At 49.2% G+C, this 72089-nt stretch overlaps 2 protein-coding genes across 2 annotated transcripts; one reads left to right on the top strand and one right to left on the bottom strand.

Moving 5' to 3' along the window:
- The first annotated feature begins 19515 nt into the window (after positions 1-19515).
- LOC133359858 (receptor-type tyrosine-protein phosphatase beta-like) lies at positions 19516-36427 on the top strand. Its single transcript, XM_061578414.1, has 7 exons — positions 19516-19636; positions 19968-20246; positions 28652-28996; positions 31479-31628; positions 32685-32892; positions 33217-33326; positions 36045-36427. Exons 2-7 carry the CDS (start codon positions 20069-20071, stop codon positions 36146-36148), a joined length of 1095 nt encoding a protein of 364 aa, XP_061434398.1. The 5' UTR covers positions 19516-19636; positions 19968-20068; the 3' UTR covers positions 36149-36427.
- Positions 36428-45447: 9020 nt separating this feature from the next.
- On the bottom strand, positions 45448-58329 carry LOC133359866 (phospholipase A and acyltransferase 3-like). Its single transcript, XM_061578429.1, has 4 exons — positions 58237-58329; positions 49978-50078; positions 46734-46993; positions 45448-46211 (listed from the first exon to the last, which is right to left on the bottom strand). Exons 1-4 carry the CDS (start codon positions 58311-58313, stop codon positions 46137-46139), a joined length of 513 nt encoding a protein of 170 aa, XP_061434413.1. The 5' UTR covers positions 58314-58329; the 3' UTR covers positions 45448-46136.
- Between the last annotated feature and the right edge of the window lie 13760 nt (positions 58330-72089).

Here is a 72089-nt window from a genome sequence, read left to right on the forward strand (position 1 = left end):
CCCGCTGGCCGATGGCCTGGCCTTTGCCGGACCAGTCAGCTGCGTCTATCACAGACGCATTTCTATTTGGCTATGTTATGGACAAGGGGGCGCCGGAGAGGCTCCTTACAGACCAAGGCCGGAATTTTTCGTCTAAATTGTTGGGGGAGGTGTGTGCGGCTCTTGGAACTAAAAAGATACGGACATCCCCCTATCACCCACAAACGGATGGTATGGTGGAACGGTTAAATCGGACCCTGTCCGCCATGCTGTGTCATACGGTCAGTGAAAAACAATCAGATTGGGATTTGCATATCCCTGGGGTGCTTTCGGCGTATCGCATGACACCGCACGCGGCTACTGGATATTCGCCGTTCTTTCTTATGTACGGCCGTGAAAACGTGCCGCCAATTAATGAGCAGTTGGGAACCAGAGCGAGGGGACCTGTTAAACCTCTTCCTGATTATATTCAGGACAACGTTCGCCGTGTCACTGAGGCGAGGGAAGGAGCCCGCGTGGCTACGGCCAAAGCCCAGGCCCGGAACGAGCGGTGTGCTCGACGTTCAAAGGGGGAGTGCCCCTGGAAAACGGGGGACCTGGCCTGGCTTCATTGCCCACAGGTGCGGCCAGGTACCTCTCCTAAATTACATAAACCATGGCAAGGACCGGTCCGCCTCATCACGGTTCCCAACCCACAGTCGGCGCGTGTTCGGGTTGGTTCGCGGCGCTGGTTCGTACATACATCTCGGTTGAAGCCGTACATTGCCCCGCGACCTGATGCGTCATCTCCTGAGATTGCCTTGCCGGGGTCCGTTGCTGCCGACTCGCCCTTGCCTGTGCCTGCTGACCTTGCAAGAGCGCCTGTCGTACCCCTTACAGACAAGCCGGCCGTGACGCCGCAGGAGGGAGGACGCTCCGCTCGCGGGGTGCCAACCAGGGCCGCGGAATCTCCGGGACCTGCAGCCCTTCCTGCCCCGCCACGGACGAGATTAGGGGAAGCCTCTGAACGGGACCGGGATGGTGGCAGGCCTCCAATGGCGACGGACGAACTTGCTCCTGTCGCCCTTAAAACCCTGCCACGTTCCCGCTCGGCGGGAGGGCCGCCGACCGTCCGAGACGGTCCGGCTACCCGTACTCGCTCGAAATCCCTCACATTTCGTTAACTTGTGTTGTGTTCTTGTTATATTGTTGTTGTATGCTTCGTGTCCTTTAATGTATTGGTCTTTTACGCTCGCATTACTTGTTAGGTTGTTGTTCAGCCGAGGTCGGCTGGATTTTCTCTACGGGGGAGGGTGATGTAATGCGGGCGTGAACGACCTCCCGGAGGTGACGTCATGAGGGGAGGAGTTAGGTCACGTGGGGGAGAGGGGTCAGGTCTATAGGGAGAGAAACCGGAAGAGGAGGGGAGTGACGGGAGACTATGAACGAGGTAGGCCACGTAGGGCGAGAGCGGGAGTGTGGCGAGATCGCCACGTACGCGGAGAACGAGGTTCGGCACCGTCGGCCAACGGTGACCGACCCGGAGCAGCGAGGAGGCTGCAGGTGGCAGCGGGAGTCTGCACGCGGAGTTGGCAGCGGGGGTCTGCACGCAGAGTTGGCAGCGGGGGTCTGCATACGGAGTTGGCAGCGGGAGTCTGCACACGGAGTTGGCAGCGGGGGTCTGCACACGGAGATAGCAGCGAGTCTGCAGGGAGAGGAAGGAGGCTACAATAGTGATAGCAGCCGGGGGCTGCAAGCAGAGTATCTCTAAGAGAGTGCCGTGAGGGTAAAGACAAGAACCCGAATAAAGGACACGGAGTCAGAGAGAAGCGTCCGAGTCCTTTATTACACAAGTAACATTCACAATAAGGCAAGTTGCATGCTTCGTTGTTAACTAGGCCTCGTTTTTATCATAACAATTTAACAGCATTATAATAGCATTTACGGCATTATAACGGTCATTATAACATTAGAACAGTATTCCCAGTATTATAAGAACATAAACGAACTTACAGACAATGCTTCTTAAAGTCCCACAATGTACAGATACAGCTGGCTTCACTGGGACGCGATGTGTGCCTCAATTTTGAACTCTGTGTAATGGCGGACTCCAGCCTCGTGGTTGAAAGACTGTCAAATCGTAAACTTCCTGGTCACGTGACCAAACTCAACCTCAAAACAGGAAATTCCAGTGTACTCACCCCCCCACTCCTGCCGTGAAGTGAAACACCAGCCGTGAGTCAGAACATGTTTGTTTGTAAAATAAATGTTCATGAAAACAGGACGGCACAGGAATACCGGGAGGATGTCCGAGTCCAATGGAAGTCCATATCACAGTAACCGTTGTATGTGACGTGGTGTTATTTTAATGACTTTAGTTTATGGCAAACACAGCCCTTGAAATGTGTACGTGTCTAAATGTTGTTTTTCCCATTGCAGTGCCTCCAACAGTCAACGTCACCATCAGCATCAACAACTCTACAGCCATGACGGTCTCATGGGCACCTATTATTATTGTAGACGTTGACAACTACACAGTTTACTTAAATGAAACCAATAACTCAACATCAGTGAAGAGCTCCGATTTCACTTCCGCCATTACAACACAAGTGTTTACAGATCTGGTTCCTGGTAGAAGTTACCAGGCATCTGTAACAGCGCGCAGTGGCAATGGCTCCCAACCATCAGCCATCGCCACTGCCAGGACCTGTACGTATATGCAGCCATAATCTTCATGTAATGGCATTGATGTTTGATATTCAAAACATGCTAAAAAATCGACAACATTTGAAACACTTTTAAAATGTGTCCCCAATTATTGACAACATTAAATAATGTAATTAATACGTCTTTTAGGATCGACAACATATGAAGTAATTTTCAAGAGTTAAAATGTTATGTTGCGTACTTTTAAAAGTATCGAATCAATTGTACATTTGCTAATAGGGACACATTAAATCAACAGGTGTTGTATATGTTAAATTATCAAACATGTTCCGTCATAAAACATCTACAAGCTTTAGAAAAAGAAATTGTTCAACCCTGTACTTATGGATTACGTTAATCTGTTCCTAATATCGGTATATTTTATGCATATTCTAGGTATGTGTTGAACTTCTTAGCTACATATATAGCCCACCATGTTGATCAGAGGTCCGGGAAACTAAATAAAAACAATCATTCCACTCTGCAGTATATTGATTTACCGGTGACTAACGCAACGGATAATAGGATTACTTCATAGTAATTAACATATTTAACATTCAATACAAATTGATAAATGATTACAGTGTACCGTGAGTCGCCATTTTTGTAAAGCAGAGGTGGAAGACCGAAGTTTACTGGAATTGGAAGGCTGAAGAGATTTTCTGACGTAATTGAAGGATTTAGTTTGTTTGCAGGGGCGGTTTCTTCATTAGGGCGATTGGGCGACGCACCACCAATGTCATTCAACCACAGAGTCACGCTAGCCGTCACTGCAGCCTCTGGATATAGTCCAATCAGCGTCATGTCACGTTCTGTGGAGTACCGCCTCTTTTTGGGCGATTTCACTCCGGCTGAGAATCGCCCCGAGTGGCCCCATAGACTTACATTCAAAGATGTTTTTTTTCGACCGGGGGGCGCTGCAATGCATTCTCTATGGCTTCCGGCAGGGCTCGCCCTAACGTGCTTACGTCATCATACGTGCTTACGTCATCATACGTAAGCACGTTTCATCCAACAATATAATTTGTGGCCACCTAGTGGAATCTTTAATAAAATAAACTAGAGTGGTTTGTTTTAATAGTGAGTATAGAAACAAACAAGATGTATTGTAAGAGTCACTTTATTTTTCATTAATATTAAAGAAGTGAAGTTGCCTTTACATGCTTAAGCTGTTAATTTATCCATTGCATGGGTGGACCTTATCCTTATCAATCATCCAGACATTTGCCTCCCCTGGGAGATTTTGCAGGAGCCGCCACTGTTTGTTTGTAAAATAAATGTTCATGAAAACAGGAGAGCACTCGAATACCGCGAGGATGTCCGAGTCCAATGGAAGTCCATATCACAGCAACCGTTGTATCTGATGTGGTGTTACTTTAATGACTTTAGTTTGTGGCAAATACAGCCCTTGAAATGTGTACGTGTCGAAATGTTGTTTTTCCCGTTGCAGTGCCTCCAACAGTCAATGTCACCATCAGCATCAACAACTCTACAGTCATGACGGTCTCATGGGCACCTATTATTGCTGTAGACGTTGACTACTACACGGTCTACTTGAATGAAACTAACAACCCAGCAGCAGTGAAGAGCTACAATTTGACCTCCGCCATTACAACACAAGTGTTTACAGATCTGGTTCCTGGTAGAAGTTACCAGGCATCTGTAACAGCGCGCAGTGGCAATGGCTCCCAACCATCAGCCTACGTCACTGCCAGGACCTGTACGTATATGGAGCGTTCATCATCGTGTAATCTCATTGATGTTTGATATATTTTCCAAGCATGCTAAAAAATCGTCAACATTTGAAACACTTTTAAAATGTGTCCCCAATTATTGACAACATTAAATAATGTAATTAATACGTCTTTAAGGATAGACAACATTAAATAATGTAATTAACACGTCTTTAAGGATCGACAACATATGAAGTAATTTTCAAGAGTTAAAATGTAATGTTTGTTGCGTACTTTTAAAAGTATCGAATCAATTGTACATTTGCTAATAGGGACACATTAAATCAACAGGTGTTGTATATGTTAAATTATCAAACATGTTCCGTCATAAAACATCTACAAGCTTTAGAAAAAGAAAATGTCCAACCCTGTGCTTATGGATTACATTAATCTGTTCCTAATATCGGTATATTTTACGCATATTCTAGGTATGTGTTGAACTTCTTAGCTACATATATAGCCCACCATGTTGATCAGAGGTCCGGGAAACTAAATAAAATAATCATTCCACTCTACAGTATATTGATTTACCGGTGACTAACGCAACGGATAATAGGATTACTTCATATTAATTAACATATTTAACATTCAATACAAATTAACAAATAATGACAGTGTACCGTGAGTCGCCATTATTGTAAAGCAGAGGTGGAAAGCTGAAGATTACTGGATTTGGAAGGCTGAAGAGATTTTCTGACGTAATTGAAGGATTTAGTTTGTTTGTAAATTAAATGTTCATGCCAACAGGAGAGCACTGGAATACCGCGAGGATGTCCGAGTCTAATGGAAGTCCATATCACAGTAACCGTTGTATCTAATGTGGTGTTACTTTAATTACTTTAGTTCATGACAAATACAGAACCTGAAATGTGTACGTCTCTAATTATTGATTTTGCCCTTGCAGTGGCTCCAACAGTCAATGTCACCATCGGCATCAACAGCGCTACAGTCATGACGGTCTCATGGGCACCTATTATTGCTGTAGACGTTGACTACTACACGGTCTACTTGAATGAAACCAATAACCCAGCAGCAGTGAAGAGCTACAATTTGACCTCCGCCATTACAACACAAGTGTTTACAGATCTGGTTCCTGGTAGAAGTTACCAGGCATCTGTAACAGCGCGCAGTGGCAATGGCTCCCAACCATCAGCCTACGTCACTGCCAGGACCTGTACGTATATGGAGCATTAATCTTCATGTAATCGCATTGATATTTGTTCAAAACATGCTTAGAAATCGACATTTGAAACACTTATTAAATGTGTCCCCAATTATTGACAACATTAAATAATGCAATTAACACGTCTTTAATGATCAACAACATATGAAGACATTTTCAAGATTAAAAAATGTTATGTGTGGGGGTCGCTAGCCCCCGAGATCCCTCCCTCGATAATGCTAACGGCCGGGCTAACATCATCAATCGCCCCCCCGCTGCTAAGCGAACCGCTGCTAGGTTCCTCACCCATGGTGTGGGAGCCGTCGCCCGAGGATTCCCCTCAACCGCGGGTCCGCGTAGCAGGCATGGTTAATTACGTACGCGCACACCCACACACAGCTCTGCACGGCACTCACCCAACACTGACCACTCACGTTAGGGTCGCGCACCTGTATTACACACGTCGTGAAAGTGCGCGCACACACATACAGCTCCACACGCGATACCCACTCTTGCGCCGCTCTGCGCCGCGCTGGCCGCTCACGTTACGATCGCGCACCTGGGGTACGCCGATTACGCACGCCGAGAGCTTACGCAAGTAACGAGCACACGCAAGCGGGGCACACGCCGACACAACAACTCAAGTTGCCGCCGCCGTGCGCGCGAGACAAACCGTACAACAATGCGCAGCCGATTACGCGCTCGAGCCGCGGGGTTGGGGGTCAGGGACCCACCACCGCGCCGCACTTTACGCAAGTAACGAGCACACGCAAGCGGGGCACACGCCGACACAATGACTCAAGTTGCCGCCGCCGTGCGCGCGAGACAAACCGTGCAACAATGCGCAGCCGAATACGCGCTCGAGCCGCGGGGTTGGGGGTCAGGGACCCACCACCGCGCCGCACTTTACACGAGCACACGCAAGCTCGCACAAAGCTAACAGCTTCACTGCACACCGCGGTTTTGCACACGCGAGCGGGGCGCACGCCGACACGACGACTCGTCCCCTCCCGCACTCGCGCGTGCACGTCAACACAAGTATCGTACAAGGACGATTCTCCTCTCACACGGCTGCGTAGGCACGCCAACACACAAAAGTGCTCTCCCCGGGTGTTAACACACACACCTACGTACCCGCACAATCGTACAGAGACCACGGCCTTTACGCATACAACGACCACACACCCGCGAATGCAGTGCACGCTAATACCACGTTCAAAAACACCCAACAACACGGTTTTGTTACTACGCTCGAGATTTTATTAGCCCTTGTTAACCCACCGAGCCACCCGTGTGTGTGGGCGGGCCAGCAAGGCACTTCTAACCCACTCTCTGGTGGCGTGCAGCCCTATTCTATGCTGCGCTCTCTGTTAAACCGCTTTCCTACTCGTCCTTACCCCGAACTAACCCTCTCCTACGGATCCTACTCTCCGCTCTGAGGTGTTGTAAGGCGCGTAATACGATACCGTCTGTAGTTCTTGGTGACCTTGCGGCGCTCAGATCGTCCTGCGGACAATCTAGCGGCTCGCCCGATGACTCCCTCGTCGCTGACTCCGTGTCCAAACTCCAGAAGAAGAGACCCCCTACTGCCCCTGCGTTTTCTTTTAAACTATCCACATCAAAGGCTAGGCGCCCCCATCCCGACCGCCTTGGTCTCTCGACCAATCCTGAGCCTAGGATTTCCCGCCCTTTTGCGATCCCGCTGGCCTTTGACCTTTTGGCCAATCAGTAGCCCCGGGTCCTGATCCCAGCTATCCGCCTTGCTGGCCCGTGTTTGTGTTTGTATGCGTTTCTAACTGCGGGGCTCTCTGAGCTCGCCGTGGTCGTGCGATCTCAAATCCGCCCACGGCGCCGCAGTGTTACTTGGCCTGGGAAGGGTCCTGTCCAATTCCCTGGCCCTGAGAAACCGTGGGGTAACCCCCCGAGGGGGCCCTCGGGTGAAAACTCAGGGTAGGTGACACGACCACGAGGCCCTACGTGGGTGCGGGTGCGTGCTTATGTGGGGGGGGGGTGATGGGGGGCAGTGCGGTGGTGGAAGCTGGGCAGCTCCCTGGCTCGGCAGAGCGGCCCCGTCGCTGTGGCACCACATAGCCCCCCGGGGTGCCAGTCCCCGTCCCGCGTTGACTGGAGCACCTCGCCTGGGTTGCCCCCACGAGGTATCGCCGCGGGGTCCGCGGGATTCGCCCGGCCCTTGTGGCTGGCCTCGGGGGTGGCGGCTCCGTCTCCTGGGGCTCCGGCGGTGGTCTCCTCCTCCATTCCAACGGCTCCCCTCGGCCTCTGGCACCTGCGGGCTGGGGAACAAGCTCAGAGGTGGTGGGGTTTAAGGGTCGCCGTCCTCGTCGCCCCCGGCCCCGCCCGGGGCCCCTCGGAGCCCGGGGCTCCGTGGGGCCCATGTACTGCGCGAGGCCCCCGGGCACGGGGGGTGGGGGGACCCCGGGGTTTCGGGGTACTTGGACGGCGGGGCTCCCCCCCTCGGGGGCTGCTCGCCACGGCTTCAGTCGGCGGATGTTGACCACCATCTCCCGGCCCCTCTCTCCTCCCTGAATCAGCACCGTCCATGGTGAGATCTGCCGTCTCACAATCCAGGGTCCTCGCCAGTAGGTGGTCAGCTTCCCCACCTGTCCGGCACTGACGCGGGGAGTGTACAGCCACACCTCGGAGCCCGCAGTGTTGAAGGGGGGCTCCATACGGGGTCGGGCGCCCTGCTCTTGCCGCTGGTGCGCGGCCTCTCCATGCGGGTAGGCTCGGCCCCTGGCCCCTTGCAGGGTCTCCAGCAAGTGCTCCACGGGGTGGCTCCCTTCCTCCCATTGCGGCGGAGGGACACCGAACAGCAGATCTGTGGGCAGGCGAGACTCGCGACCAAACATCATTAGGAACGGGGTCTGTCCTGTAGATGTGTGAACGGCGGTGGTGTAGGCGAACAGGGCATAGGGGAGGTGTTCGTCCCAGTCCTGTTGATTCGCGGCCGCCATGCGTTTAAGCTTCCCGGCCAGAGTCTGGTTCATCCTCTCTACCATCCCGTTCGCCTGGGGGTGATACGCCGTGGTTCGGTCCTTCTGGATCCCGAACTCTCGGCACAGCGCCTGAAATAGTTCGGCCTCGAATTCACTACCCTGGTCGGTAATGACTCGTTCGGGGATCCCGCACTTAAGTACGTAGTTTTCCACGAAGGCCCGGGCCACTACGAGGGCTGTTTTATCCGGGATAGCCACCGCCACGGGGTAGCGGGTGAAGTATTCCACCGCTACGAGAATATATCGGTTGCCCCGGTGGGATCGTGGAAAGGGCCTCTGCAGGTCGATTCTGACCAACTGATTCGTCCAACTGACTCGGAACGGCCTCAGGGGTACCTGGTACCTCGCCGGCTTTTGCCCACACTGCTGACAGGCTCGGCAGCCCTGCACCCAGGCGGCCACATCTTGCGCCAATTTAGGCCAGAGATACTGGCGACGCAGAGTCTCCCGGGTGCGCCGTTCCCCATCATGGCCCCCGAGCGAGTGGTCGTGTACCAGTCGTAGTAGTTGGGGTCGCACATGGGCGGGAACGCAGATGCACCCCGGCTGCCCAGCGTCGGCCAGTTCCCTCACCACCCCGTTTTCTACACACAACCGGGCATACAAACCGCTCCAGGGCCCTGGTAGTGCATCCTTCTTCTCTCGCAGTGCCGCCTCCACCGCCGCCAGATCCGGATCCCGCTGCTGGGTTTGCCGCAGCTGCTCGTCGTCCAAGCCCGGGAAGGCGCAGCCGACATCCTCTTGGATCCGCCCGGTTGGGGTGGGATGATCCGTCTGTCCCCGGGCTCCTTCGGCAGGGGTTCCTGCGGCGCACACCGCACTCTCTCTCGGGGGGGGGAGTTTAGTTTCCGCGCGCTCCTTGGGTTCTGCTGCCTGGCAGCAGCGTCCCCCCGTGAAGCACGGGCAGGCGTCTCCCTCCCTCGTCTCAGCGCGCACCGCGGGCCGCCTTGACAAGGCGTCCGCGTTCGCGTGTGTCCGCCCCGCTCGGTACTCGATCTGCAGGTTGTACTCCTGCAGCTGCGCCAGCCATCGAGCCATCTGCCCCCGCGGTTCCTTGAATACTGCAGAGCATAATGGTCAGTGCGTACACGACATCTCCTGTCGTACAAGTACGGTCGGAACTGTTTACACGCGAAAATCACGGCATACAGTTCCTGACGGGTTACGCAATAGTTCAGCTTAGCCCCGCTCAGGGTCCGACTGGCGTACGCGATGACCCGCTCCGTCCCACCCTGCACTTGCGACAGCACCGCGCCCAGCCCACTGCTGCAGGCGTCAGTGTCCAAAATAAAATCGGTGGTGAAATCTGGGAAAGCCAAGGTGGGGGTGTGGGTGAGGTGGTCTTTGAGTGTGGTGAAAGCCGTCTGACAGGCCTCCGACCACTGATAGGGGTTCTTAGGGGAGGTGAGTTGGGTGAGGGGGCGTGCAATCTCACTGAATCCCTTTACAAATCGACGGTAATAAGTGGCGAGTCCCAAGAATGACCTGATCTCCGTCAGGTTCCTCGGCCGCGGCCAATCCACTACGGCACGCACCTTCTCGGGATCGGTGCTCACCCCTGCCTCGCTGACTCGGTGTCCGAGGTACCCCACCTCGCGCTGCGCAATGTAACACTTACGCGGCTTGAGCTTGAGATGGGCTGCTCGCAGTCGCTGGAATACTTCCCGCAGCCTGGACCAGTGTTCGGACAGCGACCTACTGAACACTATTACGTCGTCCAGGTAAATCAGGCACTGTTCCCACTGTAAGCCCCGCATCACCAACTCCATCAACTGCTGGAACGTCGCGGGCGCGTTAGTGAGTCCGAACGGCAACACTCGAAACTCAAACAGGCCCATCGGGGTGGTGAATGCTGTTTTTGGCCGATCCTCCTCCGTCATCTCCACCTGCCAGTAACCGGACGCCAGATCGAGGGTGGAAAAATACCGTGCTCCTGCGAGACTGTCGAAGGTGTCGTCGATGCGGGGTATGGGGAAGGCATCGCCGAGCGTGACTGCATTTAGTTTACGGTAATCGACGCAGAACCGGGTTGACCCATCCTTTTTCGTTACTAATACCACTGGGGCTGACCAGGGGCTCGCCGAGGGCTGAATTATGTTATCGCGAAGCATGTCCCCAACTGCCTCTTTGATTTGGGCGCGTTCGGGTGCGCCCACTCGGTACGCGGGGAGTTTGATGGGTCGGGCTGCACCTGTGTCAATTTGGTGCTTGACCAGGTCGGTCCGGCCCACGTCCGAATCGTGCTCACTGAACACGTCGGCGTACTCCCGCAATAACCCGCGCAGCTGATCGGCCTCCCCCTTAGGTAAGGCTGCCCAAGGTACATGTAACGCATCCTGCAGTGGAACAATCTCGGCTCGGGGGGTCGGGCCGACCCGCCAGGCCAGATCCTGGCTGTCCTCGGGGCGGCCAGGGTCCTCCGCCCAGAGTGCGAACACCGAGTCGTTCGAGTGGCGAGCGTGCAGGGGGTGTACGGTGGCTACCGGGGTGCGTCGTCGTATCATTGCCGGGGTACTGTGTGGGTTAAACACACGTATAAACAGCCGGCCCCCATCTGCGTTTACCAGTGTGGCTGACCCTACCACCCCGTATCGCGATGCCAACTCCGGGTGAGGAGTCAGCATTACGTCGCCCGATGGTCGGTGGGTTGGGTCGGTGGAGAGGGTTGCCACTGGCACCAGCATCTCGGCGAGAGGTCCGATGGTGACGGCCGACACCAGCGTAGCGGCCACGGGTGTGAAGCGTGGGCGATTCGGCTCCTGTCCAAGGAACGGAATCCGCTCCCCGCTGCCCTCCACCGTAGCGCATCGTTGCCGGGGCTGTACGTTAAGTCCCAACTTTTCCAGGAGGTCCGTTCCTGCAATGCACTCGTGGCACAACACACTCGACACGTAGAATTCCTGTGTGCACACCTGGTTTCCTAGACGGACCTCGAGGGAGACCTTCCCCAGCAACCCCATCCCGGCTCCGCTTGCCGTGTGCAGCGCGCGATTCGGGGCCTGCAGGCAGCCCACGTCCACCCCGAGCATGCTGCAGTGCGCGGCGCTCATGAGAGAGGCCACGGCGCCCGTGTCCAGCAGGATGCGGGTGCGCTGCCCATTCACCTGGCCTTCCACCAGCGACGTGGCTCCCGTTATCCCTGCCACCAGCTCCCGCAGCCAATCGCCCGAGGTCCCCGTGCCCTTGGGTGTTGTCGTTGTAACCTGTTTATGGATCACTCGCTCGCCATTATTCTCATTACCGTCTATTTGTATCGGGACCGCGTCGATTGCACCCCTAGTTGGTCCGCTCACTAGGAAGCGTTGGAGTTTAACCCCCGCGCCTGCCTAGCTCGGGTGATTTTAGGACAGTCTCTCACTAGATGCCCTCGGCGATCGCACATATAACATGCCCGGGGAGGGGGGGCGGCTCCGTAGTGGGCCCCCTGCCCACTCCCTCTCCCTCCCCCAGTACGCAGTTGTCCCAAATCGGACTCTAATTGGGACACCCTCCCGGCTAGTCCCCCTACTGTTGAGCGTAGTTCACCCATCTTAGACTGGAGGGTCTTCATATTTTTATTTGCTTCCTCGCGTACCTGGTTTACCTTGTTGTCTATCTGGGTTACCTGGCCGGAGACATCCTTTATACCCGTTTGTATACCGGCAACCCATCCCGGGGTTGTCTCGCGGGACACTGGAGGCTCTCTTTCCCGGCCCCTTACCGTCCTCGCGAGCTCTTGTTCCTCCTCCTCGTCTTGCGAGAGCAGGCTCGCAATGGCGCGCTCTCGTCCCAGCCCCCGGAGCTGCGCGCGTTCGCTGTGAATTCTTTCACACTTACGTGCGCGCTCGACAAGGGCGTTAAAGGGAAGACGTGGGCAGCTCATGTCTGGCTGCCACCACGCCGTGCGAGACAGGTACAGCTGGATTTTCTCGGCGGCCAGTTCCTCAATAACGTCAGTTGCTTACCCCGGGCGTGCGATCTTTGTTAACTCGCGCACATCCTCGGCGTAATCACGTAGATCTTCGCCAGGTTGGCGACGGCGCGCCTCTAAGGCCGATTTTGCTTCCTCCTCGTCACGCATGCCAAAACGCTGATCGAGTCGGCGCATCAGCTCCTCTAGATGTGTCTGTGCGCTCGCGGGTAACGCTTCTACAAAATCGGCTGCCCGCCCATCAAGATTCATATTAAGTTGACGTACTGCCTGCGCGTCCGTCCATCCATTAATTTCCTTGGCCCCTAAGAGATTGCGGGCGAATGCCTTCCACGAAGGGGCCCCCCGGCCGGTAAATATTAGTCTTATTTTAGCGTGAGGTAACGCGGGGGTCCGTACCGCTTCTGACACCAATTTGTGGGGGTCGCTAGCCCCCGAGATCCCTCCCTCGATAATGCTAACGGCCGGGCTAACATCATCAATCGCCCCCCCGCTGCTAAGCGAACCGCTGCTAGGTTCCTCACCCATGGTGTGGAAGCCGTCGCCCGAGGATTCCCCTCCACCGCGGGTCCGCGTAGCAGGCATGGTTAATTACGTACGCGCACACCCACACACAGCTCTGCACGGCACTCACCCAACACTGACCACTCACGTTAGGGTCGCGCACCTGTATTACACACGTCGTGAACGTGCGCGCACACACATACAGCGCCACACGCGATACCCACTCTTGCGCCGCTCTGCGCCGCGCTGGCCGCTCACGTTACGATCGCGCACCTGGGGTACGCCGATTACGCACGCCGAGAGCTTACGCAAGTAACGAGCACACGCAAGCGGGGCACACGCCGACACAACAACTCAAGTTGCCGCCGCCGTGCGCGCGAGACAAACCGTACAACAATGCGCAGCCGATTACACGCTCGAGCCGCGGGGTTGGGGGTCAGGGACCCACCACCGCGCCGCACTTTACGCAAGTAACGAGCACACGCAAGCGGGGCACACGCCGACACAACGACTCAAGTTGCCGCCGCCGTGCGCGCGAGACAAACCGTACAACAATGCGCAGCCGATTACGCGCTCGAGCCGCGGGGTTGGGGGTCAGGGACCCACCACCGCGCCGCACTTTACACGAGCACACGCAAGCTCGCACAAAGCTAACAGCTTCACTGCGCACCACGGTTTCGCACACGCGAGCGGGGCGCACGCCGACACGACGACTCGTCCCCTCCCGCACTCGCGCGTGCACGTCAACACAAGTATCGTACAAGGACGATTCTCCTCTCACACGGCTGCGTAGGCACGCCAACACACAAAAGTGCTCTCCCCGGGCGTTAACACACACACCTACGTACCCGCACAATCGTACAGAGACCACGGCCTTTACGCATACAACGACCACACACCCGCAAATGCAGTGCACGCTAATACCACGTTCAAAAACACCCAACAACACGGTTTTGTTACTACGCTCGAGATTTTATTAGCCCTTGTTAACCCACCGAGCCACCCGTGTGTGTGTGCGGGCCAGCAAGGCACTTCTAACCCACTCTCTGGTGGCGTGCAGCCCTATTCTATGCTGCGCTCTCTGTTAAACCGCTTTCCTACTCGTCCTTACCCCGAACTAACCCTCTCTTACGGATCCTACTCTCCGCTCTGAGGTGTTGTAAGGCGCGTAATACGATACCGTCTGTAGTTCTTGGTGACCTTGCGGCGCTCAGATCGTCCTGAGGACAATCTAGCGGCTCGCCCGATGACTCCCTCGTCGCTGACTCCGTGTCCAAACTCCAGAAGAAGAGACCCCCTACTGCCCCTGCGTTTTCTTTTAAACTATCCACATCAAAGGCTAGGCGCCCCCATCCCGACCGCCTTGGTCTCTCGACCAATCCTGAGCCTAGGATTTCCCGCCCTTTTGCGATCCCGCCGGCCTTTGACCTTTTGGCCAATCAGTAGCCCCGGGTCCTGATCCCAGCTATCCGCCTTGCTGGCCCGTGTTTGTGTTTGTATGCGTTTCTAACTGCGGGGCTCTCTGAGCTCGCCGTGGTCGTGCGATCTCAAATCCGCCCACGGCGCCGCAGTGTTACTTAGCCTGGGAAGGGTCCTGTCCAATTCCCTGGCCCTGAGAAACCGTGGGGTAACCCCCCGAGGGGGCCCTCGGGTGAAAACTCAGGGTAGGTGACCCGACCACGAGGCCCTACGTGGGTGCGGGTGCGTGCTTATGTGGGGGGGGGTGATGGGGGGCAGTGCGGTGGTGGAAGCTGGGCAGCTCCCTGGCTCGGCAGAGCGGCCCCGTCGCTGTGGCACCACATATGTTTGTAGCGTACTTTTAAAGTATCGAATCAATTGTACATTTGCTAATAGGGACATATTAAATCAACAGGTGTTGTATATGTAAAATTATCAAACATGTTTCGTCACAAAACATCTACAAGCTTTACAAAAAAAAATGTCCAACCCTGTGCTTATGGATTACGTTAATCTGTTCCTAATATCGGTATATTTTATGCATATTCTAGGTATGTGTTGAACTTCTTAGCTACATATATAGCCAACCATGTTGATCAGAGGTCCGGCAAACTAAATAAAATAATCATTCCACTCTACAGTATATTGATTTCCCGGTGACTAACGCAACAGATAATAGGATTACTTCATAGTAATTAACATATTTAACATTCAATACAAATTGATAAATGATTACAGTGTACCGTGAGTCGCCATTATTGTAAAGCAGAGGTGGAAGACCGAAGTTTACTGGAATTGGAAGGCTGAAGAGATTTTCTGACGTAATTGAAGGATTTAGTTTATTTGTAAAATAAATGTTCATGAAAACAGGAGAGCACTCGAATGCCGCGAGGATGTCCGAGTCCAATGGAAGTCCATATCACAGCAACCGTTGTATCTGACTTGGTGTTACTTTAATGACTTTAGTTTATGGCAAATACTGCCCTTGAAATGTGCACGTGTCTACATATTGTTTTTGCCGTTGCAGTGCCTCCAAAAGTCAATGTCACCATCAGCATCAACAACTCTACAGTCATGACGGTCTCATGGGCACCTATTATTGCTGTAGACGTTGACTACTACACGGTCTACTTGAATGAAACCAACAACCCAGCAGCAGTGAAGAGCTACAATTTGACCTCCGCCATTACAACACAAGTGTTTACAGATCTGGTTCCTGGTAGAAGTTACCAGGCATCTGTAACAGCGCGCAGTGGCAGTTACTCCCAACCATCAGCCAACTTCACTGCCAGGACCTGTACGTATATAGGGAGCGTTTATACTGCTAGTAACGAAGTGAACCAGCCTACAATAGATTATATCGTTCGTCTGTCCGTCCGTCCGTCCGATGTCCGATTAGGTGTAGCAACATCGCCCCCTACTGCAAACACTTGGCAGGACCCTACAAAAACCTTTAGACTCAGTGAGGCTTTCCTGGCTAAACAAGTGTAACATTCCCTTATAATTCCCTGAGATAGCTTTTAATTAAAACATTTAAATTAAAAATTAACTCACAGCGGCCTAAAGCCTACAGCTCGGCCTAAAGCCTAGAACTAGGCTTCAAACTCTCCCTTCGTATCGTACCCCCGCGTGTGTGAAAGGGATTTAATGTTTAACAATGTTACATTCTGTGATGTTTTTAAATAGAAACATTTAAATTTAAAGCTTTTACATGAATAATTAAAACATTAAAATAAAAAATTAACTCAGAGCGGCCTAAAGCCTACAGCTAGGCCTAAAGCCTAGAACTAGGCCTCAAACTCTCCCTTCGTATCGTACCCCCGCGTGTGTGAAAGGGAGTTAATGTTTAACAATGTTAAACTCCCTGATGTTTTTAAATAGAAAGATTTAAATATAAAGCTTTTACATAAATAATTAAAACATTTAAATAAAAAATTAACTCACAGCGGCCTAAAGCCTACAGCTAGGCCTAAAGCCTAGAACTAGGCCTCAAACTCTCCCTTCGTATCGTACCCCCGCGTGTGTGAAAGGGAGTTAATGTTTAACAATGTTACCTATAGACTCAGTGAGGCTTTCCTGGCTAAGCAAGTGTAATAATACATTATGTTTATATTCTTTGGTTATTCGTTCCTACCAGCCCACCCTGCAGGGACCTGTTCATCATTTAATCAGTTTGATGTTTGATATATTTTCCAAGCATGCTCAAAAATCGACAACATTAATACACTTGATAATTGTTTTTTTACCTTTTTATCAGGCAACAAAACTGACAACTTTTTTTTACAATTAATCATGTTTGCATTGACCACAATACCTGCAGTCTGAATGCAACCAAAAAACACAACTCTAATAATGTATGCACTGTCCTTGAAGTTGATTGGTCCACACCCGAGACAGCTTTTCTTAGAGCCTAGTCTCACATGGTGTTGGACCAGATGACGCCAAAAGGCGCACAACTCAAAGACAATGCACCATCAGAGTATGAGAGCTCGGGGTAAGCATTTATACCATTGGAACCTCCTTTGCCAGTCGCAAAATATGATAATTGGTTTTTTACCCATTTATCTGGCAACAAAACTGACACCTTTTTTACAAGGAGTCATGTTTGCATTGACCACAATACCTGCGGTCGGAATGCAAAAAAACTGTCTCGGGTGTGGACCAATCAATTTCAAGGACAATGCATACATTATCATAGTTGTGTTTTTTTATTTGCATTCCGACCGCAGGTATTGTGGTCAATGCAAACATGACTCCTTGTAAAAAAAAAAGGTGTCAGTTTTGTTGCCAGATAAAAGGGTAAAAAAACATTATCATATTTTGCTACTGGCAAAGGAGGTTCCAATGGTATTAATACACTTTTCAATGTGTCCCAAATTATTGACAACATTAAATAATGTAATTAATACATCTTGAAGGATCGACAACATATGAAGTAATTTTCAAGAGTGAATGTTTTAATGTTTGTTTGCGTACTTTTAAAGTATCGAAACAGGTCCCTACGGGGTGGGCTGGTAGGAAAGAATAACCAAAGAATATACACATAATGTATTATTACACTTGTTTAGCCAGGAAAGCCTCACTGAGTCTAAAGGTTGTTGTAGGGTCCTGCCAAGTGTTTGCAGTAGGGGGCGATGTTGCTACACCGAATCGGACAATACGAAGGGAGCGTGTGAGGCCTAGTTCTAGGCTTTAGGCCTAGCTGTAGGCGTTAGGCCGCTGTGAGTTAATTTGTAATTTAAATGTTTTAATTATTTATGTAAAAGCTTAAATTTAAATGTTTCTATTTAAAAAAACATCAGGGAATGTAACATTGTTAAACATTAACTCCCTTTCACACACGCGAGGGTACGATACGAAGGGAGAGTTTGAGGCCTAGTTCTAGGCTTTAGGCCTAGCTGTAGGCTTTAGGCTGCTGTGAGTGAATTTTTCATTTAAATGTTTTAATTAAAAGCTATCTCAGGGAATTATAAGGGAATGTTACACTTGTTTAGCCAGGAAAGCCTCACTGAGTCTAAAGGTTTTTGTAGGGTCCTGCCAAGTGTTTGCAGTAGGGAGCGATGTTGCTACACCTAATCGGACATCGGACGGACGGACGATATAATCTATTGTAGGCTGGTTCACTTCGTTCCTACCAGTATTAATTGTACATTTCATAATAGAGATACATTAAATCAATAGGTGTTGTATATGTTAAATAATTATGAAACATGTTCCATCATAAAATATCTACAAGCATAGAAAAAGAGAATGGAAGCCCCCAACGCTGTGCTTTTGGATTATGTGAATCGGTTAATAACATCGGTATATTTTATATGTATTCTAGATATGTTTGTTGAACTTTTATAGCACCGTACTTAGCCAACCATGTTAATCGGAGGTACGGGGAAGGACAACAATCTAAACTAAATACAAAAATAATTCAACTGTACAGTATATTTATTAACTGTGACTAACCCAACCGATAATAGGTAGAGTACTGAGTTCCAGATTAACTTAATTTATTGTAATTCATATGAACACATAAACCCCACTCTGGTCGTCGCACCTGATATGCTCACAGTGATGACATCACCTTTACTCCACTATTTAAGACCGAAACAGGAAGACTTCTTCACAATTCGGACAAATCGCCTGATGAAGCTGGTTGCAATCACCATCAAAACGCAAAATTGTAAATGTTGTTGGTTTAATCTCCAACACACCGTTGTACTGAAGAAGTAACTGCAACATTTTGCTTACCTAACAAACCTTTCTAATTGGCTGTGTCGGTGGTGGTGGGTTTACGACAAATTTATATTTATGCGATCAAACCCTAAAAAATGTGACTTTCTGCATAACATTAGTAGTGAAAGCTTACTTTTAGACTGCTTATGCAATGCCGCTCGACAGAAGCCTGCTAAAAACATTTAGTGCCCTCTTTTGGAGGGATGCTAAGCCTCATTATAATCTCTCGAAGCGAGACTCATTCAGGCTCCGGCCTTATCCGGTTATTGGGAATATCCAGGGTTAAGTAAAATAATTATTTGAGCAAGCTTGTATTATATTTACACATCATAGGAGCGTGTTTCATTAATTACTTAATAGCAATTAATATGTTTAGAATTCAATACAAATTGATAAATGATTACAGTATACCGTGAGTCGCCATTATTGTAAAGCAGAGGTGGAAGACCGAAGTTTACTGGAATCGGAAGGCTGAAGAGATTTTCTGACGTAATTGAAGGATTTAGTTTGTTTGTAAAATAAATGTTCATGAAAACAGGAGGGCACAGGAATACCGGGAGGATGTCCGAGTCCAATGGAAGTCCATATCACAGCAACCGTTGTATATGATGTGGTGTTACTTTAATGACATTAGTTTATGGCAAATGCAGCTCTTGAAATGTGTACGTGTCTAAAGATTGTTTTGCCGTTGCAGTGCCTCCAACAGTCAATGTCACCATCAGCATAAACAACTCTACAGCCATGACGGTCTCATGGGCACCAATTATTGCTGTAGACGTTGACTACTATACGGTTTACTTGAATGAAACCAATAACCCAGCAGCAGTGAAGAGCTACAATTTGACCTCTGCAATTACAACACAAGTGTTTACAGATCTGGTTCCTGGTAGAAGTTACCAGGCATCTGTAACATCGCGCAGTGGCAATGGCTCCCAACCATCAGCCATCGTCAATGCAAGGACCTGTACGTATATGCAGCGTTCATCATCACGTAATCGCTGTCATCTTTGATATTTGTTGTAATACATGCTTAAAAATCGACAAAATTTAACAAATTTATTTCATATTCCCTTAATTATCGACAACATTAAATAATTTGCCAGAATTTAAAATATTACATTTGTTACACACTTTTGCATTTACACAGCATACGCATGCATGTGTGATTGATTACTTAATAGTAATTATCTACATGTTTAGATGTAGTGCAATTTAATAAATGATTACAGTTTAACATGAGTCACCATCATTATAAAGCAGAGGTGAAAAGCTCACGATTGTATTTGCCGTTGCAGTACCTCCAAAAGTCATAGTCAGCATCACCATCAACGGCAACATCGTCTTTCCAGTCCTGACGGTCTCATGGGTAGCGCCGACTTCAGATGTTGACAACTACATGGTCTACTTAAATGGAACCGAAACAAATTACAATCATGCATTTATTCATTACCTCACCGTGCCACCTACCTCCACAAATTTTACTGGTCTGGTTCAAGGCATGAATTACTATGCATCCGTTATTGCTCACAGCGGTAACAACTCCCAAGAGTCAGATATAGTCTCAGTCAGAACCTGTAAGTACCACCTTTTACACCCATTATACTAAGATTCCACTACATTTCTGTCATGCTGCACTCGTTATTGATGCATTTTATCGGTCAGCTGAGATTGCCAAATATGTAGGACTCGTACAAGGGTTGTCTTTCTCTCCTCTTTATTTTCCTCTTAGAGTCCACCTTTGCCGTGCTACCGCTCCGCATCTCGGCGCGGCCTCGCTCCGCTCCGCGTCTCTCTGCTGTGCCACAGCTCCGCGACTCCCCGTGCCCTCACTCTGCTCCGCGTCGCTCCGCGTCTTTCTACCTCACTATCGCTACGCTTGTCGTCTCTACGGTTTCTCCTACTCTGCATCCTTCCGATACATGGCTACCCTGGTTGCTCACTGCATTCTCGCTACCACTGTCTCTCCACGCTTTACTCTACTAACACTGTCTCTCTTCGCTTTACTCTACTCACACTTGCTCTGCGACTCCCCAGGCACCGTTGCTGCAGCTCTATCCACGACGCCGACTCGTACAGGACTCCCTTCTCTCCGTTGCGCTCTGGGTTATATCCCCACGCTCGTCCCCTGGCCCCCCGTGTCACGTGGCCTTGTTTTCGCCGCCGGAGCGACGTCAGCTAATGCCCAATTACCTTTCCAACCAATCACAGGCCTGTGTCCTCCCGGCTACCCTGACACCTGTTTCAACCCTTAATGACCCACTTCGCCTAAAGCCACAATTGTACTGTGCTTGCTTGCATAGCAACAGAGGCGGGGGATGCGTGGCGCGCTATACTCAAGGCCAACATCACCCCCCCCCCCCCGTGAAAAAAACTAGCCATCCCGGCTAAAACAACGCGACATGCGAAACCCGTATTCCGCAGCGAGGCCTCCCTGGCCTCGTTCAACCGATCCAATGACTCGTGCATGGGGACAGCCACCACTGGCGACTTGCTCTTAGATTTCACACCCAGCCTGACCAAGGCCGGGGCTTCTGGTTCATGCCCATAATCAGATAAAAGGGCGAATATCCTGTAGAAGCGTGTGGGGGCAATCTATAAGCGGCCAAAGCCGCCAGGACATGTTAATCCCAATCCGTCGGAGCCGAATTAACCTGCTGGCACAACATAGATGTCAATTCATAATCAACGTTTTTGGGTTTAGATCGCGTTATTTATAAATGTGTCGTAACCCTCCACCACCCGACACGGCCAATCAGTAAAACAAGTGTCACGTTGACAAAAGACAAACATCTTCTTGGTTCTTTCGGTAAAGTCACGTAGAAGGGAAGTAATAAAATAATAAAAATAAAACATAATAAAATAAAATAATTCTCACGACGTTTCGGCTACAACGCAAGCAGCCGTCTTCAGGTGAAGAATGAGACACTACCAAACTAGGAGCTTATATATAAGCTGCGTTGGGGGTGGAAGAGCGCCTTAACAAAAATAATGTGCATATGAAGAGGAATTTAGCATATTCATGGAAAATGCGTAGGCGTTGGGCGGGGGGGTTTCAAAGTCATATTATGCCCATGCATTATGCAGGATCAGCAGCACCAAGGGGGGGTGCAGGGATTAGCAGTAACAAAGGAAAGGAATGTTAATGATATGTAGCTGCAGTTACTCAACAACCACGTAGAAAACGAAAGTATAAACTACATAAAAAACTAAAGTATAAACTGCATAGCACCATCAGTATACTTACGATACTCTACAATAAGCTGAGTTACTAACAGCAAGTAATACAATACAATTCTACGTCGTAAAAATTCTATAATATGCTTCCATCTAAACTTTATTCTCTTACATCACACGAGCATATACCGTACTATATACTGCCATAGATAAACCCAACATTAAATTATATACTGTATTGCTGTAAACCAACCTATACCTTATACATTTTAATATAATACTATGTATTATTCTACACACCCTAATGTGTATCGAAATGGTTTATTACGTCCTTCCAATGATTGCTAAGCCAGAATCCATCTTCTCGGTTAAAATTGTCTCTGTGTTTGTATATGTGGATCGCCTCATGAACGAATCTCTCATGATAGCCAGATGGCTTGCAGAGAACCTCTGTCTTGGAGAAGTCAATATCATGTGAGCCCACTGAGTTGTAACAGTGATCTGCCACGGCTGAGGTGTTTGTCCTACCGTGTTTCAGGTCAGCTTTATGTTCACGGATGCGGTCCGAGACATGTCGTTTGGTTTCCCCAATGTAACTGCTACCACAGAGGCAACTTAGTTTGTAGACGCCAGGGTACTGTATGTCTGGAACCACATCTTTTACAGACGGTACCAGATCACGGATTTTTTGTACTGTGTTGAATCGGACCTGGATCTTGTGTTTAATCAGGATTTTGGAGATCTTTTTTGTGACCCCAGCAATGTAGGGTAAGGTGATGGTCTTGAAAGGCTCCTCAACAGGATCCTTCTTGATGGTTGGAGTGATGGCTTTGCGGATTGTGTAGTCGGAGTAACCATTAGCCTTAAGAGCTTGGCGTACGTGTTTGAGTTCACTGGCAATGTGTTCATGGTCGGAGATGCATTGGGCTCTATGATATAGAGTCTTGATGAGGGAATTCTTCTGGGATGGATGGTGGTGGGAATCCGGTTTTAGATAAGCATCCGTATGGGTGGCTTTCCTGTAGACAGAGTGGCTCATTGAACCATCAGGTCTCCTTTTGATTAGGACATCCAATAAGGGTAGCTTGCCATCTTTTTCGACTTCCATGGTGAATCTGATGGCTGGGTGTATGGAGTTGATGTGGTCGAGAAATTGGTCTAGAGCAGCACGGCCATGTGGCCAGATGACAAATGTGTCGTCTACGTACCTCTTCTATAAGGTCGGGCATAGAGTGGCAGTCTGGATGGCGTCCGTCTCAAATTTCTCCATGAAGATGTTGGCTACAACCGGAGATAGGGGGGAGCCCATTGGGGTGCCCTCAGTTTGCTTGTAGAAAGTTTCATTCCAGGTGAAGTATGTATTGGTTAAGCAGTGTCTCACCAGGGGGGGTACCCCAGCATTCAGTCCATGATGAACCAAGTCTTCAATGATTGCGATGGTGTCAGGTACAGGAACCTTGGTGAATAAGGAAACCACATCAAAACTGACAAGCAGGTCGTCTGGGGACAGGGCAATCCCCTTGATTGTCGATACCAGGTCAGTAGAGTTTAGTACCGCAGAGGTGGTTTTTCCAGTGAAAGGCCGTAGGATTTCAGACAAAAAGCGAGCCAATTTATAGGTGGGGGAGTTGATAGTAGAGACAATGGGACGAAGAGGTGTATCTTCTTTATGTATATGCTCGTGTGATGTAAGAGAATAAAGTTTAGATGGAAGCATATTATAGAATTTTTACGACGTAGAATTGTATTGTATTACTTGCTGTTAGTAACTCAGCTTATTGTAGAGTATCGTAAGTATACTGATGGTGCTATGCAGTTTATACTTTAGTTTTTTATGTAGTTTATACTTTCGTTTTCTACGTGGTTGTTGAGTAACTGCAGCTACATATCATTAACATTCCTTTCCTTTGTTACTGATAATCCCTGCACCCCCCCTTGGTGCTGCTGATCCTGCATAATGCATGGGCATAATATGACTTTGAAACCCCCCCGCCCAACGCCTACGCATTTTCCATGAATATGCTAAATTCCTCTTCATATGCACATTCTTTTTGTTAAGGCGCTCTTCCACCCCCAACGCAGCTTATATATAAGCTCCTAGTTTGGTAGTGTCTCATTCTTCACCTGAAGACAGCTGCTTGCGTTGTAGCCGAAACGTCGTGAGAATTATTTTATTTTATTATGTTTTATTTTTATTATTTTATTACTTCCCTTCTACGTGACTTTACCGAAAGAACCAAGAAGATGAATCCCTGCAGTCACGAAAGCTTTAAATCGAAATTTAACCGCCTCTACGGGGAGGGTTTCCACATAACTTTGACATCCTTCAACAAGCTCCGTGATAAGAAGGCTCAGCTAATTGAGTCTCTCACCTTTCTGAAGAGATGCCGCGACTCTAAGGTAATACCAAACGCATTTACACTAACATCTGCTGCTGTAAGTTCTTCTAATGCGAAACGAATTCTGTCTAGAACTAGCTTAGCTCTCATCTCAGAGAAAATCAGACTTACGCGCACCGAACTAGATCAGTTAGACAAGACACTCTACAAATCACACTTATCTTTGAGTGCAACAATGTCCACATCTGATTGGAAACATGTAGAAAAAATGACTGCCTCTTCAGCTGCCGCTATGTCGACTAAATGTAAGGACAACTTGATTTCCAAATTCAACCGCCTCTCAAACAAGAAACCGGACCCACACACTGAAAAGCTAGATGTTAACAAAGTCGTAATTAATCGCAGTAACAGTTCTATTTCTGAAGGTCTGAAATCCGTTTTAGCTAAAGGACTAAACCTTGCAGTCACACCTAGACACATACCAGTTAATGATATTATTGCTCGAGTAGATGTAGCTCTCAAGGGCTTGAGTCACATCGCTGCAGACGTAGCAAGATCTGAAATCTCTGCAACCCTCAAAAACGCTAAGATGCCAGCTAGCAACATCAGCAAAGATGAGCGTTTTGAATTAGCTCAATTAAAAAAGAGGGATGACATTGTCATCCTCTCAGCCGACAAAGGCAATGCCACTGTCATCATGGACAAAATAGCATACAACAACAAAATTCAAGAACTACTCAACGATGGCAGCTATACAAAAATAAAAAGAGACCCCACCAACAGCCTCGTCACTAAAACCAACAAATCATTTCTGATTCAACCGCATTATTTGATCAGACCAAACAGTTCTCGTTGAAACCTTCTGCAGCCAGGCCACCAAGATTATACGGCTTGCCAAAGATACATAAAGAAGATACACCTCTTCGTCCCATTGTCTCTACTATCAACTCCCCCACCTATAAATTGGCTCGCTTTTTGTCTGAAATCCTACGGCCTTTCACTGGAAAAACCACCTCTGCGGTACTAAACTCTACTGACCTGGTATCGACAATCAAGAGGATTGCCCTGTCCCCAGACGACCTGCTTGTCAGTTTTGATGTGGTTTCCTTATTCTCCAAGGTTCCTGTACCTGACACCATCGCAATCATTGAAGACTTGGTTCATCATGGACTGAATGCTGGGGTACCCCCCCTGGTGAGACACTGCTTAACCAATACATACTTCACCTGGAATGAAACTTTCTACAAGCAAACTGAGGGCACCCCAATGGGCTCCCCCCTATCTCCGGTTGTAGCCAACATCTTCATGGAGAAATTTGAGACGGACGCCATCCAGACTGCCACTCTACGCCCGACCTTATGGAAGAGGTACGTAGACGACACTTTTGTCATCTGGCCACATGGCCGTGCTGCTTTAGACCAATTTCTCGACCACATCAACTCCATACACCCAGCCATCAGATTCACCATGGAAGTCGAAAAAGATGGCAAGCTACACTTTTTGGATGTCCTAATCAAAAGGAGACCTGATGGTTCAATGAGCCACTCTGTCTACAGGAAAGCCACCCATACGGATGCTTATCTAAAACCGGATTCCCACCACCATCCATCCCAGAAGAATTCCCTCATCAAGACTCTATATCATAGAGCCCAATGCATCTCCGACCATGAACACATTGCCAGTGAACTCAAACACGTACGCCAAGCTCTTAAGGCTAATGGTTACTCCGACTACACAATCCGCAAAGCCATCACTCCAACCATCAAGAAGGATCCTGTTGAGGAGCCTTTCAAGACCATCACCTTACCCTACATTGCTGGGGTCACAAAAGAGATCTCCTAAATCCCGATTAAACACAAGATCCAGGTCCGATTCAACACAGTACATAAAATCCGTGATCTGGTACCGTCTGTAAAAGATGTGGTTCCAGACATACAGTACCCTGGCGTCTACAAACTAAGTTGCCTCTGTGGTAGCAGTTACATTGGGGAAACCAAATGACATGTCTCGGACCGCATCCGTGAACATAAAGCTGACCTGAAACACGGTAGGACAAACACCTCAGCCGTGGCAGATCACTGTTACAACTCAGTGGGCTCACATGATATTGACTTCTCCAAGACAGAGGTTCTCTGCAAGCCATCTGGCTATCATGAGAGATTCGTTCATGAGGCGATCCACATATACAAACACAGAGACAATTTTAACCGAGAAGATGGATTCTGGCTTAGCAATCATTGGAAGGACGTAATAAACCATTTCGATACACATTAGGGTGTGTAGAATAATACATAGTATTATATTAAAATGTATAAGGTATAGGTTGGTTGACAGCAATACAGTATATAATTTAATGTTGGGTTTATCTATGGCAGTATATAGTACGGTATATGCTCGTGTGATGTAAGAGAATAAAGTTTAGATGGAAGCATATTATAGAATTTTTACGACGTAGAATTGTAATGTATTACTTGCTGTTAGTAACTCAGCTTATTGTAGAGTATAGTAAGTATACTGATGGTGCTATGCAGTTTATACTTTAGTTTTTTATGTAGTTTATACTTTCGTTTTCTACGTGGTTGTTGAGTAACTGCAGCTACATATCATTAACATTCCTTTCCTTTGTTACTGCTAATCCCTGCACCCCCCCTTGGTGCTGCTGATCCTGCATAATGCATGGGCATAATATGACTTTGAAACCCCCCTGCCCAACGCCTACACATTTTCCATGAATATGCTAAATTCCTCTTCATATGTACATTCTTTTTGTTAAGGCGCTCTTCCACCCCCAACGCAGCTTATATATAAGCTCCTAGTTTGGTAGTGTTTCATTCTTCACCTGAAGACGGCTGCTTGCGTTGTAGCCGAAACGTCGTGAGAATTATTTTATTTTATTATGTTTTATTTTTATTATTTTATTACTTCCCTTCTACGTGACTTTACCGAAAGAACCAAGAAGATGAATCCCTGCAGTCACGAAAGCTTTAAATCGAAAAGACAAATAGTTCACTGCTTTAGCCCACCGGTGTGTTGAAGCCACAACATTTACAATTTGAGTACGACGTTTCGCTGGTAATTGCATCCAGCATCATCGGGCTATTTTTCCCGATGGTTTGAACCCCGGTCGGTTGTGACTTAAACCTCTTTGGCTATTACACTGAATACCGGCTCCCTCTCTCTCCCTTACTCACGGTTCGCCGCTCCCGTGCGCCTGTCCTCGCAGCACTTCGACTCGTCTCGATTAGCTGCCCTGAAGAGACGACCGCCCCGGTGGCTGACTCGAGAAGCAAGAGACCTTTTACCTTTCTGCGTCCCCCTTTTATTGTTAACCCACATCAAATAAAGCCGTTGCTAATCCGAGGGCCTTCTCGGCCAATCGGTTTGCTTGTCTTGCGCCGCAGCACTCGGCGCCCTCATCGCCGTCCACATCCCGGTTTTCATATCAAAGGGCCCGCCGCTGGCTGCTGCGCCGGCGGCCGTACACAAGCACACCCGCCCTGCCAATCAGACGCCCACCCTGGCTTCCTGCCGTTCGTGGCTGCACCCCCCTACCTGCCTGCCGACCCGTGTGTGGGGGTGCGTTTTAACCACGGTGGCTGGGTAGCCCCGCCGTGACCATGTAATCTCAACCCAAGTCACAGCGCCGCAGTGCGAGTTAGCATCGGGGGAGATCGCCCAATTCCCTGGCCGCAGGAAACCGTGAAGATTATCCCTATGAGAGGGCTTCTGGGTGAAAACCTGTCGGCCATGTGACCTCCCCTCGGAGCTCTATGGGGGGAGGGGGGGGAAATGTGTGAGGGTGTGTTTATGTGGGGGGTCGTGAAAGGGATGCAGTGTCGGCCCCGTCGCTTGCTGGTGGCGAGGTCGTAGATGGGGCGCCTGCAGAGCGGCTTCGCGGCGGCAGCATCACACAACTTTGATGGGAGGTCATCAGCTTGGCAACGTTAACCCTTCTCCCGTTCCCGAGACGTCTGCCAAGTTGCAGGTTGCGGGATGTCCCGATCACTGCCGAATCTTGGAATGCGCAAGGTGGCTGTGCGTTAATTTTATTGAGAGAGGCGTAATAGCAGTGCCGTTGTTTTTAAAGCTTGTATTACTTGCTACAGAGAACCCTAGCGACACGACTGCCGCAACTCTACAATAGCCGGCACCAAACTGTGCTGCACGCCCTCCCGCGTGGCCCTGTGTGGAGCCTACATTTATTTTACTTTTGGTTTCTTCATCTGGTTCCATTCCGGTGGGAAAGCGGCTTACCGAAAAAAAACAAAGAATATACATGGGCCCAGGGTTAAATCCTGGAGTTAATCTAATAAAGTACAACATTCGGCATGTTTAATATTCGCTGAACTTCAGAGCAGTTAATATTTATGGGAATATATTTCATGACGACCGTGAACATAGAAGTTCCATTTTTTTTTATTGTACAATGATGATCATCATGGTTACATATCTGTATCCTTTTACAGATCCAGCTCCTGTCCATGAATTTCAATGCTTCCAGAATTCCTCGGAGAATATTTACTGCAATTGGTCTCTCCCCATCGGTGTAATTACTGATCTTTTTTTGCGGGTGTTTGAGGGCTCTAGTCCGTTGCAAAACATCAGCATTTCAAATGAGAACCTCTACTTTATAATCAGATATCCTTGGGGCGATCAATTTAGTGGCTTACAATCGAGCACAACAACCAATACAACGTTCACCACAATTGAACGACTGAAGCCGAACACTATTTACACGGTCATCATCGTGGCCATTGCCGGATCTCTGCAAAGTCAAACCATTGAAAGCACCGCAAAGACTTTCGTGACCGGTGAGTGAACGAGTCCATCTGTCGCAAATGCACATGCGGTAATCTGTGAGTAGAGGAATCTAGTGCAGCGAAGTCTCTTTGCCCCCCTGCCGGCGTAAATATGGCAAACAAATTCCGTACAGTCTGTTCTCCTACAATTCGGTAGTAGTTGTGTTCCTGAAGAAGAACCGCATTATGGAACAATCGCGTTGTCTATATGTAGTGGTGGTGTTGACGTGCGCCGACAGTGATGGATCACGGGGCGCGGGGTTGGGCACGCGATGTGGGCGTGGTATGGACGCGCGCGCCGGTGGTGAGGCGCGCTGACACAAGGTGGGAAAAGAGGATCGTAGCCGGCGCGCAGTGATTGGTCAAATAGGATGGGTGCTCTCAGCGACGTCCGCAGGAGGTGGATAAAGGGGGACGCGCGAGAGCACTCGAGGAGGTTGTTAACCAGTTGAAGACCGAAGACGGAGTGGAGGAGGTAGTGGCCCGAGACCCCTAGTCCCGCCGTCCTTGTCAGGACCGGGGCCCTGTGTGGCTCGGAGCCGAGACTGGGGGACCCGTAGTCCGACGCCCGTGTGGGTCGGGACGGTGGTACCCAGAGCCGAGACGGACACCCCGGCCGGGTGTGTTCCGGAAGGCTACGGGGCATAAGAGCCCGTGTCAGTGTAGCTGAGTGGGTGTTAGTCACCCGAGTAGCTAAGTGGGTGTTAGTCACCCGTGTAGCTGAGTGGGTGTTAGTCACCCGAGTAGCTAAGTGGGTGTTAGTCACCCGTGTAGCTGAGTGGGTGTTAGTCACCCGAGTAGCTGAGTGGGTGTTAGTCACCCGTGTAACTAAGTGGGTGTTAGTCACCCGTGTAACTATAAGTTGGTGAAATAAAAGAGTGTGCTACCCGTGAAGTCGTCTCCCGCCGAGTTACTACTTTACATATATACCTAAAGACCTTAATTAGTAAGTGTGTGTCTCAAACACCTCTAGGGTACTTCCCGACAAGGTAGAAGGCTGAAATTCGGTTCACGGGTAGCTTTTAGGACACAACAACAGGGCGAACTCTGAAAATCCGAGATGTGTCATTTTAAGGCCCCCAAATCTCGATCGCAAGTGCCCCAGAAAAACACATTTGTGCACGTGGTGTCATTCAGAAACCGTTCAAAATATAAGATTCCTGTTTTTTTTGTTTTAGATATTTCGGATGCAAGCGGTTTTAAGCAAAAAAAAAATCTGCATTTTATGATGTTCACCTCTGAATAATTAGAAAACGCTTAAAGATAGAAGAGATTCCCCTCGTAGACTATTAAGTTCATTACTTTTAGTTCTTGCCAATACAAATAGAACGGAATCTTTTAATTGAGTGTTTTTTATGGTTACAGCTTTAAAAATAAGAGTTTGAATCAAATTGTCAACACTTTTTACGTTAGTTTGTTGTTGGAAAAATACCACATTTTTGGAGTAGTTAAACGGTCTGATCGTAGATCAATGTACAATTAATATTTTAGAAAAAAGATATTTGTAAAGAAATCACCTCAGGTTCACTATTATACGTATTAAAAACTTTTGCTTGGTGAAGACAGCCCCTTCATGAACTAGTAATATACAATATATAATATAGGGGGTAAAGCACAACACGTGCTATGCGAGACGCAGGCCTAACGAAGATCGAAGCACGTGGGTAGCGTCGAGACTCTAGAAGCATCCAGCAGCATCCCGACGCCTTGCGCGATGACGATGACAATGCTACGCCGGGGCAGCCGTTACGATCGCTTGTTCCTACTCGCGTGCACGACGTGGTTCCGTTCGCTCGATCGCGTTGCATCCAATTCGCATCCGCGTTGTAGACAAATGTGCCCCCCCCCCCCCCCCCCCAACGCGCTCATTGCGTTGTGTCTCCAATTGGCGTTACGAAAACAACACGCAGCGTTTATGGGAAAACTGACTCTACAAACTTCTTCGTGTTCGCGTGCATCTCTCAACTGAATGGTGGGGAGGGGCTGGGCGGGGAGGGTGGGGAGGGGCTGGGTGGGCAGGGTGGGGAGGGGCTGGGTGGGGAGGGTGGGGCTGGGTGGGGGGTGGGAGGGGTGGGGCTGGGTGGGGAGGGGCTGGTCACCCCGTGGTGCCCTTATAAAACTCAACGTTTAACCTACTCACGCCGGCTTGTGCCCGCCCTCGCAGTCGGCCATATTTGCGGAATACACCACGCCGCCGTTGACCCTGCAGGCCATTGACCGAGCAACCCAACGTTCCTACCAGCTCCTTCAGCAGGAATGTGTTTTTATTGACTGCGGGAGGAATCCGATGAGCTACAAAGCTCTTTTGTCACAGATGCCCACAGGGTCAGAACGTTACAACAACAAACACAATCCAGTTTAACACTTTTTAAGGCTTTCGCGACCATAGGTTTTTGGCTACTCGATAACGTCACTTGCTCTAACAGTCTGTTACAGCTACACGGGGGATCTTTGTCTTTGTGCGTATGTGCCCAACCCCTATGGCTGCAAGCAGCTCCGCCTGCCATTTTGGAGCCAGTGAAAATCGACTCGGTGCCGAATGCGGTGACCCCGAGCAGCCTGACCTTGACCTTCAACTGCAGCTGGTTCGCCACCACCAACGGCGACCTCAAGTACTACACGGTCATCGTCAAGGAATCCGCGGGTACGTGGGCAGGAAAGATGATGACTAAAGAAGCTATTTTCTATTTTGGCAGGAAACGCCCACTGAGTTGTGTAGCTCTCTTTCAGAAGCGGCCTGGCCACAAATGATAGTTCAACGATGAGGCCGATGTCGTCGTCAGAATCATCATCATCATCAACACGTGGAAATGTATAGCGGCCAAAAGACTCGAAACGCATCACATTGATTCTAAACTTGGAGGGAAAAACCCGAGGAGCCGGAGACAAATCTGTTCACGTCTGAATCTCGGAACGTGCAAGCGGCTCTGAGTACATCTCATTTAGAGAGGCCTAGTAGCAAGCGCCGTTGTTTTTCAAGGCATCGTTACTCACCGCAGAGAAGTGTAGCCACACAACCGCCGCCTCTCTATGATAGCCGGTGCTAAAACTGTGTCACGCGCCCTGCCCTGGGGAGAGTCTTGGTACCAAAAAAGTCATTTTTTTACTTCCGTTTTGACGACGTACGTGTATGTGCTTCATCGGAATGGGATAGGAAGAATGTTAGAGTTAATATTGATAGGAGCAATGTAAATGGAGGACGTTCTGTATTGCTGTTTGTATATTTTATGGGACAACGACGGGAAATTTGACAAATCTCAGACCTCAATACAACTGCAGGTATTAAGGTGTTCAAACACCAAACAGAGATACCTTTTGCATGGCGTCACGTTTGCATTAACCAACCACACGCAGTACTTGTGGCAAAACGTGCAAACAAACATGGCTCTGATAATGTTTGATGCATTGCCTTGGAAACTGATCGGCCTACACCAGACAGCAGTAGCAGTCTTCATCCTAGTCTTGTCTCTGCACCGGCGTTCGACCAGACAGCATCGCCAAAAGGCGAACAGTAATAACCAAGGCAATGCAAGCGTCAGAGCACTTATAGCTCGGGTTGAGCCGGTTATTTTATTGCCGACAAAGGGCAAAAACGTATTCTTTATTTCAGATACTGGTAAGCAAAAATAAAAAGAAGGGTTCCGTAAGATAAATCCTCACCTCGCCACACCGGATGGCCAACGCGTCCCTTCGCTTGCAGAGACGACCACCGAAAAGCCCGAGAATAAATGGCCGCTGAGCAAGTATTCGGACTACAAGAGCGGCACAACGGCGGTGTACCAGGTGGACGACCGCGTCTACCCCGCCGAGTGCAAAAGCCCGAGCTCCATCTTGCCGGTCACAGTCGGCACCGGCGCCACTAACGGCGGCTTCGACGACGGTGCCCTGAAGTCGAACACGAAGTACAGGTGCGTTGTCGGAGAAAGTTCATCTTGACGTTATCACGACAAATATCTATTTTTTTTACACATCTCTTTGTCGTTGGTGCTCCTTGAGGCCACGCGTGGTGACGGGGCTACTGCACCGTCCGACAACGACAATTATTTTATTATGTTTTATTTTTATTATTTTATTATTTTCCTTCTACGTGACTTTACCGAAAGAACCAAGAAGATGAATCCCTGCAGTCACGAAAGCTTTAAATCGAAACCCTCTTTGGCGCTGTGCTGTCTTGCCTTTCCGCGCGACCCCCCCCCCCCTCCCAAACCCCTCCATCCCTCCTGGCGGCACAGGTTCAGTTTCCGTGCGTACACGTACATCCCAGGCACACGCTCCGTCCGCGCTGGAAAACAAGCCCTGTTTGCGGAAACTTTCTTCTCTCTGCCGATCTCCACCTTGGTCGGTGAGTACTATCAACTTTCTTTCTTTTTTTACCAAGTAAGGCCCACTGAGGGGTATGTAACCCTTTTTCAAAAGCGACCTGGCTATCACTAAATGATAGCTCGATTAAGTGGCTTATCGTCATCAATATCATCGTGTGGACATGTGTAGCAGCAGCCAAACACTCTGAACGCGTGACGTCGATTCTAAATGTGGAGGGCAGAATCCACGTAACCTCGGAGAGACCACACAAAATCTAAAGTTGTGTATGTTGAAATTCTTTCACTCCGTACGTAGCCAACCGTGCTAATTGGGGGTGCGGGGTAAGGACAGCAAACTAAACACAAAACGCAGTTCAAAAAAATGGAGTTTGTCAATCTAAATAATGATATAAAAGTGCACAGCATCAGTGGCTTCCTAATATCGGAAGGAAGAGTGTTCCAGACGGCCGCAGGCATCAGGGTCGGGCTCAAACCCACGACTTCCTGCATACCAGGCGAGGTAGTTAACATCTCGGGAGATGTGATGCTGCGACCCACCCCATGGAGCATGGCCTCTGTCCAGCTTTCGAGTGCGGAACTCATTACACACAAGGTGCTTGCCACAAATGGACGACAATCACTCACCGATATCGTCACGGAGCGTAAACCACCATCACGCCAATTCTGGTCGTCATCTTTGCAGCAGCAGTAGCAGCAGCAGCGACTTCTGGCTTAGCCGTCGAACAAAGATGGCGGTTGCCGCATTGCGCAGCACTGTCCGATTTGCTTTGGTGGCCGTCTGGAATGCTCTTCCTTCCGATATGAGGAAGCCACTTTAAAATCATCATCTAGATTGACAAACTAAATTCTTTTGAACTACTTGTTGTCACCTTTAGTTTAATGTCCTTCTGCCCGCACCTCTGATTTGCGCAGTTGGCCACTTATGGTGCAAAAGAAGTGCAACGTATATGTTGGGGCCGCTGGTCCCCGAAGTCCCTCCCTGCTCCGTGCCTATGGCAGGTGCTCTGCCGTTCGCCGACCCCTCGCTACTCTGCGAGCAGCTGCTGCCGTCGCTGGGCTCATCGCCTGACGGCTCCCCTCCCTGGTCCGTCCCTCCGCGAGCTCGTGTGAGAGGCATAGCTCGTCGCACGCTCTCGTTCACCTGTAAACGCTGCGTTGTCTCTCCACGAATCACGCGCTATTAAGCGGGGGTCAGGGGTCGGAGGGTGAATGACGCTGCCCTCACACTGCGCGAGTCCCTGCGGCGATAGATGGAGCGGGGACCTGCGGACGCACCGACCCCTTCCCCCACACTACGAGCGCACACACCTGCACAGACGCGACACCCACTCTCGCGCCGCTCTGCGCAGCGCTCCCACGAGGCGAGCCGCTGTATACGCAGCACCACACGCGTTCACACTGCTCAACGAGATCACACGAGGCCACGATTCGCTATTAATGATTTATTGTTTGGTACCTGGAACTGGTTGTTGAGTCAGTATGAATCGACGAGGCTGGCCTATTCTACTACCCCTGTACCTATTCTCTATTTATCGGCTATGATCCTACTTCACCTCCTTACTCACTGTTAGGTGCCCACGGTGGTCCGTTGATCCCGTACTCACAGCGTACCTCGATGCATCTCACGGACGTTCGGGTCGCTGGGCTGGAGAGCGTTTTGTCGCCTGGCGCTGGAGTGAGAGCGATTTCCCCTTTGCGCCCCCTTTTTATCCTCCCTACCTCAAAGGGATGCGGCTCCGAGTGTGGTGGCGGCCCTCTCCCAGTTTTTCTTTAACAATGGACGCGCGCCCGCTGGCACGTGCATGGCGGTTCCGGGCGCCTTTGATATGCTAATCGGATGTGCTGCGTGTGCGGCGCCAATTCCAATTAATCCCCTTCTCATGCATGGCACCGTGCTCCTGCGCACCATGCAGCGGCGTCCATCACCACGGCCCGCTGCAGAAGTTAAGCGCGGAGCCTCCGCATGTCACCACCACCTGCCCCATCAATTGCGCACCCTAAACTCTGCCGCCCCCTCCCTCCTCTGCCTGTCTCGTCGACCCGTGGGGGTGTGTGTGGGGGGATGCCCTTCGCCGCGACCATACCATCTTAAGGCCGGTCGCAGCGCCGCGGTGCAAAGTAGCGTCGGGGGAGGTCGTCCAATTCCCTGGTAGCCGGAAACCGTGAAAGTCAATCCCGATAAGGGCTTCTCGGATAAAAACCGGTCGATCAGGTGACCTCCCCTTCCAGCTCTATGGGTGGGGGGAAAATGCGTGCGGGTGTGTTCATGTGAGGTGAGGTGAGGGGGACGCGGGGTCGGCTCCGTCTCTTGGTGGTGGCGAGGTCGTCGATGGGGCACCTGCTGAACGGCTTCGTGGCGGCGGCATCACATATACACGTACACCTGGTGAGTGCTACGGACCCCAGAGACCCGAGTCCGAGTCCCACTCGCGACCAAAAACAGTGGCAAACATTTGAACCGGTACTGGGCCCTCACCTAAGTCGACTCTGCTACAAATGAGTGCCCTGGTTGCGGTGCTCAGTAAACATCGCCACTGGCTGCGGTTGACAATGCTGCATGGGTGACGACGGTGACGACGACGATGAAGATCATGACACACACGGACTAAGCCAGTGCAGCCGCGGTGCTAGAACTGCTAACCTCTGCAGAGAGAGTGGAAGAACGCGACTGCTCAGCTGTTGTCTTCCCACTCTGGGTGATCCCTTCTGTGCCCCCCCCCTGCCCCCCACTCCCATAGCCTCCCCAGATTCTGGAGTGTTGGCAGGCACAGCGATTGGCGCGATGCTGGGCGGAGTGGTGCTAACCGCTGCGGGCTTCTTCCTCTACAAGAAGCTGAAATAGCTGTACGTTTGGGGCATGAAGGGGGACGGGGGGATGCAACACACATGCACACACAAAGACAAATATCTCCTGTGTAGCCTTAACAGGCTGTGGGGGAAAGTGCCGTTAGTAGTAGCAGGTAGCAGCAGCACCCAAGAATGCCGGCAAGGCACACGTGGGGGGTGGGTGACCAGCACCACGGCCAGACCGCCTTTGTCTCCCCAGTGGCGATGTTTACACACCACACCAGCTACTCATTTGAGGCTAAGTCGACCTAGGGGTAGGAGGCCCAGGACCAGTTCAGATAATCGTCACCGGTGTTGGCCGTGAGCTGGAATCGAACTCGGTTGCTAGGTTCTTAGCACAGCGTGCTAACCGCTACACTACCGCTCCCCACCACACATGCTCGTACACACACATTTTATACATATATATGTAAAAAAGTTATTTAGAGACTTAAATTTTTGTAGAAGTAGAGATTTATTTCTAACTTAACGTATTTACAGTTCTGAGTGTAACAAACTGACACACTCTTAATTGCTACACCTGTTTTAGCTCCGATGGTTTCCACCAAGTTGATTGTAGAACAGTCAAACCCGATTATTTCCACCAAGTTGGTTCTCAAACAGTCAACCCCGATTATTTCCACCAAGTTGATCTCAAACAGTCAACCCCAATGATTTCCACCAAGTTGATCTCGAACAGGCAACCCTGATGGTTTCCACCAAGTTGTTCTCGATCAGTCAACCCCGATGGTATCCACCTGTTGTATATATGCCTACTTTTTTACGTAATAGTTATCTTTTTCCGTATATCTGTATTTAGCGAGTTCTAAGAAAAACCGCAGTAATTGAGGCCTGTGAACTCCTCCCTTGAGACAACAAAAGCCAAAGGAGCACCCCCTGCTGTTTCAGAAGTGTCCCTTACACAAAGGAGATTCGGCATCTGGAGGTTAATGACTCACAAGCCTTGGTACTGATAGGAACCTCCTGGTTACACCAGCCCACAGGGGATTATTGTGTCCGTCCGTCCGTCGTGCAGGGAGGGGCTTGGTGGGGAGGGTGGGGCTGGGTGGGGAGGGGAGGGTGGGGAGGGGCTGGGTGGGGAGGGTGGGGCTGGGTGGGGGGTGGAATGAGTGGGGCTGGGTGGGGAGGGGCTGGTCACCCCGTGGTGCCCTTATAAAACTCAACATTTAACCTACTCACGCCGGCTTGTGCCCGCCCTCACAGTCGGCCATATTTGCGGAATACACCACGCTGCCGTTGACCCTGCAGGCCATTGACCGAGCAACCTAACGTTCCTACCAGCTCCCTCCGCAGTAATGTGTTTTAGAAAAGGTGTAAAGTTTGGTTTGACCACCACCGCATATGAACATTTTCAAACAATCATGGTATTAAACGATGCAGCTCAAGTTAAAAGGTTTAAAATAACTATTTAGCATATTTTCATTAACAATTATTATTATGCCACACGGTCTGGGATAAGAAGGTACAACTTAATGATAATGCAAGGGATATAACCAAGCCACACTCGACCGCCTTTGTATTCCCAGTGGCTGTCATTGCATGCTACAGCAGGAATTCATTTTAAGAATGAGTCGACCTAAAGTGTGAGGAAGGCCGTTTCACAATTAACAAGGCTACAGACACACACCACACCTAGGGGCAAAAAATAACATCTGTGCTCACACAATCTTGGGATGACCTCCGAAGGGAGGGGAGTTTTAAATGGTTTATGGCATCAGGTGCCAAGATGTCTGCGGAGCCAGAACCAATGATGAACTCAGGCCGACCCGATGGATGCACCACGTGTGCAAAGGTTGAAGAAGCTTCGGTCCTGAACGTGCCTTAGGGAATTAATTAAATTATCTAAAAATTCCTAGTTGATTGGGAGTGGGACTCGAACTCTGCGAAGCAGGCTCAATAGGGGAAGGGATGAACCTATAGATGAACAGCCAGAGAAACGAAGGCCGTTCACAATGAGCTTGGCTACAGACACACATGTAGTGCTCGACTTGACACGACAGCTTCTTGCTTTTCTCTCTCACTTTATTTCGCTAATACCGATCAACATTCCGCCAGCTAACACCGATCAACATTCCTCCAGCACGCTGCCCGCTCGCTCGCCGCGTTCCACTGACCTCGCTCGCTCCCCGTCTCTCCTCCATCGACTATCCTCTCCACTCTCTCCGGCACAGTTCAGCCGCTCTTAATCGGCTCTTGTGTCACACTCCAGCCGCTCTTTATCGGCTTCGCCATCACTCTCCAGCCGCTTTCTGCTGGCTTTTCCCCTGCTACCTTCTACTTCTCCACTGCTACCCTATACCTCTCCTCTGCTACCCTATACTTCTCCACTGCTTCTGGCTTACGTTGCTTCAGCTCCAACATCCTTCTCCTCCCAGGCGCGAACTCCCGTCTCCTTCAAAACCCCCTCTCTTTATCCCCAAGTCAATTAATTTCCAATTAATCGGTGGCATCCCCCGCGACGCCCCTCGCCCCCAGCCCCCGCTGGCACCTGCCATGTTTTCCCAGACAATGCGGCGCCACTTAGCGACAACAACAACTTCCAGCCAATCAGCGCCCTGCGTCCTTAATTGCCCCCTACCCGTCTCTGGCCTTTTCCTCACGCCTAACGACAATAACAACCTCGACCTCGTTTGCTCCCACTGTACTCTACGCGCGCGTACACCCACTCTCGCGTGTGACGCGTATTTCAGGCACTACACACACACCACCTTGGGCCAATTAAGTGGGTCTGTGTCGACTCGAATCCTGGGATGACCTCCGGAGGGAGGGAGTTTTATAGGGGTTATAACATCAGGTGCCAAGATGCCTGTCGAGCTAGAACAAAGGGGCATACAGGCTGACCAGATACAGGTAGTCCTTTACTTACGATGGAGATGCATTACGACGACCCCAACGTAAGTCGAAAATATCGTAAGTAGAAGATGGCTTAGCCTACCCAGGAGTCTTAAAGAATGGTGATAATTTAGCAAAACAGAGCAATTTACAGTACCGTACTGTATAAACTAGATACTGTGTGTATGTATTAATTACAATACTGTATAAACTAGATACTGTGTGTATGTATTAATTACAATACTGTATAAACTAGATACTGTGTGTATGTATTAATTACAATACTGTATTGCACAGTAAAATGTAAAGTAAAAAACAGGGTAAATTCTCAGCCTATACCTATCTGAACTGCAATTTAATAGAAAGTTTTTTCAGGAAACAATCCTATCTGCTATAAAAACTTTTAACATGCATTGAACGTATCGTATCGTGGTAACCTTAAAATGAAATCGCTAAAGCTACGTGTCATACATGCGTTGAACGTATCGTAACGTATCATATTGTACTGTACTCACCAAGATTCTGTCCGTCGTCGTCTGCATACTTGAACGATGTTAGGTTGTTGATGGCAATTTTGTCGTATCACTATCGCCATCGTAAGATCAAAATATCGTAAGTCGGACCATCGTAACTCGGGGACTGCCTGTAGATGCAAGGGGCGTGATAGGGGGAGGAGCTATGGGATTTGATGTGTCTTCCCCCTATAACAACTCTTTGGTTCTTTCGGTAAAGTCACGTAGTTAGAAATAAACTAAAACAACACAAGCGGTCGTCATTAGGCCTTACGACGACCGCTTGTGTTGCGATCGAAACGTCGTGATTTGTTTTATTTTAATTTATTTCTCTACCTACGTGACTTTACCGAAAGACGCAAAGAGTATGGATTTCTGCTGTCACGAAAGCTTCAAATCAAGATTGAACGCCATATAACTGTGGACCAAGCCTGCCGTTCTACACATTGTTGTTGGACTTGGGCTATTGTTCAGAAATAATAAAGGAGAAAGAAGGATTTTTAATGATCTTTATACTCACTCACTTGTAGTAACTGTACCTTCTACAGGTTGTGGGCTAAGAATGATCTCAGCTTGCATGATTCACACACCATAACAAGGGGATTGTGTATTGTAACGTTGCCATGGAACAAACAATTGTTCTATTTTAATCACGTGATTGTGAGATCCGATCGTTTATGTTTTCTAACTCTTTGATACGCAGTTGACGAGAATGCATTCTCTACAAATGTTGCCATTTTGAGGCTGTTGCCAATTGTTCTGGTTTGACCACGTGATCTTGAGATTAGACCATTGATTCTTTAATGTTGTTGGAATTCTGATGGTAAGAGTTGGATGTTAGGGTAAGTTGAGATTAAAGTTGCTTATATTAAAAACAGGCTTTTGAGTGCTCCTTTCCTCAATTCGTGCATCATTGCACTCACAATACTCCCACGGTGTTACCACGTGATGCATTACCCACAATACCCACGGTGTTACCACGTGATACATTACCCACAATACCCCACAGTGTTACCACGTGACGCATTACCCACAATACCCCCACAGTGTTACCACGTGATGCATTACCCACAATACCCCCACGGTGTTACCACGTGACGCATTACCCACAATACCCCACGGTGTTACCACGTGATGCATTACCCACAATACCCCCACGGTGTTACCACGTGATGCATTACCCACAATACCCCACGGTGTCACCACGTGATACATTACCCACAATACCCCACGGTGTTACCACGTGATACATTACCCACAATACCCCCACAGTGTTACCACGTGATGCATTACCCACAATACCCCACGGTGTTACCACGTGATGCATTACCCACAATACCCCCACGGTGTTACCACGTGATACATTACCCACAATACCCCACGGTGTTACCACGTGATGCATTACCCACAATACTTCCACAGTGTTACCACGTGATACATTACCCACAATACTTCCACATTGTTACCACGTGATACATTACCCACAATACCCTCACGGTGTTACCACGTGATGCATTACCCACAATACCCTCACGGTGTTACCACGTGATGCATTACCCACAATTCCCCACGGTGTTACCACGTGATGCATTACCCACAATACCCCCACGGTGTTACCACGTGATGCATTACCCACAATTCCCCACGGTGTTACCACGTGATGCATTACCCACAATACCCCCACGGTGTTACCACGTGATACATTACCCACAATACCCCCCACGGTGTTACCACGTGATACATTACCCACAATACCCCCACAAGTGTCACCACGTGATACATTACCCACAATACCCCCACGGTGTTACCACGTGATGCATTACCCACAATACCCCCACGGTGTTACCACGTTATACATTACCCACAATACCCCCACGGTGTTACCACGTGATACATTCATGCTTCGAGAGTTGTCTTATGACTTTGACAAAATGTTGGATTACGTTGAGCGGACTGAGACACTGTTGAATGCAGAGCAACACAAATTTATCAAGAGGTTCTACGACGACATTGGCCCGCATCAGAGGATTAAAGAAGATTGCGTTTGCTGTTGCATTTTCTGACATCGCTGCAACGTTGATGACTGGTGGACGAACAGCTCATTCAACGCTTCAAATCCCGATTGACTTGGTCCATAACGAAGCGCCCGTTTGCAACGTCACAGAAAGGAAGTGAGAATGCCAAAGTACAGCTGGAAGCTGAAGAGTTATTCTGTGATGACATCTCGATGATGCATTAGCACGGATTTGAGGCAGTCAACAGAACACTGCAAGACATTCGTGGTAACAAAAATCTTACGGGCGGTTTGATTGATTCAAATACTTTCACGAAAATTCTTCTCCATTGACAAATGTATAAATCTTAAGAAATTTGGACCCACCAAAACTGTGTAACGGATCAAGAATGACGTTGAAGGCATTAAATGCTCATGCCTGTTGTAACAACGGTGATGCCTTTCACTTTGTAAAAACGCTGAAGCCTTTCACGTTGTGACAATTGTGGTGCGTTTCCAAATGTAACAACGGTGATGTGTTTTCCATTGCAGCAATGGCAATGCTTTTCCTATTGTAACAATGGTGATGCGTTACCTGTTGTAACGATGGTGATGCGTTTCCTGTTGTAACAACGGTGATGCATTTCTTGTTGTAACAACTTGATGCGTTTCCTGTTGTAACAACGTTGATGCATTTCCTGTTGTAACAATGGTGATGCGTTTCCTGTTGTAACAATGGTGATGCGTTTCCCGTTGTGGAAGGCAGGCGTGCATTTTTAAGTGCAAACTATTACCAATATTTGATTTGTAGCCAACAGCGTACACTGCATGCTGCGTATGTATTTGTGCAATAGAGTACGTCCATGGGTGCCATTGACACATCCCATAACTGTGTTTATAAGTGCAATTTGGCGTATACATGAATGCAGATGTACACATGTTTGCTTGCATGTGCATGTGTGTGTGGGGTTTCGTGTGTGGGGTTTCGTGCGAAACGTGGACCCCCCTAATGGAGCATCTTCGCCAGTTGGAAACATTTAGGCTGGCCTGCCTACGATCCATCCTGGGTTTAACCAGGCTGGATTGTGTGAGGAGCTCACAAATCCTTGAAAGATCTGGGCAAAGTCCCATCGGTGAGCTCCTCCAGCAGGCAAGGCTGCGTTGGCTGGGTCATGTAGCCCGCATGCCTAAACAACTTTTGTTCGGCCGGATCGAGGGGGCTAAACGGGCGCGGCACGGGCTAGAGAAGAGATGGAGTGATGTGGTACAGGAGGACGTGGAGCTGAGTGGACTTGCCGATGACTGGTACCAGCGGTGTCAACATCAGCCTCTGTGGAGGAGGCTCGTGAAGGACGCTACTGGGCAGTTGTAAGCAGTCGCCCTCCAACAACAACGGAGGGCGGAGGAGCGACGCTCACAACAACGAGTGGAGCGCCGGGTGGCTAAAGCACAGCAAGTTGCCACAGTAGGGGGCACAGGTGGTGCATCAGCCAGTCATCTTGGTCATCTCAGTCAGTCGACCCGTGGCACCTGCTGGGTCTGCCCCGTGACCTCCTGCCAGCGGGCGGTCGACACTTCACGTGGCCTCAAGGTGCACATGGCCTGGCACAAGCGTCATGGTGACGTTACCGCCACTTAGTGGCGAATGGTGGTTGTTGTTGTGTTTGGGGAGTGGGTGTGTAGCTTTTAGCGCGCTGAGCTACGAACCCGGCGACCCGAGTTCAATTCCTGCTCTTGGGCAAACACCAGTGACGAATATCTGAACCGGTCCTGGGCCCTCCTTTAGGCCGACTCGGCCTCAAATGATTACCTGGTGTGTAGTAAACATGGCCACTGGGGGAAACAAAGGTGGCCGCACGTGGTGCTGGCCGCTCATCCCCTCGTGTGCCACAGTGGCGGCCTTCATAGGCGCTGCTCACTAAGCGGCATTTTCCCCCACACTTTGTTAATGCTACACGAGGGGATTCAGAATCTTTGTTTATACTGGAGGAATCCGATGAGCTATGAAGCTTTCTTTTTTTCTTACCGGTGTCCAGCACTGGTGGCAGCACGTTACAACTGTAGAGACAGTGCGCCGACTAGCGGTCAGAAGTGGCTATTGCGGGTGCAACAACAGTATGGGCAGAAAGAAAGACAGATATACAAGAGCGACCATGAGGGGGGATATCTGGGCCAAAGGTCAGAGAGGGGATCTATCTGGGAGTTCCCCGAACCAGCTTGGGGGTTCGAGAAAGGGGGCGTGGCCAGGGCGGAGCCACGGCCATGCTGGGAGGATAAAAGGGAGCGAGGAACGGGGTTCTGGGCTGCTGCCGGGGGTCGGAGTCTTGGTCGTCGTCGCTGTCGTCTTCGTCGTCGCTTCTCGTCTTTGTCATCGCTTTGTCGCCGTTGTCGCTAGATAATCAGCCAGCGATATAGTGAAGTTGGCGCAATCGAGCTAGACTGTCAGCGCTGTATTCCGTGTGACACAGTTGTAGTTGTGTGAGTGTGAGGAAATAATGGGGAAGCCTCTACAGTTTATACCTCCAGAGTCGTTACAGTACACAACAACAACAACAAACAATACGAAAACACGATGGGAGTGCGAAGTATAGGAAGGGTGAGCAGATCGCTTTTAAAACATGTGCGCAAATAAAACGAAACTATTTTATTCCACCAGGTAAAAGCATACACCGATCTATCATCGCAAATTATAGCAACTCAACGTCATTGTCATCACGTGCACATTGACAACAGCAGCCAAACACTCTAAACACATAGAAATGCATAGGTACCCACAAAGACACAAAGACACTCACAGAGACACATAGACACTCACAGAGACAGATACACACTCATAGAGACACAGACACTCATAGACTAAACTTTGTTTTTCTTTAACCAGGTAAGGCCTCTAACCAGGTAAGGTTTTTTTACTGAGAGCACCAATGTCAATGTTGTGCTTCGCTAACTCTCTGGACAAAATGGCCGTTCTTCGTTCGGGGCAATCACTCTCAATGTTGTGCATCATTGTTCTTACATTCCAGGTAAGGCCCACTGAACTATATAGCTCGTCTTCATAAGCAACCTGACCACAAACGATAGCCCAATGATGTGGCTTATCGTGTGAAAATGAATAGCAGCCAAATACTCTAAACGCGTGTTTCTAATTGTGGAGGGGAAAACTAGAGGACCCGGAGAAAAATCCACCGGCCACTTGGAGAACATGCAAACTCAGAGTATACAGGCATTAGGGTTGGGATCGAACCCCCTGCGTATCACGGAAGGGAGTTAGCGTCTCCGAGCCACCGTTACGCCAAATCTCACGTCGTCACGCCTCGGGCCACCCGGTCAAGTAGGTGCAGGGGACGTCATTATTAGCGCTCAAAAAATAGATATATAACAGCCCGTAAGAAAACAAAACAACAAAACACAGTAACGATTTTTAAAAGGTAACGTATAATAAAAAACAACTCGTAATTTCACCTGCTTATTAATCTTAGATCCAGCACTGGGTACAGTGCTGCGTGTAGTGGCCTTGCTAACGTTCTTACTTGTGTACGATTGTATTATCGGACTTGGTGCTGTGTATGTATTGTACTGATGTGTGTGTGTGTTACAAAGAACACGTGTGTGTGCGTGTACAATTTACACACACAACGCAACGCACACACGTGTACACGACTGTACTAACAGTAGGTGCAGGGGATAGGGGACGTCAGGGATAGGGGCAAGTCAGCGTTGTCGAAGCGGGTGGGGGCATGACGACAATGATGTTACGCGGACCGTTGCAGATGACGGTTGCAAATGGAAGTGGTGAAGGCTCTGGAGTGGAGGGAGTGTGGTGGGGGCAGGGAGAGTGGGGGATAATTGGCGGGAAACCGGGATAATGTGGCCCCTCTCCCCCCTCCCTCACTCCCACCATGTTACAAAATGGCGGTGCTGGGAGACAAGATGGCCGTACGCTGAACGCATTTTAAAAGGATCTTTATTGGTTTTAATGTCTCGCACAAAGAGTGAAAAGAGAATTTCAGTGAAAAAAAGATATGCGAGTAGTACATATAGGGCTGCGGTAGTGCTGATATGTTAACTACCTTGCCTGGTATAGAGGAGGTCGTGAGTTCGATCCTGACCCTGACGATGCCTGCTCTATTTTTGTGGATTGCATGTCTCTCTCCGTGGTCGCGTGGATTTTTTTTCTCTGGGTCCTCTGGTTTTTCCATCCACATTTAGAAACGTGAGCTTAGAGTATTCGGCTGCTATACATTGTCATGTGATACGCCCCTTCTTTGGGCTATCATTTGTGGCCAGGTTGCTTCTGAGAAAGAGCTACATAGCTCAGTTGATTTTAAATGTGGAAGATAAAACTGGAGGACCGGGTAAAAAATGCACACTCCAAATATAGAGCAGACTTCAGGGTCGGGATCGAACCCACGGCCTCCTGCATACCAGGCGAGGCAGTTAACATCTCCTAACCAGCGCGACACACATTGACCATCAGAGATGGAGCAAGCAAGCAAGCAACAAAAACAAAGAAAAATGCATGCACGTGATTAATGGATTGTTGCATCGCAAGACCATGAGGGACGTCAGCAGTGGATCGAGCATGGTGAATGACGACGGTGGTTGTTGAGCCGCACCACAGCAGCGCTGCCAGCGACTGACTAACTCTAGAGGGCCAGTGCGGCCAAAAAAACGGTGCCGAGAAATCCCACTATTTTCGCACCTGTCTTGACTTTGTCTGCCTGGAAGGGAAAATAAACGAAAGTACCACGTATTAACGCGACCACGACGACGATAAAAAGCACCGCAGCTCAAGACTTTGTAGGAACGAGGACAGAGGGCAAAGGCGTGCACTGGCACTGTTGTAGCTGGTACCCTCATACAGGCAGACTTATGCTGAACGCAGGGGTTGGCATCCAAGACAACCAGAAGTGGCATTTTCATTCGAATTCGGTCTGCGTGTCTCTCTCATCATCACCACAGTGGCTACGAAATGTTAAATACCTCGCCTAGTATACAAGAGGTCGTGGATTCGATCCTGACGCTGACGATGCCTGCTGCTGTATATTTGGAGTCTGTGACTCTTTCTCTCATCACCATCACGGTGGCTAGGAGATGTTAACTACCTCGCCTAGTACGCAGGAGGTTGTGGGTTCCATCCCGACCTGACGATGCCTGAACCTGTCAGGTGCGACTACATTACACCTCGCCTACCCCCCACCAACCCACCACCCCTCCTCCGCCCCTTCCATGATGTCACTTACCTGTTTCGAATGGGGCTGCCCGAAACGGAGCAAGGTCACAAAATGCTCGCAGTTTCTTTTGCAGATGTTGTACGACAGCTTCTTGTTCACCATCTGGCGGCAACTCTCCAGGATCTCGGCCACGGGCAGCGGATTTCCCAGCTTGTTGTTCACCTTCCACTTGTCAGTGCCCACCACCTCCACAAGCTTGTCCCTCCTCACAACTGCTTTGGCATTGCTCGAACAGCTGATGACACCGAGGCAAACGCCGCTGCACATCCCTGAAATTTCGTCAAGAATCGGAATGAGAACGTGTGTGTGTGCAGTGTGTTGAACTTCTTTGGCACCGTACGTAGTCATGTGGAGGAAGACAACACACTAACACACAATAACAACAAGATGCAGTTCAAAAAAAATTAGTTTTCAATATAGTGTAGTGGTGTCGTGTATAGTGTGCTGTATAGTAGTGTAGTGTATACAGTAAGTCCACTGGTTGTGGAAGACCCGCTTACGGAAATCCAACCTTATAGAATAAGCTCATAATTAATCGTGTTGCAAAAATGATTCAACATGCGTAAATGTCAGCACAAATAGTGCAGCGCGGTGAGGTGGCAGATGAATACCGCGGATTGAGGTGTAAGGAGGCTGTGCAGCACCTAATTGCACAGGAGATTGAATGCTTTGGCAGAGACACATCACTGTTCTCTCCCTCTCTCTGAGACGTGTTTTTTTTCTGGAGGACAGCTCACGGAAGACATGGGAAGATTATACCCTTCTTCCAGTCACGAAGACCCGAAGGAGAGAGACGTGTTACAGAGGGTGTAGGTTTTTGCAATGAAGAATTCTCTTGCCAGAAAGCCATCGTCACTTCCCAAAGGGGTTTTCTGATAGACCCATGGTACTTCGCCTTCCTCTCGAGGCCAATAGACACATCACGGTTGCCTCGGCTTATGCTCCAAAGAAAAGGAATCCCTGCGTCACGAACGCTTTAAGTCAAGAGAAAACGGTCTATCGCGAACTTGGCCAAATATTATCCTCCATTTCACAGGAATGGCCAGATCCTCTTGCGAGGCGACTTCAATGCCAGGGTAGGGACCGGCTATGACACCTGGCTTGGTATCATTGTGTAGTGATGACGACACACGCCGTTACTTCACAGAGAGCCTTTATTTTGGAATCAACGTTATTCCTAGGCCCGGGCTTTGGTTCTTGATGCTTGAACTTTGTATTCTCTCCAACCGTCCCTTCCCCTTGTGCTGTCCCCTTGTATGTCCCCCGAGCTCCCCTTTCTCGAAGGTTCACTCTCCCCATTTTCCTCTGCCAATCCTCGTCCTCCTTCTCTAACCGTTGTCAACTATTGCCCCAACAGTTCACCCTCGTTTTCCCGCATTTTTACTTTCGAATTTCTAAACCAATCTGTTCAACTCGCTGGCCATGACCAATCCTCTTTGAGGCCTCCCTGCACCACTCAGAGGCCTCTAACGCACATCCTGACTGTCCGTCTGCGTATGTGCCTCGTCAGGCAAGTGGTCTATTGTTTCAGTCATTACAATGGAAGCCGTGGTGGTGGCAAGTCTAAGAGCAATGGTCAACTCCTCTTTGGACTGTGCTCAACGCATGGCTGCTCAATATCTACTACTTTCTATCAGCTTGACCACTTTAAAACAACCTGGATGTACCCTAGGTGAAAACACTGGCACAGTTCCATGATGGTATACTAGGAAGGATTAGCACTCTCTAGGGCGTGTCAGAGGCATTTAACATTTCAAATGAAGTAAAGCAAGGCTGTGGTCTAGCTCCAACTCTTTTTTAGCCCGTTCTTTGTCGCTATGGTTGGTGGGGCCATGAAGGAGCTGAAAGCAGGAGTGGCGATCCGGTACCGCACAGAAGGTGGGGCTTCATAAGTTGTCACGGTTACCCGCAAAGACTCCCATCGGGGAGGTCATAAATACGTTAACTTCAGTGCGCAGATGACTGCGCCTTGGTTGACCGCGCTGAGGTGGGCCAGCAATTGGGTAGTCGGCTCCTTTTCCTATTCAGCCAGAGAATTTGGTCTCACTGCGAGGCATTGAATTTGAGAGCAAGGATCCACATTAACCAACACCGACTTAACTCGATCACCGAGTTCAAATATTTGGGAAGTGACAAGTGATGGTATTCTTGGACCAAGAGATTAAAAATATAAGGAGCAGACCCTCGCCCACTTTCGGTCGCCCTTTGAGAGCATATATGGGACAAACTGGGCAGCGTTAACAGGGCAGTCGTAGTAACCGCTTTCCTATGTGGCTCTGAAACTTGGACTCCATACCATCGCCACTTACGACGACTCAACGACCTCCAGCATAAACATCTAAGAAATCTCATGAGGGAAAAATGGCAGGAAAGAATAGCTAAGACCGAGGCCCTTGCTGGAGCTGGAATGGCTCCTTGTTATATCATGGTCACCGTCGCCCAACTTCGCTGGGATGGACACACACACACAGACTACTCGGTAGAAAAGAGACTCCCAAAACAATTTGCTCTACGCTCAATTGCACGAGAGGGCTTCAGTAGCGAAGGAGGTCAGCGCTTTGGCGCTTCGTGGATGGTGCTTCACTTTTAATTTGAGAAGATTTGGAATTGCGGTAGATTCGTGTGAAAATCTCGCCCAAAAACAGACAGCGATGGCGCGGCACAGCTTTGGCTGAAGCTACTCGGGTGCTTGAGAAAAAGTGCCTTTAATACACAGCAAGCCCAGTTTTTCAGTGGTCGCAGTGTCGACCAGTGCATCTGAATATCTGGGGTGTACTCTCAAGCCCACCGTGTGTGTGATCTGTGGGGAAAGGCGTGTTGCTCAAACGCCTGTCTTGCCAGTCACAAGCAAACTCACGGAAATCGAACACGCCGGCCACGTAAGATGACGAAGGATCTCTGACTCCCGATGCAAGAAAGATCATCGTCCTTGCGGACGGACTGCATGATGATGATGATGAGTGTATAGTGTAGTGTGTAGTGTAGTGGGTAGTGTAGTGTATAGTGTAGTGTATATTGTGGTGTATAGTAGTGTTGTAGTTTATAGTGTAGTGTAAAGTAGTATATAGTACAGTGTATTGTATAGTAGTGTAGTCGTGTAGTTTGTTGAACATAATGTAGTGTATAGTGTAGTGTAAATAGCATCTGAAAGCGTGCGATGCGGTGACCGCCCTTGTCCGATGTCGCGAGCATGACTGGTCAAGTTCTGTGCAGTCTACACGGGGAAGGAGGGGGTGGGTGTTGGTCTACTCACCATCGGAAGTGATGTGCACCACATAGCCATCTCCCACGTATATGGCCCAGTGCTGGTAGGCCTTTCGAAATATCTCAATGAGGTCACCGGGTTTGGGATCGCTGGCGGTGGAGAGGGAGAGAGAGATGGAGGTACAAGGCGCGAGTGAAGATGGGGTTAGGTGGGCCGGGGCGACAGCCACCTTCCACTAACTAATAAAGCAGGGAGAAGCAGTGCCGTATTAAGCTACTGCGGGGCCTATAGCATCTTCTTTTTTCTTCTTTATCTAACCTATATAATTCATTTTTTGTCTGTCTGTCTGTCTATCTGTCTGTCTGTCTGTTTGTCCGTCTGCGTACGCTCCCTTCCGGGGGATTTAGCTCTCGGACCGTGGGGTTCGCCGAGATTAAATTTTGCAGGTGGGCACGCCCCCGGCCCGCAGTAAACTTAGGCATTTCCGATTTTTCGTCTCTAAACTTTAAATCGGACCGATTATCGATTTAGTGCGATTGCTCTTTATTTAGTTATTTATTTATTTAATATTGCCGGCCGGCGCGGAACACGGCGGTTGCCCCTGGCAACGGGTAGCAACAACTTCGCTGCGGGGTGGACGCCATTTTTAATTCCCGTTACAAATATGCGCACGCATTAACACGCGACTCTGAGGTAAATTCATCAAAGTTTCACGTCCTCTTCACTCCCCTTCCACCCCAATGTGTGCAATTACTATTATAGGGTCGGTAGATAATAAAATTATAGCGATTAGACAGTATTATTGTACATACACTCCACTCTCACACTCTCAGACTCACACACATACACTCACTCTCACACACACACATACACTCACACTCACACACAAACTCACTCTCACACTCAGACTCACACACACAGACTCACTCTAACACTCAGACTCACACACACAGACTCACTCTAACACTCAGACTCACACATACACTCGCTCTCACACTTTCAGACTCGCACACACTCGCGGCGTTGCTCCGTGTTCGGTGGGGGGGGGGATGTCACGAGTGGGCGTGTTTACCTTCCCCCCACCCTCCCCGATATCTTCAAACAATCGCGGAGATTCTTATTCCCGTCGAAAAGCTACGAGGTTAGTCACGCAACTTCACAGCTCAGTTAAAACATTTAAATATTTATGTTTACTATTTTGTATCACTCTTATATATTAAAAGATGTTAGGGATTAAGTTATGTTTGATGATAATAAATATACACTATGCACCACGATTTTTCCCTGGGTAAAAAGTGTTATTTTTATATTGCTTAAGCCTCCTAAGTATATAAGATGGCTATTATTCCCCATACATGTTGCTTTTGTGACCAGAACTTTATATAAAGGAAAGAATTACACAAATGCACACGTTTTCTCCTAGCAAAATAGGTCCATTTGTAAATATCACTGTCCGTGTCAAAAAAAATTAAGTTTGAGGGGAATTTTATCCCATTTGTAACTTTTGAGATGTCAGCGTATAGAAAATAACACTTACTACCCAGGGACTAACACATGTGTAGTTTTTGGTAGTGAGGGTGAGTAGGTTGTTGTGAGGGTGAGTGGTGAGGGTGAGCAGTGAGGGTGAGCAGTGAGGGTGAGTGGTGATTGGTGAGGGTGTGATTGGTGAGGATGAGTGGTGAGTGGTCAGGGTTAGTGGTGAGGGTGAGTGGTGAGCGGTGAGGGTGAGTGTTGAGGGTGAGTGGTGAGTAGTGATGGTGAGTGGTGAGCATGACTGGTGAGTGGTGAGGGAGAGTGGTGAGAGAGAGTGGTGAGGGTGAATGGTGAGGGTGAGTGGTGAGTGGTGAGGGTGAGTGGCAAGTGGTGAGGGTGAGTGGTGATTGGTGAGGGTGTGATTGGTGAGGATGAGTGGTGAGGGTGAGTAGTGAGGGTGAGTGGTGAGCAGTGAGGGTGAGTGGTGATTGTTGAGGGTGTGATTGGTGAGGATGAGTGGTGAGTAGTGAGGATGAGTGGGGAGGGTGAGTGGCGGTTGTGAGTGGTGATTAGTGAGGGGTGAGGATGAGGTTGAGTGGTGAGGGGAGGTTGAGTGGTGAGGGTGAGTGGTGAGCGGTGAGGGTGAGCAGTGAGGGTGAGTGGTAATTGGTGAGGGTGTGATTGGTGAGGATGAGTGGTGAGGGTGAGTAGTGAGGGTGAGTGGTGAGCGGTGAGGGTGAGTGTTGAGGGTGAGTGATGAGTAGTGATGGTGAGTGGTGAGCATGACTGGTGAGTGGTGAGGGAGAGTGGTGAGGGAGAGTGGTGAGGGTGAATGGTGAGGGTGAGTGGTGAGTGGTGAGGGTGAGTGGCAAGTGATGAGGGTGAGTGGTGATTGGTGAGGGTGTGATTGGTGAGGATGAGTGGTGAGGGTGAGTAGTGAGGGTGAGTGGTGAGCAGTGAGGGTGAGTGGTGATTGTTGAGGGTGTGATTGGTGAGGATGAGTGGTGAGTAGTGAGGGTGAGTGGGGAGGGTGAGTGGCGGTTGTGAGTGGTGATTAGTGAGGGGTGAGGATGAGGTTGAGTGGTGAGGGGAGGTTGAGTGGTGAGAGTGAGTGGTGAGCGGTGAGGGTGAGCAGTGAGGGTGAGTGGTAATTGGTGAGGGTGTGATTGGTGAGGATGAGTGGTGAGGGTGAGTAGTGAGGGTGAGTGGTGAGCGGTGAGGGTGAGTGTTGAGGGTGAGTGGTGAGTAGTGATGGTGAGTGGTGAGCATGACTGGTGAGTGGTGAGGGAGAGTGGTGAGGGAGAGTGGTGAGGGTGAATGGTGAGGGTGAGTGGTGAGTGGTGAGGGTGAGTGGCAAGTGGTGACGGTGAGTGGTGATTGGTGAGGGTGTGATTGGTGAGGATGAGTGGTGAGGGTGAGTAGTGAGGGTGAGTGGTGAGCAGTGAGGGTGAGTGGTGATTGTTGAGGGTGTGATTGGTGAGGATGAGTGGTGAGTAGTGAGGGTGAGTGGGGAGGGTGAGTGGCGGTTGTGAGTGGTGATTAGTGAGGGGTGAGGATGAGGTTGAGTGGTGAGGGGAGGTTGAGTGGTGAGGGTGAGTGGTGAGCGGTGAGGGTGAGCAGTGAGGGTGAGTGGTAATTGGTGAGGGTGTGATTGGTGAGGATGAGTGGTGAGGGTGAGTGGTGAGAGTGAGTGGTGAGGGTGAGTGGTGAGCGTGAGTGGTGAGGGTGAGTGGTGATTGTTGAGGGTGAGTGGTGAGGATGAGTGGTGAGTAGTGAGGGTGAGTGGTGAGGGTGAGTGGTGAGGGTGAGTGGTGAGGGTGAGTGGTGAGGGTGAGTGGTGAGTGGTGAGGGTGAGTGGTGAGGGTGAGTGTTGAGTGGTGAGGGTGAGTGGCGGTTATGAGTGGTGATTAGTGAGGGGTGAGTGGTGAGGGTGAGCGTGAGTGGTGAGTGGTGAGGGTGAGCAGTGCGGGTGAGTGGTGATTGGTGAGGGTGTGATTGGTGAGGATGAGTGGTGAGTGGTCAGGGTGAGTGGTGAGCGGTGAGGGTGAGTGGTTGTTGTGAGGGTGAGTGGTGAGGGTGAATGGTGAGGGTGAGTGGCGGTTGTGAGTGGTGATGGGTGAGTGGTGAGGGGTGAGTGGTGAGCGTGAGTGGTGAAGGTGAGTGGTGAGGGTGAGTGCTGAGTGGTGAGGGTGAGTGGTGAGAGAGTGGTTAGTTTTGAGGGTGAGTGGTGAGGTTGAGTGGTGAGGGTTAGTGGAGAGTGGTGAGTGGTGATTGGTCAGTGGTGATTGGTGAGGATGAATGGTGAGTAGTGAGGGTGAGGTTGTGTGGTGAGGGTGAGTGGTGGTTGTGACGGTGAGTGGTGAGGGTGAGTGGTGAGGCTGAATGGTGAGGGTGAATGGTGAGAGTGAGTGGTGAGGGAGAGTGGTGAGGGAGAGTGGTGAGGGAGAGTGGTGAGGGTTAGTGGTGAGGGTTAGTGGTGAGGGTGAGTGGTGAGGGAGGGTGGTGATGGAGATTGGTGAGGGAGGTTGGTGAGTGGTGAGTTGTGAGGGTGAATGGTGAATAGTGAGTGGGAGTGGTGAGTGGTGAGGATGAGTGGTAAGGGTGAGTTGTGAGTGGTCAATGGTGAGGGTGAATGATGAGTACAGTCAATATGCACTGCTGTTATCATACCAGGTACCACCACCACAATATGTACTCCTCTCATCATAGCAGATACCACCACAGCAGTATGCACTGCTGTAATCATAGCAGGTACCAACACAGCAGTATGCACTGCTGTAGTGATAGCAGGTAAGACCTCAGTCGGTATACACTGCTGTAGTGATAGTAGATACTGCTATCGAGTTGGTAGATACCGCTATAGTAAATACTAAAACAGTCAGTATATACCACTACAGTCAGTCAATACTGCTACAGTCAGTATATACTACTATACAGTCAGTACATACTGCTACGGTGAGTAGCTACTAGAGTCAGTAGATACTATTATAGAGTGAGTAGATACTGCTATAGATTTTGTAGTTACTACTATAGTCAGTGGATACACTATAGAGTCAGCAGATACTATACAGTTAGTCGTTACGAGTATATAGTCGGTAGATACTACTGTAGGCCCAGTAAATACTACTATGGTCAGTAGTTATTACAGTCACTAAATACTACTACACAGTCAGTAGCTACACATGGCTCAGTAGATACTACGGTACAGTCAGTAGATACTACTACAGAGTCAATAGATACCACTTCCTCTGTTGTATGTAAGGTGTTGTTAGTATATATACCTACGAGGGGTAAAGATATTTTTTGAGGGGGGGGGGGGGAGACCGCAATTTTCGGAAACATTTTGACATCAACTATTTACCCCACACTTTCTACAACTTTTTGGACTTGTGAAAGCCTCTTATATATTTGTTGGTGGAGAAATGTACAAACAGCCCACCGGGCTTTGACAATACCTTAGTATCTGTGTGTAGAGGAGTAGTGGAGAGTGGTGGCGTCGTGTGCGCTGTCCGGTGCGGTGACCTCACGGGACGTGGGGTCGCACGCGCTGGGCAGTGCACGTGACATCACCCCTCCAAGGGTATATAAGGGAGACCCCGTAACGTAAGCGGGGTCACTATAGGAACGGGGATAGTAAACAGGGTGAAGAGGGAACCAGGGATAGTGAGAGGGATCAAATAGGGAGTCTGGGGAGAAGCCGGTGGTAGCCGAAGAGGTGCTTCTCTCTCCGGTCGGTGGAGTCGGCAGACTCCACGATCCGACACGAGAGAGAGAGACCGGAGCTAGCCGGCAGGGACCCAGACTCAGAGTAGGACCCCTAGCCCCTGGGAGTTGTGTACCCTGTGTAGTTTTGACCAAGAGTAATAAACCCTGGCGGAAGCCCCTAACTTACCTCCGTCTCCGAGTACGTCCGTCGGAACTTCTCTACAACTGGTGTCAGAGTGTCTGCACTGCTGCTACAATGTTTACATCGGGAGCGGAGCGCAAGAACCCAGCGACGGGACGATCGGAGGATGAAGACGGCGGGGAGGAGGCTTCGGCAGTGACCCCGGAGTCCGGGGCTCCGGTGACAGGCCCCGAGAAGACGACGGGCGGGGGTGCCAGCTCGCCGCCACCACCGCTGGAGACGGGGAGCACCCCTGCAGACCTGCTGAGGCAGCTCCTGCAGGCGATCGCGCAGCTCTGCGCCCGTCTCGACATCGCGGAGGCGAAGTTGGGTCCTCCCGGTCCGCACTCGGGATGGGAGCAACTGTCAACTGCCGGGACGCCGCGAGAGGCGGCCGCCATCTTCGCCGCGACGCCCCAGCTGGCTATTTTGCCTGCGACGTCGCCAGCGGCGGCCATGTTGGTTGGGGCGCCTCAGGCGGCCGCCATTTTAACTGCGACGCTGCAGGTGGCGGCCATTGTTCATGCGACGCCGCACGTCGGCGCCATGGATGCCATGGCAACTGCGACGCCGTTGTCCACCGTGGGTGCCGCCGCGACTTCGCGCCACACCGCGCGCGCGGGGTCTGCCAGCGGCGATGCCACAGCTCCGCACCATGCTGCGCCCGCCGGGGGAGCCCCAGGTACGTCCGGGGCTCCACACCTCGCCGCACCACGGGAGTTGCCGAGGGTGCCGCCGTGGTTCCGGCCATCGCCGCGCTGGCGGGGTACGCTGCGGGTGTCGCCGTGGCCCCGTGCATCGCTGCCGCGGCTCCTCACGATGCCGCGCCGCGGAAGTTGCCGCGGTTCCGAGCATCGCCGTGCCTGCGGGGTTTGGCGCGCCCGCCACCGCGGCTGCTATAGTTGCCGCGGCCGCGGGGTGGGCCGAGGGTCACGCCGGGGCACCGCACCTCGCTGTGCATGCGGGTTTTGCCGCCGGCGACGCCGCACCAGGCTGCTATTTTGCCTGCAGCGATCGCGGTGGGGGCCGCCGGCGACGACGCGGCCCCGCACCTCGCGGTGCCTGGGCGTTGCCATGCCGACGCCGCGGCTCTGCATCTTGCCGCGGCATGGGCAGCAGGAGCCGCCGCTCGGGCCGGCGCGCGCCTGGCAGGAGCTGCGTTGGGCTGCTGGGCTGCTGCGGCTCTCCCGGGGCCTGTCACTAGCTGGCACGGTGCCTGCCCTGGCGATTCGTGCCACATGGGGAGGCGTGCGCTCTGTTGATGGCCTGTGGAAACGCTGCCGTCGGCCTCCAGCCCTCATCGCTCAATTGTGTTATGTTGGCGTGTTTTGTCTAAGACTGCCCAATTGTCCGTTTTGGTGTGTTTTGTCTGGGCTGCTCAATTGTTCAATTGTTGTTTGTTGGTGTGTGTTGTCTGGGCCATCGGGATTCCGCCTTTGTATTGATGGCAGCGCGTGATGAGAGTTTCAAAGTTTTGAAATTTGATTGATTGTTGTCATGCTGCCTGGATGTTGTCGGTTGGTTGTGAATATGTTGGTTTGTGGTTCTGGGACTCCTCTACTTTTATATTGTTTACAGCCGAGTCGGCTGAATTTTTTTCACAGGGGGGGGTGATGTAGAGGAGTAGTGGAGAGTGGTGGCGTCGTGTGCGCTGTCCGGTGCGGTGACCTCACGGGACGTGGGGTCGCACGCGCTGGGCAGTGCACGTGACATCACCCCTCCGAGGGTATATAAGGGAGACCCCGTAACGTAAGCGGGGTCACTATAGGAACGGGGATAGTAAACAGGGTGAAGAGGGAACCAGGGATAGTGAGAGGGATCAAATAGGGAGTCTGGGGAGAAGCCGGTGGTAGCCGAAGAGGTGCTTCTCTCTCCGGTCGGTGGAGTCGGCAGACTCCACGATCCGACACGAGAGAGAGAGACCGGAGCTAGCCGGCAGGGACCCAGACTCAGAGTAGGACCCCTAGCCCCTGGGAGTTGTGTACCCTGTGTAGTTTTGACCAAGAGTAATAAATCCTGGCGGAAGCCCCTAACTTACCTCCGTCTCCGAGTACGTCCGTCGGAACTTCTCTACATATGTAAGGTTTTTAAGAAATATATTTTTCACCCGGGCAAAGCCGGGTACTTCCGCTAGTTCTTTTATAAAAGTCTCCGCGAGCGCGCGCTTGCAGGGGATTTGGCTCTCAAACGGTGTCGTTTTCGGACTAAAAAAATTGCCGGGTGGCACGCCCTAAGCCTCGTGGTGGGAATAGGCTATTCCGTTTTCCGATCCGTCAACTTTAAATTAGTTTAATTAGCGATTTAGTGCCATTCTTATTTTACTTATTTACTTATTGCGCGAGCTCGACCATACCAACTGACGACAATTTCGTGGGGGGGGGGCGGACCCTGTCAAGTGATGTGCGCTCGGTCGAGCTCACAGCCACACCACGGCACTCTGTCACGTGAGTATTTTGTGCTATATAGTCACCATGTACTACTGTAGACTCGATATATACTGCTATAGAGTCAGCATGCACTACTGTACAGTCGATATATACTGCTATAGAGTCAGCATGTATTACTGTAGAATCGATAATACTGCTATAGAGTCAGCATTTACTCCTCAACAGTCGATATATTCTGCTATAGAGTCAGCATGTACTGTACTACTGTAGAGTCCATATATACTGCTACTAGCGTTATATATGTATGTACTCCTGTAAAGTCCATATATACTGCTAGTAAACAATGAACCAGAGTTGGTATGTGCACACTAAAATTAATATTGTAATATCTGTCAACGTATTTGTTTCATAATAGTAAGCAATGAGGCAGATTTTTTATCAGCATACAAACTTTATTATTGTAACTAGTGGTAAGTACACGGCGTTGCCGGGCGAAAAAGGCAGACGCACATGTAGTTAGGCAGGTGCTTAGTTTTGGTGGGGCTGATGGTAAGGACCCACCTCTTGGTGGCAAGCTCCCGGTTCAGCAGCAGCACCTCGAACTCCTTCGAGTCAGCCTCAATGACCAGATCATACATATCGTGGTTGACCAATAGGGAGCCATCCGTTGACTGCACCCGGGCATCGATCAGCCTCCCATTGTATCTGTAGCAGATGGGAATTCTTCCGGTACAGGCATTGAAGGCTTGACAAACTATGTGGTCCAAATATATGTAAAATAATGTGGGAGCCAGAGGACACCCCTGTTGCACCCCAAGGTGTATAAGGAATAGCTCCGACTCACGGCCACGTAGTTAGACACGGGGCCGCTCACCATCATGAAGGTCCTTAAGGATGGTGAGCAGTGGGTCAGGGGCCTCGGAAAGCACGAAGAGCAACTCAGAGCCCAAGCCTACTGATGGTATCATAGGCCTTGAGCAGGTCAATAAAGCACACGCATGGACTAAGACGCACACATGGACCTACAGACTAACATAGAGGCATGCACACACAGCGACTAACACACAAACACATCGACTTACACACACACACATATGGACTCACACACACATAGACATGCATTTTAGATACACACACATGGAGTTACACACACATATCGACGTACACACATACACCGACTCACATACATACATAGAGTTACACGTACATTTCCGTACACATAAATACGCATGTGAACTATCACACATAGACATCCACTTGAGATATACACAATTAAAGTAACACACATATATGGACGTACACACATACAGCGACCCACACACACCGACTCACACACAGCAATACGTGGACACACACAAACATTGACGTGAACACACATATGTACTTACACTCACGCATATGGACTAAGACACACACACATGGACTTACACGCACATACATAGACTTACACAGACATAGCACTACACACACATACACATATGGACTGTGACACACAGACATCTACTTTAGATACACAGACATGGATTAACACACACATATCGACTCACACACACGCATTGACTTACACACACACATCCACTGAAACACATAGACACACAAACGCACGTTGACTTACACACTCAGATGAAGCATGAAGCAATGCACACACATCGACTAACACACACACATGGACTAACACACACACACAGCGACTAAAACGCACACAAATGGACTGACACACATACTTGGACTGACACACATACATAACCACTTTGACGTACACACACACATGGGGCGTTATCCGTTCGAAAAAGACAGACACACACATGGACTTTAAGACACGCATGGCTCTACACGCACACACATATGGACTCAAAGACACACATCGACTTACACACACACATCGAGGGGCACAGCAATCCCCGATGATGGCACAGCTATCAGTATCGCAGTACTACGTATGAGTAAATAGCATGACGTTAGCGATGGAAACAATAGAAATGCATAGAAGAAATAAGCAGACATAAGTGTCAATGAAAGAGCAGCAGTACGCACAGGTAAGTTGAGAAGCAGGCTACAGTAGAAATAATAGACTGGCAGTACGCCGACTGAATGACATAAGCATTGCTACAGTCGACATGAAAGGCTGGCAGTACACTGAGTGAGTTCAAGAAGCAGGCAACAGATTATAGACTGCCATACACTGTAAATGGTGAAAAGGAAAATGAGCAGTGTAGATTTTAGGTTGGCAGTGCACTGACGTTAATTAATCAGCAGGCAGCAGGCCAGATCACGGACTGGCAGTAGACCGTGGCAGCGTCATAAAAGTGCAGCAAAGAAAGTGAAAATTTTGCAACGTAAAAATCCAAAAAGAGGTTTGTGCACACAAACATGATTATTGTAACATCTGTCAACTTGTTTAATAATAGTAAACTATGAAGCTGAGTTGTTATCTGCATACCAACATAATATTTGTAATATCGGCTGACTTATTTGTTTCATTATCGTAAGCAATGAACGTGAGTTATTATGTGCACACAAACATTATTATTGTTAGATTTGGCAACTGATTAGTTTAATAATAATAAACAATGAACCAGAGTTGGTATGTGCACACCAAGATAAATATTGTAATATCTGTCAACGTATTTGTTTCATAATAGTAAGCAATGAGGCTGATTTTTTTTATCAGCACACATACTTTATTATTGTAACTAGCAGTATGTACCCGGCGTTGCCGGGCGAAAAAGGCAGACGCACATGTAGTTAGGCAGGTGCTTAGTTTTGGTTGGGCTGATGGTAAGGACCCACCTCTTGGTGGCAGGCTCCAGGTTCTTCAGCAGCACCACCAAGTCCTTCGAGTGAGCATCAATGAGCAGATCATCAGCATTCATAAAGTAGTTGACCAATAAGGAGCCATGCCTTGACCACCCCGGGGCATCTTTCCGCGTCACATTGTTTCTGGAGCAGATGGGAATTCATCCGATACAGGCATTGATGGTTTGACGAACTATGTGGTCCAAATATATGTAAAATGATGTGGGAGCCAGAGGACACCCCTGTTGCACTCCAAGGTGTAGAGGGAATGGCTCTGACTCACAGCCACGTAGTTAGACGTGGGGCCGTTCACCATCATGAAGGTCCTTAAGGATGGTGAACAGTGGGTCAGGGACTCGGAAAGCACGAAGATCAACTCAGAACCCAGGCCTACTAATGGTGTCATAGGCCTTGAGCAGGTCATTAAAGCACATGCATGGACTAAGACGCACACATGGACCTACAGACACGCAAAGAAATGGAGTTACACTGACTAACATAGAGGCATGCACACACAGCGACTAACACACAAACACATCGACTTACACACACACACATATGGACTCACACACACATAGACATGCACTTGAGATACACACACATGGAATTACACACACATTTCGACGTACACACATACAGCGACTCACATCTTCTTCTTCTTGTTCGTCCATCAAAGTTGATGATGACCATGGCACGTTTGTCATTTTTTTGCGTTTTGATGAGTGTGCAGATGGCTGAAGAGGCCAATCCGAGCCAGGAATTCCCTGTGGCACACTGGACAGGTCAGGGAGGATGTAGAGCTCTGAGGTGCAGCCACACGTCCTTCCTTGGTAGATTTGCGCTGCTGCCTCTTCAAGATAGCACAGGAGCGTCTCCTACTCTCACAGAGGACTGCACCGTCCTGTACTTTTCTTCTCCAGGCAGGTCGGTCCTGTGCTAGGGATTCCCAGCTTTTCAGGTCGAATCCAAAGCTCTTAAAGGAAGCTTTAAGGGTGTCCTTGTAGCGCTTTTTGGGGGCACCTTGTGCTCGCTTGCCATTCCTCAACTCGCCAAAGAAGACTTGTTTTGGAAGTCTCGCGTAGGGCATTCTGGTCACGTGGCCAGTCCATCTAATCTGTTCCTTCGCAAGCAAGGTGTAGATGCTGGGGATATTTGCCTTGCTGAGGACTTCCGTGTCAGGGATTCTGTCTTGCCACTTGATCCTCAGCAGTTTCCTCAGATAGCTCAAGTGGAAATGATTCAATTTCTTGGCATGGCGCTGGTAAACTGTCCAGGCTTCGTACCCATACAGAAGAGTTGGTAAGACAACAGCCCGGTAGACCTTCAGTTTTGTCTCCTGCTTGATTCCAGTCCTTTCCCATACCGAGTCACGTAGACGTCCAAAGGCTGCACTGGCCTTGACAATCCTGATGTTAACTTCATCATCTATGTGCACAGCGCGAGACAGTGTACTACTAAGGTAAGTAAACTTGTCAACGGCTGAAAGATTTTGCCCATTCACAAAGATGGTTGGCTCAGTGTAGGGTTTCCCAGGAGCAGGTTTGTATAGGACTTCAGTCTTCTTTGTGCTGATTGTTAGGCCAAAGTTGTTGCAGGCTAAGGAGAGGTGGTCCATACTGTCCTGTAGATCTTTATTTGAGTCAGCAGCCAGAGCACAGTCATCAGCAAACAAAATTTCTCGAACAGTGATTTCCTCCACTCTAGTTTTGGCTTGCATCCTCCGCAGATTGAATAGCCCACCGTCAAAACGGTAGATGAAGTTAATCCCAGTGTTGTGGTTCTGGAATGAGTTTTGCAGCATGGCAGAAAACACCATGCTGAAGAGCGTTGGCGCTAAAACGCAGCCTTGCTTCACCCCGTTTGTGATTGGGAACGGATCAGAGAGTTCTTGCTGGTCTCTGACGCTGGCCATCATGCCATCATGGAGATTGCGCACGATGCCAATGAACTTGTCTGGACACCCATACTTGGCCATGATTTTCCATAGGCCCTCCCGGCTGACTGTGTCGAATGCTTTTGTTAGATCAACGAAAGCCATATATAGATCAACATTTTGTTCTTGGCATTTCTCCTGTAACTGCCGGGCAGTAAATACCATGTCAGTGGTTCCGCGGTCTTTTCTGAAACCACACTGACTCTCAGGTAGCAGACCCTGGTCTAGGTGGACAATTAGGCGGTTCAGGAGGATTCTTGCCAAGATTTTGCCAGCGACTGATAGTATGGAGATGCCTCTATGGTTGTCGCAGTCCTGCCGATTGCCTTTCCTTTTATATCGATTGATTATAGTAGTATCCTTGAACTCCTTGGGAACGGCTTCTAATTTCCACAGAGACTGGAAGAGGTCGGTCAGTTTCTCGACTAAGCGAGGCCCTCCAGCCTTGTAGATTTCTGCTGGAATGGCATCGGACCCTGGAGCTCTGCCTGATGAGAGGAGTGTTATGGCTTTGCTGGTTTCCTCAATGGATGGTAGAACAGCCAGGGACTGGTTTATTTCAACTTGAGGCAGTCTCGCAATTGCCTCCTCATTTATGCATGATGGCCGGTTGAGGACCGCGCTGTAGTGTTCGACCCATCTTGCAAGTATTTTGTCCTTCTCCGTGAGGAGTGTTGTTCCATCTGAATTCAGGAGAGGTGAAGTTCCTGAGTGTTGCGGACCATAGACCTGCTTGAGTGCATAATAGAGGCACTTGGTGTTGTTACTGTCAGCGTAGGATTGAATCTCCTCAGCTTTTGCACACAGCCAGGCGTCTTGCATGACTCTGAGTCTCTGCTGGACAATCCTGCGAATGTTGAGGAAGGCAGTTTTCTTTAAACTTGAGCTGCTGTCATTTAGATATGCTTTATGCAGGCGGTGTTTTTCGTCAAGGAGTGCTCGGATTTCTGCATCGTTCTCATCAAACCAATCTTGATGTGTACGTAATGGAACACCAAGTGATTCAAGGGCTGTAGAATGCAGCACGGTCTTGAGAGCAGTCCAGTCTGCCTCAGCGTCTGTATGCTCGAAGCTTAGAGACTCCAGGTGATGGTCTAGAGCAGGGGTCCTCAAACTACGGCCCGCGGGCCACATGCGGCCCGCCGAGGACATTTATCCGGCCCGCCGGGTGTTTTTGCCGCCGCTGCCTGTCTGTTACTTTTTTTCTGCATGAGAAGGACGGTCATTGGTGGAAGAGGGAGAGGGGGCGGAGTTTCCCCCAATCAGACTGCATTGATGGGCAGTGCAGTCTGTATGTCTCTGTGTGGGCAAAGTTATTACTGGTATATTGTTTTTGTAGCGCTGTATATATTGGTATTTTACTAATAGTAATTTTGACTCCCTAGGAAACAATGATGTCAAGAAAGAGAAAAATTGACTCGGAGTGTAGGATATTCAAAGAACAGTGGACTTATGATTACTTTTTCATGCAGTACAAGGAAAGAGCTGTGTGTCTGATATGCCAGAATATAGTGTCTGTGTTCAAAGAATACAATTTACGTCAACACTATAAAACTCAACATAAAGATAAATATGCTTGTTTGGTCGGAGAAGTGAGAAAAGATAAAATATTAAAACTGAAAAATACATTAACAACTCAGCGAAATAGTTTTGTGAAGCAGAAGCAGCTAAATATTTCATCACTGCGAGCAAGTTTTCAAGTTGCCAAGCTAATAGCATGCACTGGCAGACCATTCGTGGAGGGAGAATTTGTTAAAGAATGCCTTCTTTCTGTTGCCAAAGAGATGTGTCCAGAGAAGGCCGATTTATTTAGTACAGTGAGTCTTTTAGGACCTACAATTACACGGAGGATTGAAGAAATGGGAGACAATTTGCATCAGCATTTGCAAAACTCCACAAAAAAACTTTCCTATTTTTCCTTGGCACTCGACGAAAGCAATGATGTTCGTGATTCTGCACAACTTCAAATTTTTATTCGTGCGACGAATGACTATTTCGAAGTCACAGAAGAGCTTGCTGCACTGCAAAGCATCAAAGGAACAACTACAGGAGAGGATATCTTTCGATTTAAAGCTTTCGTGACTGCAGGGATTCATCTTCTTGGTTCTTACGGTAAAGTCACATAGAAGGGAAGTAATAAAATAATTCTCACGACGTTTCGGCCACAATGCAAGCAGCCGTCCTCAGGTGAAAACCAGGTCTGTTGGGGAGACAGCGTCTGAATGAAACAGCACACGAGCTTGGAGCATATATAAGCTGGGTTGGAAGCGGGGGAAAGAGCGCCTTGACAAAATAATTTCAATATCAAGAGGAATTTAGCATATTTATGGGAAATGCAGGAATGTGATTAGTACTACATATGCCCGTGCTGCATATGTAGTACTAATAACATTCCTGCATGTCCCATAAATATGCTAAATTCCTCTTGATATGCAAAGTATTTGTCAAGGCGCTCTTTCCCCCGTTTCCAACCCAGCTTATAAATGCTCCAAGCTCGTGTGCTGTTTCATTCAGACGCTGTCTCCCCGACAGACCTGGCTTTCACCTGAGGACGGCTGCTTGCGTTGTGGCCGAAACGTCGTGAGAATTATTTTATTATGTTTTATTTTTATTATTTTATTACTTCCCTTCTACGTGACTTTACCGAAAGAACCAAGAAGAGAGGATATCTATGAAAAGGTTTGCCAAACTGTGAATGGTTTGGAGCTGAACTGGGCTAAACTAGCCAGTGTGACAACTGATGGTGCTCCTAGCATGGTGGGGTCTAAGAAAGGAGTAATTGCTCGCATTAACCAAGAGATGGACAAACATAACCATTCTCATCCAATAGCCATACACTGCCTCATCCACCAACAAGCGCTGTGTAGTAAATCACTGAAGTGGGACTCGGTTATGAAATTTGTGGTATCTTGTGTTAACTTCATTAGAGCTCATGCACTAAACCACAGACAATTTCAGGCATTTCTGTCTGAGCTAAATGTTGACTATGAAGATGTTCTGTATCACACAGAAGTCCGTTGGCTGAGTCGAGGGAGAGTTTTGAAACGTTTCTATGACTTACTTCCACAGATTACAGCTTTTCTGCTTAAAAAAAACAAAGAAGTACCAGAGCTCAATGATGCAGAATGGAAATGGCACCTTGCCTTTCTGACAGACGTAACAGAGCTACTCAACAGTTTCAATGTGCAACTTCAAGGAAAGGGGAAGCTCATCTGTGATATGCAATCACATGTCAAAGCATTTGAAGTAATATTAGGCCTCCTCATCAAACAAGTGAAGGAGGAAAACTTCTGCCATCTCCCCACAACTCAAAATCTGTTAGCGGAAAAACCATTGGTTGCATTCCCAAACAAAACGTGTGGATTCACTGGAAAAATTGCAAAAGGAGTTCCAATTTGGATTTAAAGAGCTTCATCTCCATGAACAGGACATACAGCTTTTCCGTAACCCATTTTCTATTGACATTGAAAATGTGGATACAATTTACCAAATGGAACTGGCTGAACTGCAGAATTGTGACTCTCTGAAAGACGCATTCAAGTCAAGCAGCCTTCATAATTTCTATGCATCTCTCCCCTCTGAGACATATCCTCATCTCAGGAACCATGCACTCAAAATGGCAACCATCTTTGGCAGCACTTATGTCTGTGAACAGACTTTTTCCAGAATGAAACATTTGAAATCTCCAACCAGATCTAGACTAATGGATGCACACTTGCATCACTTGTTACGACTAGCAGTGACAAATATGGAACCGGACATTGACCATCTCATTAGCCAAAAGCAGGCCCATAGTTCCCATTGAAATACTGGCAAGTTTGTTGATTTAACTTTACTTGTTCTTCATTTTAAATATTGTATTTGTTCCCGTTTTGTTTCTTCACTTCAAAATAAGATATATGCAGTGTGCATAGGAATTTGTTCATAGTTTTTTTTTAACTATAGTCCGCCCCTCCAACGGTCTGAGGCACAGTGAACTGGCCCTCTGTTTAAAAAGTTTGAGGACCCCTGGTCTAGAGCCTCAACAAAGGCCAGTCTGGTGTGTTCTTGTTGTAGGCGAGTGATGTTAAGACACTTGACACGTCTTTTTCCTTGTGGGCGTCTGGGAGGCTTAATCCGGATGTTCAGTTTGGAGATGATGAGACGATGGTCAGTCCAACATTCAGCACCACACATTGCCTTGGTCACCCTGACATCGTGCCGGTCGCTCCTCCTCATGATGACGTAGTCAATCAAGTGCCAGTGGTGTGAATGAGGATGCATCCATGAGGTTTTCTTGCGCTTTGGTAGTTGGAATATCGTGTTGGTGATGAGCAGGTCAAATTCAGAGCATGTTTTCAGCAGTAGAAGACCGTTGCTGTTACATTTTACAATGCCATGTGCACATATGACTCCATTCCATGATTGATGGTGACTTCCAACTCTGGCATTGAAATCACCCAGTATCAGGAGTTTGTCCGAGCTGGCTGTGGCAGCAATAATGACTTCCAGGTCATTATAAAACTTGGTTTTGACCTCGTCAGAGTTGGTCATGGTAGGGGCATAGGCACTGATGATGGTGGCCACCTTTTTACCCAATAGGTGGAGCTGTAAGGTTATTAAACGGTCGTTTATCCCCTTGGGTTGGCTTGCCAGTTGGTTGACCAGGTGGTTTTTTACTGCAAAACCAACACCAGCATCACGTATCTCCTCCTGGCCTCGTCCACTCCAGAAGAATGTGTAACCTGCACCCACTTCAGTCACTTGTCCAGTATCGGCCACTCGGGTCTCACTAAGGGCAGCAACATCCACATTGTATCTGGCTAGCTCTCTGCCCACGAGGGCGGTGCGTCTCTCAGGTCTTTTTGATCCAGATGTGTCCATCAAAGTGCGCACATTCCAGGCGCCAACAGTGAGTGGTATCACTTTGGTCTTTTGCATTTTATTTGTTTTTCTTTTTGTTTTTCGACCGCAAGTATGGGATCCCGCCAGCTGCGGTAGGCTGGCCAGGATGTTTTGAAGCAGACAATGTTTAGGGTACCTTTTATAACCCTTTCCTCACTACGGAGGTGAGCAGTGTGATCCTGAATAGGGCTGCTCAGTCACTCAGGGTGCTGCCGGACTTCACTGCTGCTTCGGTCCAGTGAGGGAACGACCAATATCCTGAGCCGCCTGCGTGCAGGTTTACGGCTACAGCTTCCAGCATATCCGTGCCTGCTGCTTCGTCGCTCACCCATCGCCACAGTACTTGGATAATGACGATGGTAAATAAAGTGCCATGACTTGCGCAGATAACTTGGATTTAAGTGAGGGTGATTTGCGCAGCGTCAACCTCACTCTCTCGACCAGCCACATCTGTACCCAGTGGCAAGACGTAGTCAAGACGACTGGAGATGGTCCTGGTTGCAGTGGAAGGTCCAAAGACCCGTTTCGGTGGAATTTCCTCCACCAGGGGTTCCACACGCCCAGGCTCAGACAAGCTGAGTTTGCCGGGTTAGTTAACAGCCGCCCGGGGTTCGGCGTTGGCAGCTGCTGACTGTACCGACTCACCAGGGATGTTGAGCCTGGTGTGCGCCTACGGTAGCAGCTAGAGGGCCGGGCCAGATGGAACAAGCCTGAGGCACAACTAGCTGGTCAGACACTGACAGCGACTCACATACATACATAGAGTTACACATACATTGCCGTACACACACACACATGTGAACTATCACACATAGACATCCACATGAGATATACACACATAGAGTTACACACACATATATGGACGTACACACATACAGCGACCCACACACACTGACTCAGACACAGCAATACGTGGACACACACAAACATTGACGTAAACACACATATGTACTTACACACACGCATATGGACTAAGACACACACACACATGGACTTACACGCACATACATAGACTGACACACACATAGCCCTACACACATACACATATGGACTGTGACACACAGACATCTACTTTAGATACACAGACATGGATTAACACACACATATCGACTCACACACAAGCATTGACTTACATATTACATCCACTGAGACACATAGACACACAAACGCACATTGACTTACACACTCAGATGGAGCCATGCACACACATCGACTAACAACAACAACCGCCATTCGCTACTAAGTGGCGGTGTCGTCACCACGACGCTTGTGCCAGGCCAAGTGCACCTTGAGGCCACGTGAAGTGTCGAACGCCCGCTGGCTGGAGGTCACGGGGCAGACCCAGCAGGTGCCACGGGTCGACTGACCGAGATGACCGAGATGACTGGCTGATGCACCACCTGTGCCCCCTACTGTACCACTCGTTGTTGTGAGCGTCGCTCCTCCGCCCTCCGTTGTTGTTGGAGGGCGACTGCCTCCAACTGCCCAGGAGCGCCCTTCACGAGCCTCCTCCACTGAGGCCGATCTTGACACCGCTGGTACCAGTGTAATGCGAGCATAAACAGGGTGGTTGCTGGCCTCTGCGCCAATCACACGGCCCGGAGCATTGGGGGGCGGAGCCTGGTCGGCAGAGCGTGTGGGAGGAGCCACTGCTCACCTCGGCTCCAATGGGAGACGAGGTGAACGGGGGGCGGAGACAGGGGCAGTACGGGAAGGAGGAGTCAGGGTCACGTGATGGGAAGGATATAGGGAGAGAGCCGGAAGAGATCGGGGGGTTGGAACGGAGCGAGAATAGGGGAAGCCACGCTGGGCAGTGCGGGAGGAGCGGCGCCATCTGCCACGCGGTCGGAGACCTACGCACACCGTCGGCCAGTGGTGTGTGTGGGGTAGAAGGGGCTAGCGGTGTGTGAGGGGTTAGCAGAGACGTGCGGGGCACACGTGGCTAGTGAGTGACTAGCGGAGTGTGCGGGGCACACGGAGCGAGCGGTGTGGCTGGCGGCGTGTGCGGGGTACACGGAGAGAGCGGAGCGGCCACCAGCAAGTGCGGGCCACACGGAGCGTGCACGGGGCGGAGGCAGCGCGGGTCCGGCCGAGGACCAGCGGGGTGCGATACGAAGAACCTATAGTAACGACAACGGAGACCAAGAGAGCCTGACAGAGTTGTTTATTACACCAGTCATCGGCAAGTCCACTAAGCTCCACGTCCTCCTGTACCACATCACTACATATCTTCTCTAGCCCGTGCCGTGCCCGTTTAGCCCCCTCGATCCGGCTAACACACACACATGGACTAACACACACACAGCGGCTAAAACGCACACAAATGGACTGACACGCACACTTGGACTGACACACGTAAATAACCACTTTGACGTACACACACATGGGGCATTGTCCGTTCGAAAAAGACAGACACACACATGGACTTTAAGACACGCATGGCTCTAAACGCACACACATATGGACTCAAAGACACACATCGACTTACACACACACATCGAGGGGCACAGCAATCCCCGATGATGGCACAGCTATCAGTATCGCAGTACTACGTATGAGTAAATAGCATGACGTTAGCGATGGAAACAATAGAAATGCATAGAAGAAATAAGCAGACATAAGTGTCAATGAAAGAGCAGCAGTACGCACAGGTAAGTTGAGAAGCAGGCTACAGTAGAAATAATAGACTGGCAGTACACCGACTGAATGACATAAGCATTGCTACAGTCGACATGAAAGGCTGGCAGTACACTGAGTGAGGTCAAGAAGCAGGCAACAGATTATAGACTGCCATACACTGTAAATGGTGAAAAGGAAAATGAGCAGTGTAGATTATAGGTTGGCAGTGCACTGACGTTAATTAATCAGCAGGCAGCAGGCCAGATCACAGACTGGCAGTAGACCGTGGCAGCGTCATAAAAGTGCAGCAAAGAAAGTGAAAATTTTGCAACGTAAAAATCCAAAAAGAGGTTTGTGCACACAAACATGATTATTGTAACATCTGTCAACTTGTTTAATAATAGTAAACTATGAAGCTGAGTTGTTATCTGCACACAAACATAATTATTGTAATATCGGCCGACTTATTTGTTTCATAATAGTAAGCAATGAACATGAGTTATTATGTGCACACAAACATTATTATAGTAAGATTTGGCAACTGATTAGTTTAATAATAATAAACAATGAACCAGAGTTGGTATGTGCACACAAAGATAAATATTGTAATATCTGTCAACGTATTTGTTTCATAATAGTAAGCAATGAGGCTGATTTTTTTATCAGCACACAAACTTTATTATTGTAACTAGCGGTAAGTACCCGGAGTTGCCGGACGAAAAAGGCAGACGCACATGTAGTTAGGCAGGTGCTTAGGTTTGGTGGGGCTGATGGTAAGGACTCACCTCTTGATGGAAAGGTCCAGATACTGCAGCAGCATCTCCAACTCCTTCGAGTGAGCATCAATGAGCAGATCATCGGCATACATATCGTGGTTGACCAATAGGGAGCCATCCCTTGACCGCGCCGGGGAATAAATCAGCCTCTCATCGTATCTATAGCAGATGGGAATTCTTCCGGTACAGGCATTGATGGCTTGACGAACTATGTGGTCCAAATATATGTAAAATATTATCGACTCACACACACGCATTGACTTACACACACACATCCACTGAGACACATAGACACACAATCGCACATTGACTTACACACTCAGATGGAGCCATGCACACACATCGACTAACACACACACATGGACTAACACACACACACAGCGGCTAAAACGCACACAAATGGACTGACACGCACACTTGGACTGACACACATACATAACCACTTTGACGTACACACACACATGGGGCGTTGTCCGTTCGAAAAAAACAGACACACACCTAGATTTTAAGACACGCATGGCTCTACACGCACACACATATGGACTCAAAGACACACATCGACTCACACACACACATCGAGGGGCACAGCAATCCCCGATGATGGCACAGCTATCAGTATCGCAGTACTACGTATGAGTAAATAGCATGACGTTAGCGATGGAAACAATAGAAATGCATAGAAGAAATAAGCAGACATAAGTGTCAATGAAAGAGCAGCAGTACGCACAGGTAAGTTGAGAAGCAGGCTACAGTAGAAATAATAGACTGGCAGTACACCGACTGAATGACATAAGCATTGCTACAGTCGACATGAAAGGCTGGCAGTACACTGAGTGAGGTCAAGAAGCAGGCAACAGATTATAGACTGCCATACACTGTAAATGGTGAAAAGGAAAATGAGCAGTGTAGATTATAGGTTGGCAGTGCACTGACGTTAATTAATCAGCAGGCAGCAGGCCAGATCACAGACTGGCAGTAGACCGTGGCAGCGTCATAAAAGTGCAGCAAAGAAAGTGAAAATTTTGCAACGTAAAAATCCAAAAAGAGGTTTGTGCACACAAACATGATTATTGTAACATCTGTCAACTTGTTTAATAATAGTAAACTATGAAGCTGAGTTGTTATCTGCACACAAACATAATTATTGTAATATCGGCCGACTTATTTGTTTCATAATAGTAAGCAATGAACATGAGTTATTATGTGCACACAAACATTATTATAGTAAGATTTGGCAACTGATTAGTTTAATAATAATAAACAATGAACCAGAGTTGGTATGTGCACACAAAGATAAATATTGTAATATCTGTCAACGTATTTGTTTCATAATAGTAAGCAATGAGGCTGATTTTTTTATCAGCACACAAACTTTATTATTGTAACTAGCGGTAAGTACCCGGAGT

This window comes from Lethenteron reissneri, chromosome 66 (assembly GCF_015708825.2).
Source record: "Lethenteron reissneri isolate LAM-NWPU_2019-01 chromosome 66, ASM1570882v1, whole genome shotgun sequence".
In the NCBI taxonomy this organism is placed as follows: Eukaryota; Metazoa; Chordata; class Hyperoartia; order Petromyzontiformes; family Petromyzontidae; genus Lethenteron; species Lethenteron reissneri.

Coding starts and splice junctions, on each gene's coding strand:
- LOC133359858 (XM_061578414.1), top strand. CDS start 20,069: ATGGTCTACTTAAATGGAACCGAAACAAATTACAATCATGCATTTATT. Junction 20,247..28,651: donor TATAGTCTCAGTCAGAACCT/GTAAGTACCACC, acceptor ATCCTTTTACAG/ATCCAGCTCCTGTCCATGAA. Junction 33,327..36,044: donor GCCGATCTCCACCTTGGTCG/GTGAGTACTATC, acceptor CCACTCCCATAG/CCTCCCCAGATTCTGGAGTG.
- LOC133359866 (XM_061578429.1), bottom strand. CDS start 58,313: ATGTATGATCTGGTCATTGAGGCTGACTCGAAGGAGTTCGAGGTGCTG. Junction 46,994..49,977: donor GGTGCACATCACTTCCGATG/GTGAGTAGACCA, acceptor ACGAAATTTCAG/GGATGTGCAGCGGCGTTTGC. Junction 46,212..46,733: donor GGCAGCCCCATTCGAAACAG/GTAAGTGACATC, acceptor TTTCCCTTCCAG/GCAGACAAAGTCAAGACAGG.